The sequence below is a fragment of the Lynx canadensis genome, chromosome D2, assembly GCF_007474595.2.
Source record: "Lynx canadensis isolate LIC74 chromosome D2, mLynCan4.pri.v2, whole genome shotgun sequence".
In the NCBI taxonomy this organism is placed as follows: Eukaryota; Metazoa; Chordata; class Mammalia; order Carnivora; family Felidae; genus Lynx; species Lynx canadensis.
The window spans coordinates 44,872,912-44,945,000 of NC_044313.2; the positions used below are offsets into that span (position 1 = coordinate 44,872,912).

Genomic DNA, 72,089 nt, shown 5'->3' on the forward strand with positions numbered 1-72,089 from the left:
AAAATGAAACCAAGAAATCGGAAAATCCAAAACCTGCTCACATTGTAATAGCTAGTGAAAGATCAGCCTTATGTATATAAATGCATGCTTGCAATGGGTTCTTCTTTTTAACGTTTATTTTTGAGAGCAAGAGAGACGGAGCATGAGTGGGGGAGGGGCAGAGAGGGGGAGACACAGAATCCAAAGCAGGCTCCAGGCTGAGCTGTCAGCACAGATGCTTAACCTGACCAAGCCACATGGGAGACCCTGATGGGTTCTTTTAATTTTCAATTTTTATTTATTTATGTATGTATGTATGTATTTATTTATTTTTGAGAGAACAAGCCAGTAGGGGAGGGACACAGGGGGAGAGGGAGAATCCCAAGCAGATTGTGCACCATCAGAGCCTGACACAAGGCCTTGATCTCCTGAACTATGAGAACCATGAGATCTAACCAAAATCAAGAGTTAGAGGCTTAGCTGACTGAATCACTCAGGTGCCTCACTATTCTTGATGGAAGCACTACTCAGGGCCTTGCAATGTGCTCTGCAGCAAGAAAGCAAAGGACCCTGGTGAGGGCATCCCTATGGATTTTGTGAAACCTTTACTTAAATTCTTTTGTTTGGCATTCATCACTTCATATCTTTAGAAATGTTGCCAGGCTGCTGGGTACCAGAAAATCCTAGGACAATTAAGGAGTAACATGCTGTCTCAGAAGGCATAAAGGCTTTGGAATCAGGTCTGGGTTCAGTAGTTATATTTTTAGACCTGTGACCCTAGGTTAGTCTTGATTTTTTATTTTCTCCTTTTTAGTTTGAGGGCCTTTCAAAGGCAGCCTGGAATCTTTTTTTTTTTTTTTTGTAAATATAATTTATTGTCAAGTTGGCTTACGTACAACACCCAGTGCTCATCTCAAGTGCCCTCCTCACTGCCCATCACCCACTTTCCCCTCTCCCCCCCCCACCTCCCCCATCAACCCTCAGTTCTCTGTATTTGAGTCTCTTATGGTTTGCCTCCCTACCTCTCTGTTAACTATTTTTCCCTCTTTCCTTCCCCCATGGTCTTTTAAGTTTCTCAGGATCCACCTATGAGTGAAAACCTAGGATATCTGACTTATTTCACTTAGCATAATACCCTCCAGTTCCATCCACATTGCTGCAAATGGCATGACTTAATTCTTATTGCTAAGTAGTATTTCATTGCATATATAACACCTCTTTATCCATTTAGCCATTGATGGACCTTTAGGCTCTTTCCATAACTTGGCTATTGTTGAAAGTGCTGCTATATACATTGGGGTATGTGTGCCCCTATGCATCAGCACTCCTGTATCCCTTGGGTAAATTCCTAGTAGTGCTATTGCTGAGTCGTAGGGTAGTTCTATTTTTAATTTTTTGAGGAACTTCCACACTGTTTTCCAGAGTGGCTGTACCAGTTTGCATTCCCACCAACAGTGCAAGAGGGTTCCTGTTTCTCCACGTCATGGCCGGTGTTGATAGTTTCTGGAGTTGTTCATTTTAGTCACTCTGACTGGTGTGAGGTGGTATCTAAGTGTGGCTTTGATTTGTATCTCCCTGATGAGGGACGCTGAGCATCGTTTCGTGTGTCTGTTGGCCATCTGAATGTCTTCTTTGGAAAAGTGTCTATTCGTGTCATTTGCCCATTTCTTCACTGGATTTTTTTTTTTTTTCCGGGTGTGGATTTTGGTGAGTAGGTTAGTCTTTAAACGTCAGTTTGTTCAGCTATCAAATAGGGATAATTGCACCTGATTTGGGGATATTTTGGAAGACCTACATTTATCTCCTAAAACACTTATAAGTGGCTTAAGATCTAAGGTGTCACCATATTGTGTCACATAGACCAGAGGTCAGTGTGCACCTTGATCCTTTGTTGGGGACTCACTTTAGTCCCAGTAAGCATTTTATTTCCGCTGTCTGTTGATGTGTGACTAAACAGCCCAAAACTTAGTTCCTTAAAACACAGAATTCTATAACCTCGACAGGGCTCAGTAGGAGTAGCTCGTTGCTGTTCCAGGTGGTGGGGACAGGAGTCACTTGTGTGGCTGCGTGTACTTGGAGCTTGGCTGGAGCAGACACTGAATGGCTTTACTTGCATATCTGGCACCTCTTTTGCAAAGACTGGAATACCTGGTGGCTGGCTAGGTGCCTTTCTCTTTCCATGTGATCTCTCCAGCTAGGTAGACCACCTTACATGGTGGTGGAGAGCTCTAGGAGAGCAAAAGAAGCTACCAGGCTCCTTAGGGCCTAGGTCTGGAGCTGGTGTAGTGTTACATAGGCTATGTTCTTCTGCATCAGAGAAAGGCTCTGGTCTAAATTCAAGGGAAAAGGGACCTAGACTCCAAGTCTTGATGGGAGAAGGTAGAATTTGTGGTCCTCACTTCTATCCAAGTCAATCATGACATAAAATTACCTTTTCTCCAGCTCTGTCTTGACCAGCAGCAGTGAAATGTTGGCAAATCCTAAATTAGGAAGGTCTAATTGTTGCCATCTGCCAGAACAAACTGGTGCTATAAACAGGCCCAGAAATCTGGGGCTCCAGGAGTGAAGTAGGGGAGCAAATGATCTCTCCAGAACGTTTTCCCCCCCCAAAGTGTCACCTTTACAAAAATTAACGTAATCTATTAACATAATGGTTAAGGCTGTGGTGAAGTCAGGAAGCCATTTAAAGCAGCACCTTGAAATCACATACTGTAAAAGATCTCTTCTGTATTTTCTTCCCTATGAACATCGATGCTCTCCACCCTCCCCTCTCCCCGGGACTAACTTGATATTAATTAGAACCTATGCCTATCAGGATCAGAGCATCCTAGAAGCAGCCTATTCTAGATGTTGCTTGTTGGTGTGTGCATTGGCATGTGAAGGTGAATGTGTCTGGGACTATGTGTGGATGTGCACGTGGGTGTGAATATATGTGTATGCAAGTGTGTGTGGGAGTGGGGAGACTGCATGGTGGTTGGGAGCGAACTCCAAACTGGGCAAAGGAAGGGGACCACGTGGAATCTTGATTCAAAGTGATGTGATTAGGACCTGCCAGCCGCTTGGACTATTGCTGGGCTCCAAAGCCTGTGGCTCCTTCTGCTCCTCACTGGTGATGCCACATTCATCTTCTTAAGTGATTGAAATAAATGATGCAATCCCTGCCAGTCTGAGAGTCTGAGGCCAGACACTGAAGGTGCAGGGATCAGGATGCCAGGCAGCTGAGCAGAGGGCTCCATGAGGTAAGCCAGTCACCAGTTCCAGAACCCAGACTACTCCCCCTTCATCCTGGTGATGGGTGCCCCTGAAGGGACTGCAGTGCAGTGTGAATAGTCCCTTCTCTTCTGCTTTTGAAGGGTGGTCCCCGCCAGTCTGCACACACCCCTGTGGTGTTCACTTCAGGCTTACGTGCCTACCATATCCTCCCATGTTTTGTAAACCACTGAACTCTCATGGAGCTGGGAGGAGCAGAAGAGACCAGCATCTTTTACATACCAGTCTTTCTACTTTTAAAAACTTAAAACCTTCTGACAGCAGGATATGATTTTGTTTCTTCAGCCTGAGACAAATTTCCTTTTACTCATTTTCACTTTTAAACTGTATTTCTCTGTGGGTTTGTTTTAAGTTTGGAATGATTGATGGGTTTGCAGTGAAGGAAATAACTGGTAAAAAAAAAAAAAAAAAAAGACAGATGAATGGTGCCTTACCCCAATACGACTTGTTGGAAGGTTCCTAGAGCAGAGTGCCCCGAGCCTGATGCCAAGCAGCATTCAGGCCCCAGCAGCCCGGAGAAGACCATGTCCCTTCAGAGTTTCCATCACATTGGGCCTTGAGATGGACAGGTTTAGTAGCCTGAGTAAGATTTGTCTTGCAGAAAAGCCAGCATGAATAATTGAAGATACCTGCCTTGCTGACTGCCCAGTAGCACAGGAAGACTGGTCAGCTTTAGTATTGTATGGAATGACTCTTAGGCGATGGATGGTCCCTGGAGGCCCATACTGGCGGAAAATGCCATTCAACAATACTATGAAAAATATCTGCCAGTGGGCTAGCGAGTGGGACCATGTCTTATTCACGGTCTACTTTCCAAGACCTTTTGCAACTCCCATGTAAAACCTGGATTGTGATAGTTTTTGTATTTTCTCTCAAACCAAGAAGTTGGTGGTTTTAATAATATAAAAAACAAAGTTGCTTTTCAACTGGCCTTCCACAGATTGTAGCTTAGCTCCCTAGCTTTGAGCTAATCAGATACCCTAATTTTTCCAGAAAAGACTCAAGATCTGGGGAAGGGATGCATTTCACCCAGTGTCACCTGAGTAAAGAATTGCAAAGGTCTAGCAGTTAGGATCCAGTCGGGAGCCAGAAACCAAACCGTGATTTGAACATGGAAGCTTCATGTAAAGAGTCATTAACTATTTACTGGAACTTTACTGTGACTGGGGGATAGGAGAGAACTCTAAGGGCTCAGTACTCAAGAAGTAACTGGGAAGGGGGACCTTATGCCTGGAACTCAGACCATCTTAGAAGGGGGTATGGTGACAGATGGCAGACCAATTCACCAGGTTGCTGGTAGGGGCAGAGCTGGTCTATAGTTAGCTTTGGCACCGGGAAGCTGGCAGTCCTAGACCAGAAACTGCTTGTTGTGGGGCTGATGAAATTTCCCGGGAAGCTACCTGTGGAGGAGTGCTGCCCAATTCATCACCAGGAAACCTGTGTTTGGGTTGGGGCACCTGTGGAGCTCACTGGGGTTCTGTCTGCACAAGTGCCACTTCAGTTTGCTAGCAGGGAGCTTCATTTGTTGTCCTGCACACCAGCTCAGCACCACAGGAGCAAGAAGGCAACAAAACCTGCAGGAACCCAGAGCAGGGGCAGAACCAAAACAACAAAACCAGTCCTCTTGCTAGCGTCTCTCCAGCGCCCTTACTAACACAGGTTAATATTGTGCGGGTAGGCAAGGGAGAAATATTCTAGCATCCTAGGCTGGGTGATGAAGGGGGTTGGATTTAGAGCTCAGTGACAGTAAATGCTAGGCGGCACAGGGAACATTGGAACTTAATTCTTCTACCTTCTAGTGAGCTCATCCTTTTTCCATGTTATGTGGCATGCCCTTAATGATCATTTTCTCCTTAACTGTACACCGAGACCATAACTATGAATTTAGATATTGACAAAATATGATCTAGAACAAAGTATGATCTAGGACTTATTCTAAGTTTTCACACCTCCTCAGATCTGAATACTCAGGGCAATGATTAAAACTGAGCATGATTCACTTGGGGCCACTGCATCACCAGAGAAATACCAGAATTGAGATAAAAAATTTAACGCCTGGATTTTTTTTTTTAACCATCTCTAGGTTTTATTTATGATCATTAGCATATCTGGTAAAATTGTAATAAAACTTCTATTGTCAAACATCATTTGTGAACAACAGACCTATAAATCTCTTTGAAAGCCTCAAGTATATTTTTTTTTCTTTTTTTTTTAAATATATATATATGAAATTTATTGACACCTAGATTTTGAGCGTTTAATAATCTGGCTAGTGCAGGCAAGGAAATATGTTTCTAGAGCCTGGAGCCTGCTTCAGATTCTGGGTCTCCCTCTCTTTGCCCCTCCCCTGCTCACACTTTCTCTCAAACATTAAAAAAAATTTTTAAACTTAAAATGTAAGAATAAAGTATTAAAATACTTTGTTTAGAACTTGGAGGATTACATGGGAGGTTTTATGGGCCAGTCCAGGAGGGGTGCACTTCTCCCAATCTATTGTCTGGAGCTCAGTTGCTTGGTCACCAGGGAACTATGCCTCTGGGTGAAAAAACCTTTTGGTGGACAACTAGCCGGAGCCTGTCTGAGGAGATTTATGTAGGATTGAACCCACCCAGGGTGTCAGCAGAGGGCCCAGTGTGGTTGTGATCCATCAGTTTCTCTCCTTTCTTTGAACATCACGGTTAACTCCGAGCTGGGGAAATAAGCTGATTTGACTGGAGCAAACCTCAGGACTTTTAAAGAGAATGCTAGGACAGACTGGGTCCACTGAGGTAATGACACAAGGTATAGAGTGGCCCTTCCCATGGGGAGGGAGCCTGCATTATGGGAAACTGTGGTCAGGATCCTGTGTGCAGAGCCAATTCAGAGGAAGCAAAGCCAAGAGATTAGTCCTGGTGATATCATTTGAGATAAGGATCCAGAAGGCACCTTGTGTCGAGTTATGTGACCCAGTACATTCCCTTTTAACCTCATCTGGCTTAGGTTGAGTTCTCTGTTGCTTGTAAAAAATAATTCTCCATGTGGTGTGCTACTGTAATTGGGGTCTGTTAATGCAAGACCTAGTGAAGGTATCTCATGAACGTGGAAGTGAATTATAAAGATTTGCTTGGAGTGAAAGTAGAATCCAGCAAGGAACAACTCTAGCTGTCTGTTACTCTCAACCCTCTCCATGTTCTCATGGTCTCACACATTCTTCTGTTTCTACTGCACTGCTGATGTCTGTGTGAGTCAGAACTTTGACTTGTACCCAACAATTATATTGGGGTCCTTGTGTGTTACCTGTTTACGGGACTGGTCCATTTGATAGCTCTTGTCCTGGCATCCCTTCTGGCTTAGCCTTTGTCCTGCAGTTTTCATTTTTTTTAAACTTATTTAAATTTACATCCAAGTTAACATACTGCAACAATGCCCCTTACCCATTTAGTCCATTCCCCCCTCCCACAACCCCTCCAGTTATCCTCTGTTCTCCATATTTAAGAGTCTCTTATGTTTTGTCCCCCTCCTTGTCTTTATCTTTGCTTTTCTTCCCTTATGTTCATCTGTTGTGTATCTTAAAGTCCTCATATGACTGAAGTCACATATTTGTCCTTCTCTAACTTGGCTTAGCATAATACCCTCTAGTTCCATCCATGTAGTTGCAGATAGCAAGATTTCATTCTTTTTGATTGCTGAGTAATACTCCATTGTGTGTATATATACACCATATCTTCTTTATCTGTTCGTCCATTGGACATATGGGCTCTTCTGGAGTTCTCCTTTTTAATGGAATGTTGATAGAATTAAAGTAAGCCAGAGCAGGCTTGGTAGACCTTTACTTCGTGCTTTGAGCTTTTATTATGGTTTTGTCTAGGGGAATGTGAGATGCCAGTGCAGTGAATGTGGTATTGTTTTAACACATGGTTAAATCTGAAAGATGAGCATGATAATCTGTTTCTCTTCTCTGGACCCCTTTTAGATGCAATAGAGCTAATACCCCCCACTTCAAGGATAATACGTGGGGTGCTCACTGGTAAAGTATGCACTTCAGTGACTGTTGGAGCTAACCTGTTGGCCTGGTTGGCTGTGGGAGAACTATCCCAGTACTGCCTCTGCTGGCCGCTTGGTCTACCAGCTGTCTGTGCTGTGTCCTGAGCCTGAGATGCACAAAGTTGTCACGAATTCATTAAGAAACTTCTGAAATCTTGTGGGTGAAGTATGTGAATGGAATGCAGGGAACAGAGGCTGGGCAATCCTGGCATAATGCCCATCAGTGATGTTCTGAATGTTCTTACTGTGGTGGTTTTGTAATTTATAGTGTGGCGTTAATCTATAACTCGCTATTTTTTGTAACGCTTCTGTAATGGTCGGTAATTATAATTGTAAAACTATAATTGTAAAACTTAAAGCATCTTAACTTAAAAACTTCTGGTATGCTCTCACTATTGAAAGTATCAAAAAGTTCAGATGAAAAATGTGGCCATCCTTACTGTAAGTCCTTTTTACATCTGTTTGTTCCAGCTCTTTGCTAACTGCCTTGTTCGATTTTTCCTTCAGTTAAGATTTCTAAGACCATCTTATTAGCTCAACTGTGACCATGCCACGTCCTTTGTTATTGGTTAGCCAATGAATTTGCTGCTCTTGAACCAGTGTTTACACATGGTCCAATCAGCTGTGGTGGAATTGTTAGGTTTTCTGTCACATGACACCCCCACCTACTTGTTTACAGAGCTGGCAGTTTTCACTCAAAAGTGGACATGGGTGTGATAATTTGAATTTCTATGTAAAAGTACTTAAAAATAACTAAGTTCTCCATAGGGTGAGGAATTGCTATTTGAAAGCTAATGCACTGATTACTAACATAACTTAATAGAATTTAAGCCTTGAGGTCAGGAGTTGTTTAGCGGTTGTGTACCCAGAATATGTAAAGGTGCTGGATCTGCAGAATCGCTATTCCAAAAAGGTATATCAAGTAAATGAATAAACAGTAAATGGACTCCAGGTGTTGGACTCAAGAAAGTGTTATCTACTACTGAGGAGCTTAGAACAGTTTTTCATCCTGTGCTCGAATGAATGCGGGCTCAAGGGCTCAATGGAATATGGCAGGAGACTGAGAGACCTGATGGAACCAGGGTAGCTGTGATCCATACATAGCTTGTCTTCTGTCTTCAGTCCCAGAAATAGAACACAGCACAAGTCTGGTAAGAGTCCCTTATAACATAATAAGCCTAAATTCCCCTTCTGGAAAAAGAGACTTGTCATGATCTTGTCCATGCCTCTTGGTGCCCACCGTCCCCCACTCTTTGATTTGCCTGTAGGCTGACTACACCCAAACACTGAGCGTTTTCTCAGCCAGAATTTTCTATGCCGCTGTGTTCTTTCCTCTGCCTGGGGCACTTTTCTCACTTGGTGAGCTCGGATTTAGTCCTTGCCACTTGCCTCTTGTATGGGCTTCCCAGTGCTGCCTAATAAGTTAGTACAAACTTCCTAGCTTAAAAGAACACACCCTTATTCCACAGGTTTCATCAGACAGTAGGGCTGTCATGGCTTAGTGGAGTCCTCTGATCTGGATCTCCAAGGTTTTAATCAAAGTGTTGGCTGGGCTGCATTCCTTTCCAGAGCTCAGGGTTCTCCTCCAGACTCATGAGGTTGTTTGCACAACTCTGTTCTTTGTGGTTATAGCATGGAGGTTTTGGTCTTGCTGGCTGTCATCCAGGCCACGCTCATATCTGTGAGGCCCCTGCGGTTTCCTGCCATGTGGCTTCCTCACAACATGGCAGCTTACATCTTTAAGGCCAGCTGAAGATGCTCTCCCTCAAGGCTGCCAGGATGGAGTCTTGGGTAACAGAACACAATCACGGGGGTGGCTATCCTACAACCTTTACCAAGTTCGGTTGCATAGAAACAAGGCAGATTCTACACATAAAGGGTAGGGGTTACACTTGGGTGTGACTCATTGGGAGTTACTGTAGGGGATGTGTGGCTGTTAATGATTCATAATCTCCCACAAGCAAAATACACTCCTTTCATCCCAAAGTTTCTAAAAGCCTCCTTCCATTACATCTCCTTTCTGAATTGTTCCCTATTCCCCTTCAACAGAGTTGGATTTCCCTGCATCTGTGTTTCTGCCTTCTATCCATGTTGCTGTTACAAAAGAGCCTGCAAGGGCCTAGGTCTTCTTGAGTGATCCATGAGGCCAGTTGAGGTCTGTTGTCAATTCCTCTCTAAATACAGTCCTATACTGAGATATACTTGATGCCTCATAAAGGAGGGCTTTATGCAGAAAGGCTTATTACCCCCTAAACAGCAAGAAATTAATTTCTAATTCTTTAATGTCCTGGGTGCTTTCCAAATGTCTTACTCCTGGGAAGCTGTCCTGTTTTCCTGCTCTCCCTTCTCTGGCCTCCACCCCTGCCCTGCCAGCCCTTCTCTTGGTTACATGTATTCCAATCTCTTGACCCTCCTGTCTATATTTCTTAATCATTTTTCTTATGTTTGGTTTAGCCTTTTCCTCTTTTACAGTTGGCATCCCTACTTTTAACCCTGGCTCAACAAAATCCAAGATCCTTATCCACACCACTGTCCTTAGAAATCAGGGCTTATGAATAACTAAATTTTCCTATCATAATTGTACTCACGCTTACCTCACTGGCATTTAGTAATTCATTCATTGTTGGGTGAATTACTAAGCGTAAGGATAATTTCTCTGGGTAATTCAGGGCACTAAAATCTCTACTTTGGTTTTACTTGCGTTATCATAGCCTGAATGGACCAACTGCCATGACTGGGTGGTTTAGTTCTATATTGAATGCTTCAGTCTTTTCTGCTGCATCCTCATTTGGTAGTCCTCTGCTGTGGACCAGCCCTTTCCCTCCCAAAGCTCACACTGGTGGTTTTCAGCTTTGAGGGGTGCCTGATGAAGATCTTATTCATTAACGGCACTTCGGGCAGGGCATGTGAAAACACGGGGAGGGTCCCTGTGGTTGAAAATAATACTGTTCACTAATATCCCAGCTCTTTCTTTGGGCACATGGTAGGATGGTGTTCTTTGCCTCATTCCAAGTTAGGTGTGGCTGTGTGAAGAGGAGTGATGTGTGCTACTTCCTGCAGAAGCTTGAGCAGCCAGCCAGTGACCTACCACACTCTGTTCTTCCTGTTGTGGTGGTCATGCAGTGTATGTGGAGGGGAATTTTCTCTTAGCCAGGGTCCTGGAGTGACTAAAATAATCCTGGTGCCCTCTGCCCCTGACCTGCAGTAGATGTGCGATGTGAGCAAGAAATGTTTGTTGTGTTAACTCTAGAGTTTGGGGGTTAGGACTGCAGCTTACCCTGACTGAAAGTCACTGAAAATCAAGTTTGCCAGGGTAAATACATTTCTACTCCTCCTCAAAGTAATTTGCTACAATCCTGTTTTTAAATCTTAGGCATCTATAGAACATGTTGGATGGGGTACTTTGGCTGACCTGAGTGCCTCTGTTGACAAGAAATAGATGTGCTTTTGGCTTTTGGTGTGAGTGTGGGTGTTTGGTCTCTTTCCAGGATGCAGGGACTCTGAAAGAGCCAGTGGATCCTGGACATAGACGTTTGGAAAGAGAGCAGAGGAGAGTTACGAATGGTTTTCCTTAATGCCAAAATGATTGGTTTAATTCCTGTCTAGATCCAGTGTCCCTTCAGATACAGTCTCGACTCCCCTTTTCTCATTGCTCTTAACCCTTCCCTGTAAGTCACAAAAGTTGTGTTTGGAGGAACTTCATTAAATGATGTATTCTTTCCTGTAAAGAAAACCCACTTGTCAACATTTTTAGCATGCCTGTTTCTGTTTGAGCACTTGGTGGAAGTCTATGATCTTTGGTGTCCATTGAGGGTTCTATTTGAAGGAAAGCAGGGGCAATGCCAAAATTGATGGGATGATGGGGAGATATGTCCCTGAGGCCTCGTTGTTACTCCCTCACAGTATCCAAAGGGCCAGTGGAAGGATGGCAATTATTTTATTTGGTAATCCAATTGTTTGTCCTTGGAAAATGATAGGATGAAGAGTGGAAGTCACCAATAATACTTTTCCCACTGCTATTTATGACCCCTGCTGCTTTTTTTTTTTTTTTTTTTCTGTACTAAGGATTAAACCTTAGAGGAGGTTTGTAGAAGAGCGGGAAACTATACTAAAAACATTGGCAGACACCTGTAAGCAACTGTATATCTGTCCTCTTCAAAGGAATCTCCCCTGGAGACTGTATACTTAAATGTGATTGTTGTGTTGCCGACTTCTAGAGCTGCTTTTAAGTTTTTAAAAATATTCTTAAATTTTTTTAACTGGATGAATTATATGTAAGGTACCGTGCCAAGTAGGGTGCTAGATTTTGAGAAGTAATGATGAATAAGTTGGTCCAGGATTTTTAGCAGCTATGGGGGACCATAAACCAAGTGCTTTCACTATGGATTTAATAAACGTAGTAGATGTTCTATACAGGATGCTATGGAAAAGTAAGAGGAGGAACACCCAATCTAGACCAATGCCCCAGGGAATCTTTCCTTGAGTGTGTAAGTGGTTCTTCAAGTGAAGTTTGGGGAGAGCAGATAAGAGTTCTTGTGGAGGAGGAGATGTGTTAAAGATCTGGAGGTAAGTGGCAAAGTAAGATGTAGAGTAAACTTGCATCTTCATTTGGATGCTTAATGCATATATCTGGAATTTAGGGAGAATTGTGGAGATAGTCATACAATCATAGATCTTTAAAACCATGGATCTGGATAAGATAACATAGGGAATAAATGTAGATAAGAAGCTCAAAGATGGGGAACATTGTACGATTAAGAGGTCGGGGGTGCCTGAGTGGCTCAGTTGGTTAAGCATCAGACTTTAGCTTAGGTCATGATTACGTGGTTCGTGAGTTCAAGCCACCTGGCGGGCTCTGTGACAGCTGAGACCCTTTAGCCTGTTTCAGATTCTGTGTCTCCCTGTCTCTTTCTGCCCCTTCCCTGCTTGTTTGTTCATTCTCTCTTCCCCCACCCCCGCCCCTGCTCTCCCCCTCTTCCCCCTCCCCCCTCCCTTCTCTCTCTCTCTCTCTCTCTCTCTCAAAAATACTTACAAAAAAGTCATGGATATTGTTTACAGTAAGCTTGGTTTACTCTATTACTTGTACTGAAAACCATCCAAAATACTGGATAAAATAAGGTAACCCCCCTCAATTTTAAGAGCAAGACTAGAAAGATGGTCTAAATTTTGGGAGAATAAACTGAAGTTAGATACATGGGTTATTGGAATCTCCAAATCTGGAGGATTTGTGCTATCACATGCTTGGGCTTCAGTTAAATGGCCTAAAGAGCAAAGGGGACTGACATCCAGGACCTTCCTCAGGTGGGATGTCTTCGAGTCTTTACACATTAAGCAGAGGCTGCCATGGGTTAAATCTAAGGTGAAGTAGAACTAAATCCAAATGCCTCTCCGCCACCCAATAATAGGGGACTGTGGAGAAGCCTGCCTCTCTACTAAAGAACGTAGGAAATGAAAATAAAACCTATCATTCCTGAGCTGTGACTGCAGACTGGCCTTGGCATAGATGTGCCCCCTCCATAAATGTGTACCCTGGGTGTGCCAGGTCACCTCAAGCTGAGACACTGGCTGGAAGTGCTTCTATCCCCAAGATCCCTGGCAAAAGCAAACTAAGAGCATCTCTGGAGGAGAGCACATTCATCCCTGGTCTTAGACACTCTTTACAAAATTCTCAAAGGCAGTGTTCACAAGTAAGGTCACAAGGCAATGTAGCGAGAACCAGCCCCACACACACACACACACACACACACACACACACACACACACACACACGGAAATAGACCACACAAACTTCAGATAATAGAATTATCAGGGATAGATTGAGACCATTACACTTCCTGGTTTTAAAGAAATGACAACCTTAAATATTAAATCTATAAAAATGACAGATCAAAAAAAAAAAAACTACATAGAACTTCTAAAAGTGAGAAGTTCAGGAACACTAAAAACTCAATGGAGTTATTTGGCCAGATTAGACTCCTTGAACAACTAGAGAACTACCATATATATCAGAAATTCTTCAAAATGTAACCTAAAAAGGTGGGCAGGGAGAGGGTGGATGGAAAATGCAGATAAAAAGATCCCTGGAGGGATGGAGTTAAAGTTTAAAATTTCAAGAGCAGAGAAAATGGGGCAGAATCATTACTTGAAGTCATGACTGATAATTTTTTGGAGTGTATTGAACGTGCATGATACATGGAAAGTTCCGTAGTTCCTTCTGCCCCACCCCCATCCATTGGGAATACATTCGAAGACCCTCCCCCCCCCCCCCCCCCACAGGATGCCTGAAATAGTGGATAACACGGAGACCTTTATACATTATACTTTACATGCTGATGGCAAAGTTTATAATTTGGGCCCAGTAAGATTAATAGAACAATTAGAACAATATACCATAATTAGTCACGTGAATGTAGTGTCTCTCAAAATCCCTTATTGTGGTGTACTCATCACTAGAATGATGGGAGATGGTAAAATGCCTACGTGATGAGATGAAGTGTGAGGTGAAGGACCTTGGCATCATGATGTAGTGTTGGGCTACTCTTGGCCTTCTGACTGCATGTCAGGAGGAGGGTCCTCTGCTTCTGGGCCTTGGTTGATCTGGGTAACTAAAGCCACAGAGAACAAAACTGGATAAAAGGGACTACTATACACCTAAACACAACAGAGGGGAAAATGTAAAAACCAAATCTTAAATCTTAGAGGAAAAGAATCACAGGGTCTTCAAAGGAGTGGCTGATAAACTGGCAATGGACTTTTCAAGAGCAAGGATAAAAGTCAGAAGATGTGTTGAATGTGCTGAAAGAAAACAACTATAATATCTGACGGGCAAAAGCCCATTTCAAGAATGGCAATACAATAAGGCTGTTTTCAAGTACAAAAGAAGTGAGCTTTTTATCAGCAGGTATTACAAGATGTACTTCAAGTGCAAGGAAGGTGATCTCAGGACTGAGGAACAGGAGTGCATGCGAAGAAAGTAAAAAAAAAAAAAAAAAAAAGGTCAATGTAAATAAATCAGGTGTATGAAACAGTAATATAATGGTAAGATCTCTGTATTCTCAGGTTTTTATATTTGGGAACAATGTAAATGTTAAACTTTAGACTTCGATAATTGAGTGCATGTTATAACTTTTAGAATAATTTTATGGATAAAATGTTTGGGTCCCCACTCTGGGTGTTAGGGCTTCAACATTTCAATGTGATAGTGGTAGGAGGTGGGCCTTAGGGAAATCATTAGAGTTAGGGTGGGTCATGAGGGTAGAGCCTTTTAGATGGGCTCAGTAGCCTTTAAAAAGAAAAAGTGCTCTTTCTCCTTGCATGAACATGTACCCAGGAAAGGCCATGTGAAGACACCATGAGAAGCGGTCATCTGCAGCCCAAGGATAGCGCTTACACCAGACACCAACCCTGTTAACACCTTGATCTTGAATTTCCTGGTTTCCTGTGTTTCTAGAACACAAATTTCTATTAAGTCCCCTCATCTATGGTATCTTTTTTTTTTAAATGGCAACCTGACTAGACTAAGGCAGTCTCTCAAAAGGTACAAAGAAATAAAAATACTGTCCAAATGCGAGAAAAGTCAGAAAAGAAAGCAAACACAATATGCAAAATAGGATGGTAGATTTAAACTTGAGTGTTACATCAAATGTAGTGAATGTTGAAGTTAAATGCAAAGATCATCAGACTGGATCTTAAAGCTCTTAGAAACATCACATGCTATTAAATGGAGATCTATATATTTTTTAAAGTTTGTTTTAAAAGAATGAGGTAGGGAGGGACAGAAAGAGGAGGGGATAGGATCCGAAGTGGGCTCTGTGCTGACAGAGCCCAATGTGGGGCTCAAACTCCAGAACCCGGAGATCGTGACCTGAGCTGAAGTCAAATTGGCTGAACCACTCAGGTGCCCCTGGAAGGCCTCTATTTAAAATATAAGAATTCAGGGGCAGCTGGGTGGCCTACTCAAGCACCATGTTGGGCTCCATGCTGGGTGTAAAGCCAACCAAAAATCCCAAAAGGAAAAAAAAATATGCAGAGGCACCAAAAGGAAGTTAGTATAACTAAATCATCAAAAAATGGACTTCCATACTAAAGGTATTACTAGAAGTAATGAAAATCCGTTCAAAGTGATACAAGGTTTAGTTCATCAAGAGAACATGAAAATTTAAATTTGCTGTGGTTCTAAGTCTCAAAACTTATAAAGCGAAATTTGATCTGAGAATAGAAAACCTACAACCATAGTGGGAGATTTAAAGGTCTCTTAGGGAAGACTACTATAAGAGTTGGTGGTACCTCTGGGGGAGAGAAGCTTTCATTAGGAAGTAGTATGTAAAGGGCTTCTTGGAGTTACAGAATATTCTATGTCTTTGTCTAGGTAGTGATCACACAGTCCTAGACTTCACAATTTCTTGAACTGAACATCGGTATTACTTTTTTGCGGGTATATTACATGTTCCTATAAAAACAGTAAACAAATGAAAACAAAGATCAGCAACCCAGTTAAGAATTGAGAACCTATGACTGGTGTGGTAGGAGGAAAACCGAATGATGTCTTGGAAGGCAAGTCCAGAAAATACGTCAAAGATGAACAAATGTTACATGCTGTTAAGTACATTAACACAAAGACTGAATATCTATGTCTGGATTCAATTTTGTGGATGCTATTGGAGATGCAGACCTGAATTGCTTTGGCAAAACCTGATTGGAGTGGGTTGAAAAAAGACCAGAGAAAAATCTGAGGTAGTTACTGTACTCATTTGCCAGGACTGCCTAAATGTAGTACCCCAAACCTGGTGACTTGAACAATGGAAATGTATTGTCTCCTGGTTCTGAGGCCAGAAGTCTGGATCAAGGTGTTGGCAAGTTTCTCTTTTGAAGTCTGTGAGGGAGAATTTGTTTCTTGCCTCTCTCCTAGCTTCTGGTGGTGTGCTACCAATCCTTGACCTTCTTTGGCTTTTCTTGCATCAGCCCACTATCTCTGCCTTTATCTTTGCATTCATTCTCTCCACGTATGTGCTTCTGTGTCCAAATTTCTCCTTTTTAAAAAGGACACCAGTCATGTTGGATTAGGGGCCTGCCCTATGCCATCCAGTAGGACCTCCTCTTAACTACGTTTGCAAAGACCCTATTTGGAAATAAGGAACATTCTGAGGTAGGGTTAAGACTTCAATGTATGGTTTTTGGGAGTAATCACTCAATACATAATAAGTATAGGCAAGCCTTACGTGGAGCAAAGAGCTGGAGTTGTCTGGAATATGTAGAGTCAAAATCCACATGTATGTATATTTAAAGATGGGGTAATGAAGAGTGTGTTGGTATGCTGGTTTGAATGGCCCAGTCGAAAAGGGAAGAATTGGTGATTAAAGATAGAGGTGGGTAATTGCTTGAGAGCTGTTCTTTTGCAGGTAAGAGGGTTTATGGTCCGTGGCCTAAGCAGAAACATGGGTCTTGAGAGATGAAAGCACCATATCCATGGTAACTGCAGGGAAGGCAACCATGCTGGTAAACATGGTAGTGGCATGGTGTGGAAGCTCTTGTCTGTTTTTGTCAGGGAATGGAAGGAAGATCATCAGCTGTTAGGAGGGAGAGGAGGTGGTGGATGGTTGCTAAGGGAGGATAGGGTGTGAAATGGTCTTATAAAGTAATAAATGCAGTGAGCTTGCTGGGGCACCCTAGGGCTCATTTTAGATTAGTGGCTGTGAGTTTAAGGCGTGACTAATTCCTATAGTGTGTGCTTGTCTTTAGCCATGGTTAACTGTGTGGGTGCAGGGACAGAGTAGGCAGAGATTTGGACTGGAGATGGTTTTTGTCAGGTGAATATCACAGGGTGAGTGTGGCAAAGGAGTTGATAAAACTACCAAGTGAATGATTATACGATGGACCATTGAATCGAAGTTGGGTAAAAGAGGAAGTAAGGATATGGTGGTGTTAGGGACAGTCCCTGTGAGATGAGATCAGAGGATTGGTGGGGTTGAAGGATTCTGGAATTCTGAGGTCTTCTCCCCAGCCTGTTTCCACTTATCCAGCCTTATTTTCTACTGTTCTCTCCATCAGTCCCCTTCAGACACATCCATCTATTCAAGGTTCTTCAAACACCCCTGATGAACTCCAATCCTGGGTCCTGTGCATTTGCTGTTACCTCTGTGAAAGAGCCCTCTTACATAATCTGTATGGCTCAGTCTCCCATTCAGATCTTTGCCTTATCAGAAACTAAACACTGGATGTTTGGTTTAAGGTCTCCTATCAATCCCATGTGAGTTCTATGAATGTAGAGATTTTTCCTCGTTTTGTTCTGGGTGGGAAGCATCTTGAACAGTGCCTGGGACACAGTACTTATTAAGTAAGGGAATAAATTCAGGGAATGATGAACAGAGTAAGGCTTGAGAGTGAGCTTGGAGAGGAACAGTTGTAGGTGATGGATGACATTGTCCTAGGGTATGATGTTGAAGGTAGGTGGTTTAAAAAAAAAAACAAAAAACCAAAAAACCAAAGTCGCTGGAGAAGGGGGGGGGGGGCGAGGAAGTTGGATTACTCCAAGGAATCTCAAAATCACTAGAAATTACAGTTCAATGCTAGAGTGACAAAGAGATAAAATCCGGGAGTGACAGGTCTGTTAATTGCAACAGGAGGGAATGCTGTGTTGTCTCATGGGGTGGGTTTCAAGGCTGGAGTTCTTTTTCTGTGTGCGTGTGTCTGTGTGTGGCTGTCTTGAGCAAGCACACATGTGGAGGGGGGCAGAGAAAGAGAGGGGGAGAGAATCCCAAGCAGGCTCTGTACTCAAACTCATGAAACTTCGAGATCATGACCTGAGCTGGAACCAAGAGATGCTTAACCAGTTGAGCCACCCAGGCACTCCAAGACTGAAGTTCTTTAGGGAACGGAAGGGAAAATTGGTTGAGAATGTGTAAAGCAAAGAGGATGGGTTACCTCCTTGCTAGGCTCAGTGGTTGGGAAAATAATCTGCACTTGATAGGGTTGCAGAGAAATCCATGCTCTTGGGGGGAAAACCAACTTTGAGTGGAACAGGAGAATAAAGGGAACTTCGAAAAAAGATTGATATGGGGGTTTTACTGATGGTGCGTTGTAATATAGATCCTAGAGGAAAAGGTTTAGGAGTTGGGGTGAAACTAGGGATACAGAGCCTTGTGAAGAGAGTCTAGGTGATGAGGGGTCTGTTTGTGCCTTTTTGCAATAACAGATGGCAAAAGGGATCAGCCTTGTTGGAGTCAGGGCAGACTGGTGAGGCTTCAAGTTCTGAAAGGTGAGGGAAGCAAAGGGTGGGATCTTGTCAGGACAATGCACTGGGGTTTCCTTTTCCCTCTTGCCTGTAATGGTAGTGGGGAAGCTGGAGAGGAGTGGTCTCACTGGGGCATTCAGGACTTAGAATATCCTTTTGTATCTGTTTTCTAGGGCTACTGTAGTAAAATACTTCAGATGGGTGGTGTAAAAAAGAAAAATGTATTTTCTCACTGGTCTGTCAGCTAGAAGTCCAAGGTTCATCAGGGTTGGTTTCTTCTGAGACCCCTCTCCTTGTCTTGCAGATGGTTGTCTTCCCTTGGTCTGTGTCAGTGTCCTAATCTTGCCTCCTAAGGATGCCAGTCAGACAGGATTAGGGCCCACCCATGTGACTTCCTTCTATCCTGGTTACCTCATTAAAGGCCCTATCTCCAAATGTGGTCTCTCTCTGTGCTATTGGAGCTTAGGGCTTCAGAACCTAAGGGGGAACAAATTTAGGGGGAACGCTCTTCAGCCCCAAATACCTTTATATTCTAGAATAAAGACGCAGCATTCTAAAGGGAACTATTTTGAGGTTGTTACTGATCTTCATTACTGCACATGAAGAAATGGAGATCTGGAAATGTTTGGGGGCTTGGTCAAGGTGACCCTGCTAGAGCAGATTCTGGAACTCTCTAAAACAGGCCATTCTGTCCCACCTAGGCTTATACTAGTTGTTGAAATCTAGTGGAGTTAACCAAAAGAAAACGATCTGGGGGTGCCTGGGTGGTTCCGTTGAGTGTCTGACTTAGTTTTGGCTCCGGTCATGATCTCCTGTCACTGTTCATGAGTTTGAGCGCTGCATTGGGCTCTGCACTAACCGTGCAGAGCCTGCTTGGGATTCTTGCTCTCTGCCTGCCTCTCCCTGCCCCAACCCCATGTGTACACACGCTCTCAAAATAACAAAAGGATTTCGATTCTGAATAATTCCTATTGCCAAAAAAGATCTGGGGGGAAAAGTTCACTGAGGGAGGAGTTATGACTCCTAACATTCATGCTTCTTGATGTTAAAAAAAAAAAAAAAATCCACTTCTTGACATTAGTATTTTTACATACGGGGATATCTAGGTTGAGAGAAATCGAAGTTGGTGAATGTTACAGATAACCAATAGATCGGGCTTGTGGTTTAAAATCTGTACAGTGTCCAGTGGACCAGCCAACATTACACATACAGATAGTTTGCTCCAGAATGTCTGTGTTTGGATGTCAGGTAGCATATAGAGGCCCTGTGGGTATCAGGACTATTCAAGATGATGATTGGATAATTCCAAAATAGAATCTCTCAACAGACTTGGGAATAAATGCACAGCTTGCCAAGATGATGACCTTGAAGGAAATGGCAGTCATTTGTATCTTTTAACATTCTATCTGCTAAAAGAAAAACCTTTTTGTGGCTTCAGTTCACATACTTCTATTTATGTTACTGTAAGCAGATCACTGTTTTGAAAGGTCAGTCCTTTCAAAAGCCTTCCATTATCACTTAGCAATTAGTTCAGTGCTTTATATGTGCAAAATGTTATTTTAAAAAGGCTATTTGTTATGAAGTGTTTTCCGTTTTGTTTCCTCTGAAGAAATTCTCGGTCTATTTTATTAGACTCAGAAAACCCTTCTCCTTCTCTGCCCCCCCCCCCCCCCCCCATCATCCAATTCCAAGCTCTCCAAAGCTGGTAGGCATGGGAGAAGCTTATCATAGTGGTGAAGCACATAAGGGCAGATTTATTTGCTTTGAGTTTTAAAGACCTCCAACGGGGGAGAGGAAGTTGAATGTTTGTTATAGTCCTATCCCTAAACGTAGTTTCTGACTTCAGTGTTCTTGTCTCTACTGACTGTACTTTTACCTTTCAGTGCTCCTCCAGTGGAGCTCTTGGGCTCTTTATCTGTCTACCAAAGCAGAAGCCTGTTCCTAGGGGCTAAGCCCGAGCCGAGGCCTGTCCAGGAGATATCTGTATCTAGTCCCTACTAAGGGTGGTTCTCTCATTCCACTATGAACAGCTGTGTCAATGCAGCAGGTACCTTGGACAGCAAAAATACCACTTACCCTTAGCTCCACTGCGCTTGGGTCTGGGGAGCCCAGTCTTTGAGGCTGTGCATCACACTAAATAGAACTGGGCTTCATTGGTGATGCAGGGGGCTGCATAGCACAGCACAGGCACTGGGTAAAGTGGATGGCCATTCAAGTCTTCTCCCACGTTTCTAGCTCTCTAGCCCCATTGGAACATTTTATCTGTTGCCTTTTAAAACTCGGCGGTAAAGACCATGTACAATAGACTACATTCATTTAGGGTGTACATTTTTTTTTGACTGATGTATATACCCATGAAACTTTCACTACAATAAACAGAACATTTTCATTGCCCCCCCTCCCCTCCCCTATTCCTCTTTGTAGTAAATCACCTTCCCTCTACCTCTAGTCCCACATAACTACTGATCTGTTTGTCACTGTTCTGTATTAGGTGGCATCTTCTAGAAATGTATATAAATGGAATTCTCCAGCAGGTACCCTTTTTTGGCTGACCCTTTCCTCCCCTACTCAGAATGATCTTGAGATATAAGCCTACTATTTTGTTTTTTTGTTTATCCCTTTTACTTTCTGTTCCTTTTAGTTTTCCTTTCCTCCTGACTTTCGATTGTCTAATTTTTTTAGAATTTTGTCTGAATTTATCTACTGGCTCTTAAGCTCTCTGCATTTCTTAATGGCATTTCTAGGGATAAGACTAAAGCTCTGGGTTAGTCATCAATTAATTGCCTCTCAGTTCCAAATCCACCCCTCCCTCCCCGTTTTGACCTTGGAGCTAAAATCTGCATAGTCCTCTGCCATTGCCAGCTGGTGCAATGGCAAGCTTTGCCAATAGAGGGCACTAGAAGGCTGCAAGTGTATGGCCAATGAGAGGGTTTCTTCTCTTGGTTCTTGGGTTCTTTTTCCTCCTATGCCCTAACTGCCCACATGTTAGTATGTGGAAGGTCCAGGGCGTGCTCACTCTCCAGAGGTTCTGTCACCCAAAGGGACTTTTCCTGCTGACCAACTCAGGCCTACCAGCATCTCACCAGGTCATGTTCTGTGAGATCAACTCTAGCCTGCTGTGCCCTTGTGTGAGTTTCTGGGGGCACCCAGAAGGCTGTTTGTTCAAAGACCAGCTCTGTCTCAGATATGCTGGCAAAGTTCTTGGTCTCTGGAAGGCTGTCTGTACCTGTTGTGGCCACAACTTCTCTAGCGAGGTCTTCATCTTAGCCTTCAGAGGGAGCTAGGTCTCTTCCAAGTTCTTTGTTCCTGCCTTGTGTTTTCTCTCTCAGGTCTAGGGGTAGTAGCTGTGTTCTAGATTTGCTCTTGCTTAGAGTCCTCACCCCTTTAAGTAGATAATGTTTTCCTAATTTTTTTCTACTAAATTTGCTCCATTCACATAATGGGCATGGTTTTTGTCTCCTGACCGGATCCTGATTGATACAAAACCCATAGTTAACTGTAGTAAATGCTACAATATTCTAAGCTAATGTAGAAACTCTGCAACCGGGGGCATCTACTTAACATCTTTTGTACTACAATTGCCATATAATGTTTCTACTTAAAACATTGTCTTGTTGGGTTTAGAACCTATCTGTTCAAGAGAAATCCTGAGGAAAATAAGTTCTTTACACTTACCTAGATATTTACTATTGAGATTTTTTTTTTTTTAACATTTAGTCATTTTTGAGATTGAGAGGCAGAGCATGAGCAGGGGAGGGGCAGAGAGAGAGACAGAATCTGAAGCAGGCTCCAGGCTCTGAGCTGTCAGCACAGAGCCCGATGCAGGGCTTGAACTCAGACCATGAGATCATGACCTGAGCTGAAGTCGGACGTCCAACCGACTGAGCCACCCAGGTGCCCCCAGATATTTATTTTCACCCAAGTAACTGAATTTTCCCCGTATCCTTTCTCTTAAGCCTAAATAACTTCAGCATTTCTTATAGTGCAGGTGTCCTTGTTGGCCGATTATCTAACTCCAGTGTTACCTGTGCCTGTCTTCATGTTGCTTTCATTCTTGAGGGATATTTCTGTTGGATGTAGAACTCCAGGTTGACATGGTCTTCTGTCCTCTATGGATTTGGTGAGAAACTTGCAGTTATTCGAATCATGTACCTCTTTACATGTCATATGTTGGTTTTTACCAATGTTCTTATTTTTCAGTTTTTATTTTTAATCTTTGCTTTTTGGTAGTGTTCTTGTGATATGCCTAAATATAGTTATCTTTGTATTTATGCCATTTGGAGTTGGCTCAGCAAGCTTGAAAGTAAGTTTGCGTTCCAGTCCTCCCTCCATGTGGAGGTGGGACCAAAAAATGGCAGGAATGCTAGTTGGAAGTGATGTCATCCATTATTCTCTGCACGCCCCCCCCCCTTTCCTTCACTTTTTTTTTTCCCCTAGAAGTCTATTCTACTGTTTGAAACTTTCCCACAGATCACTAGGCTCTTTTCTCATTTTTTTTTCTTCTCAAATTTTGGGTTTTTCTTCTCTCCATCTCCCCTTTCTCCCCTTCATCATATTCGTTCTGATATTAACCCCATGCAGGGGATTTTTAATTTTCATTATTCTGCACTTTTAAGGTTCACTTTTTCCTTTTTTTTTTTTTTTTGGTCTTGTAACATTTTTTTCATTGTATTTTCCTTTATCTTTTTGAGTATAGTTATAAATAGCTGGACTTCACCCAAATGTCAGTTTACCCCTCCACCCTCACTGCCCTCTTTGAGGTGGAATGTTTGTAGCCTGCCCTGCCATTTGTGATTCAGGAGTCAGCCAGAGACTGGGGCAGAGTTTAAAAGCATTGGGTTCCCTTTCTTTGACTCTTTCTGGATGCCCCCTCCCCCCTTACTGCTGGCAGCCCTGGGCTCTTCTTCCCTCTAGACTGAGAGATGATGGGTTTCTCTCAGGAGTAACTCCATGCCATGTGACCACAGCCACAAAGATGGGGGACACCTGGTGCCAATTGCTTCTTCCAAGTTTCATCTCTCCTGCAAATTTTTCCAGCCTTTGTTCACTCCAGAGCAGATTTGGGTAGTGTTTTAGTATTGTGTCCAGGATTTATATTTCTGAGGAAAATAAAAAATTTCAAGGGGATTTGTGAGCCAGGAAATTACCTCAACTAACAAATAGGACTCTCTTACCCACTGTTTTTACTGTCCGGGTGGTGAGACTGGATCTCCTTTCAGACCCAGGTATATAAGAACTAGAGTTTTATAATGTAACCTTATTTATGTTTAGAGACCTCAAACCTTCTTGGACTTCACTTTCTTCCTGGCTTGTTTCCCAGTCCCAGGGTCCTATGACCTGGCACAGTCATTGGTCAAATGGGTCACTGTGCAGCGATCTTAGTGTACATATGTGGCTCCATCAGATCACTTTATTCCCTTCTAACTACACATACGAGGCTACTTCTGTTCCCAAATGCTTAGAAACAAGCCACTGTTGGCTTTCTAGGGTCATCCAGTTCTGTGGTGGCACTGTTGGATATGAGCTATGGGCCCTCCTTCTCCAGGGACCCCAGACCCCTTTCTTTCTCTAGTTTTCGTCAGAGCACAAAGGGAATCTTGGTCTAATCTAGGACAGATTCTTCCACTGAGTTACTTCAAGACTTTTTCCTATAATGTCTGAGAATTTTTCTCAGAATTCAGATTTTTGGAATATCAGAACCAGAAACACATAAAAAAATTTTTTTTTTTTCCTCACCCTGGCCATTGTTTTCCCTGAGGCTGTGAGCCCAGAGCTCACCACTGTATTGTATGAAGGGCAATGGGAAGGCCAGGGAAGGAGAAAACCTAGGAACAAATTCCACAGCTTGATAGATCGAAATAATACTCAGACAGGGAAAATGTCTTATTCATCTGATTCCTCAGCTTGTATTTCAATGCCTGGCATATGATTCCTCAATAAATGTTTATTAAGTCAATGAGCTAATTTGCCATGTAATATTGGGCAAGCCTCAATTTCTAACCTCCTGTTCTCTGAACTATAAAAAGAGGATAATGATACTGATGTCAGTGTTGTTGTAGGATTGAGATTATTCACTCTTTGTAAAGAGTTTTCTAATTGTACTTTCTCATCACTGTTATTATAAACGTTCACTGAGCTGAATAGTGCTTGGAATCTTTATCCCAACTCTGGGTGATTCCAGGCAGACCCAGTCAACTGGAAACACACTTTTATCTTTCTCCTAGAGAAGCTGTACAATTTCCATGTATTTTTTTCTGCTCCAATTATTTATCCTCCTGATGACAGTTTTTATGTCCGTTTGCGTGATGATTTCTAGATGAGAATCGATTTTGGATTAGATTCTACCCAGCATGGTGTAACTGGTACAGTCCTGAGAAAATGATAGTAGGATTGTATCTCTTCTTAAAGGTACACTTCGGCTATTTATGTTATTTTAGTTCGAAGTTAAACTGCGCTCTAATCACATGACATGTTAAGATGCACTTTCGATGTGCCTTTTAAGTATTCACACAAATGCTTTCCAGATCTCCTTATGAAGGAAAGATCGAATGATCTCTCTTGTTGAAACCTCAGTAAATGCAGCCAGTGTTTAATGAGAACTTCTAATTTTTGATGTCTGTGTACTCATGTAAAAAGGACCTCACCAGTTCCCAAAGAACAGCAGTAGGAAGGGCTGGCTGGCACTCAATGGCCTGGTGTTTTCCAAGGAGCTCCTAAAACATGGCAGGTTGCACATATGGTGGTTTTCAAAGTCTTAAGGATAGCTGGACCGGCAACATGGCAGATACCTGAACCCCAGACAAGTACTGGGGCTCAACTATGAGAGCAAGGCTAAGGTCAAGATTTGGGAGATGGAATGATATGCATATGAAATCTGTGTAAGGTCTCCAGAAAGGGAGACCCAGTATGAGGGCTACTAGTCAAGCTCTATGGTGACCACAATTAATACTACTGTAGTGTATATTTGGGAGTTAAGAGTAGATCTTGGATGGTAACTCTGAGGTCCTGAGGGAGTTAACCTTACTGTAGTTATTTTGCAATATGTGCATTTATCAAATCACCTTGTATACCTTAAAATTCTGTTACATGTGAATATCTCAAAGTGTGGAGGGGAAACAAGCCCCAGATCTCAAACATATCTCCATGTGGAGGTGGGGCAAAAGATTGGGAGGCTAGTAGGTGATGTCAGTGTTAAAGTCTCCCCTCCAACCTTACGGATCTGAATCCAGAGAACAAGGGTGTTGAGGACCAGGAAGTCCAGTCCCTGAAGGGACTGAGCTGCCGAGGCAGAAACCTTGTCTTTGGGTAAGAAGAGGTTTTTCAATGATTAGTTCAATAAATATTTACATATTTTTGCTTCCTGTATACAAGGCTCTGTTAAATGCTCAGATAAGAGAAAATTTACATTTAATTAGCCCCTTTCAAAGTATTTTTCCTTATGCTGTATCATGTACTATATGTTATATATGTACACATAATGTATACTATATGTGTACACATGTGTATCATATGTATGCGACACAGCATATACAGTATATGTGTGATACGACATCTGTTTCCTGTGGTACATCGATGTCCTGTATACACCCATACTTTTTTTAGGAGGGCTCTTCTGTATGTTGTAGTGTAGATTCTGGAGCCAGAGTGAGTTTAACAGAGTTGATCTTGGCACCACCGAATGTTTAGTAGCTGTATTTTCTTAGGGAGGTTAACCTCTCGGTGCTTTAGTCACTGTATCTGTACAAATACTTGTACCTATTCATAGGGTTCGTGTGAAGAAAGGTATCATTTCCTGGAGAGTTCTTGAAACAGTGCCTGGTATGTGCTCGGTAATTGCTGTTTGTTTGCTGTCATTTTGTGGGGCTGGGGAGTTGGAAGCCAGGTTCGTGCAGGGCCAATATGGGTGATTACGGGTCATCCTGAGCAGCAGTGAGTTCAGTCAGTGATGCAAGAAGCTGAGTAGATGAAGTGAGCAGGATTTCTGGCTACAGACTTTGGAAGGAGGCTCTGAGAGCCTGATAGAAAGGGAGTCAGAAGTCACAATCTGATAGAGATGTGCCTTTGGAAGCCTAGGCAGAAAGCCTGACCCCGGGGGGTGGGGGGTGGAGAGCATGGGTTCTGTTGTGGGTAGCAAGACCATGTCTGCACTGTGGAATTGAGCATGTGAAAACAGGCATCTGAGGTACTAAGGTTGGGGGTGGTGGTGCACAACATTATGGGCTGTGAGCCAGTAGAGGGGACCTCTTAAATTCTTCGTGCCTGTGGACAGGCGTGGCCCAGCCAAGATTTGCCTGTAAATTGGATTTGTGGTAATAACCATAACACCAGTAACAAGGCTACTGTTACTCACAGTTGCACTTACTGACTGCATACCATGGATCAGGAACTGTATTAAATCTTCCATTCACAAGAACCTTATGAGGGATACTTATTTTTCAAATGAGAGTACTAAGCACACAGGTATTAAATGTCTTGTAAAGACTGCAGATGAATAAGTGGAGGGGTCAGGTTTGAACCTAGGCAGTCAGACCCTTGCTCTTAACCAGTTAGCATACTGCCTCTTAAAACTTGGACAAAGCTGTCAGACATCCAGAGAGAAAGAGGTCAAATATAGTGGAGTTGTACCATCTGTGTATTTATATTGTAGGAATTCACCAACTTGAGCCTGGGAGAGAGAGGGAGGAGGAGAACTATGAATAGAGCAGGCAGTTCAGCCCATCACTCCTTTCAATGAACATGTGATCCAGACCCAGAATAAGAAATAAAAAATGGGAAATAGCTGTTCCTTCGGTAGGATTTTGTGTGTCGTGGGAGAAGGCTCTCACTGAATCATGATCCTAGCATTTAAATACAGTTTCTGTACAACATAGCCCTTACGTGCAAGCCATGTGTTTCACCTTCAAATTCAGTGGAAGACCTGCCTGTCTTTTCCAAAGCTGGAGGATAAGCTGTCCAGGTTACAATTACTGAGAAATGGCTGGTAGGTCTCCAATGTAGTGTTGCCTAGGGAATTAGAAAGAGTGATTTTCATTATAAATGATCTTTCCTTTGTGCTGACCAACTCCTTGGGTTCATGTTGCTGCCATTTTTCTTACCCCTGTGAGGGGAAGGAATGGGCTGTGCTGAAAGTTTATCAAACTCAAAATTATGAGCATACAGTGTGATCCAATGTGTTTTCTGTTTCTTGTGTATTTGAAAGTGGAGATGACTAGATTGTTGCCAGGTTAAGGTCTTGCAGTCCTTTGTTTAGATTGTACATTTCCTGCTTGCCTTTTGCTAAGCCTACCCCAATGCTTATTTAATCTCAATGTATTTTTGTGTAAGTGGGTTTTTCCTACACACAAAGGAAGTAGAAACTGGGAAATGAAAGCAGAAATGCCTGCAAAACTCTCCCAGCATTGTTCAGTGATTAGATAGGGAGGTACATGGAATTTCCATTTCAATCAGGTTTTCCATTAACCAAGATATTGCCTTGGTTCCCAGTTTAAGTTCTCAGAAACTGCATCAGGCCACTGTGTTATAGGTACCAGTAATGAAGTGGTCCCATGGCGGTAGAGAGGCTTCACTCAGTTTTCATGTGAATATCTTTGCAAAGGCCTGGTGAACTTAAAATAGCACCAGATAGTAACTTGGACTCTAGCTACTGTCTTCAAATTTTTGAGCCATTATATTTTTGTTGGGAATAGTGACATAACCCTGCCCATCATGTGAGGAAACAGCTTCCCTTAAAAAGAGAAACAAGCTTAAAGCACTGCAGTTTTTGCTGGGATTGCTTTGGGGCGAGATTCCAATAGGGTTCGCTGAACACGTGGTCTTGACTACCTCCCTTGGCACTAGACTTCCTTGAGAGTTTGTCTACTGCTATTGGGTAATCATTGCCTGGCTGTGTGGAATTGTGTGTGTTGGGGGTAGGAGAGCAGGGAAGTGGGCACGGACTTTAAAAACCTTCAGGAGTGGGGAATAAAATTGTATTCATTGGGTTCAATGGGGGAGAATCAGGGAAGTTCACAAAAACTATATATGAAATTCTAATAGGGAAGAGAATGGAACGAAATTTTTTTAGTTAAATTTTATTTAAATATTTTTTTAAAATTTGCATCTCAGATAGCATATAGTGCAACAATGATTTCAGGAGTAGATTCTTTAGTGCCCCTTACCCATGTAGCCCATCCCCCTCCCACAACCCCTCCAGTAACCCTCAGTGTGTTCTCCATATTTGAGTCTCTTCTGTCTTGTCCCCCTCCCTGTTTTTATATTTTTGTTTGCCTTCCCTTATATTCATCTGTTTTGTCTCAAAGTCCTCATATGAGTGAAGTCCTATAGTATTTGTCTTTCTCTAATTTCACTTAGCATAATACCCTCCAGTTACATCAACATGGTTGCAAAGGGCAAGATTTCATTTTGATTGCTGAGTAATACTCTACTGTGTGTGTGTGTGTATATACCGCATCTTCTTTATCCATTCATCCAAGGGACATTTGGGCTCTTTCCATGCTTTGGCTATTGTTGATAGTGCTGCTATAAACATGGGGGTGCATGTGTCCCTTTGACACAGCACACCTGTATCCCTTGGATAAATGCCTAGTAGTGCAATTGCTGGGTCGTAGGGTAGTTCTATTTTTAGTTTTTTGAGGAACCTCCATACTGTTTTCCAGAGTGGCTGCACCAGCTTGCATTCCCACCAGCAATGCAAAAGAGATCATCTTTCTCCACATCCTTGCCAAGATCTGTTGTTGTCTGAGTTGTTAATGTTAGCTGTTCTGACAGGTGTTAAGTGGTATCTCATTGTGGTTTTGATTTGTATTTCCCTGATGGGTGATGTTGAGCATTTTTTTCATGTGTCAGTTGGTCATCTGGATGTCTTTGGAGAAGTGTCTATTCATGTCTTTTGCTCATTTCTTCACTGGATTATTTGTTTGGGTGTTGAGTTTGATAAGTTCTTGATAAATTTTGGTTACTACCCCTTTATCTGATATGTCATTTGCAAATATCTTCGCCCATTCTGTCAGGTGCCTTTTAGTTTTGCTTACTGTTTCCTTTGCTGTGCAGAAGCTTTTTATTTTGATGAGGTCCCAGTAGTTCATAACTGCTCTTTGATCTTAGTCTGAGGTGCAGCCTGAGAGGTGGCCACAATGGATGGCGAGTGGGAAGAGGGGGCTAATACCTGCAGAGGCCACTGGGTGGCACCTTCCTCACGTCTGTTTAGAGGCTGAGGGGGCTATTCACTGAGTGCCTACTACTTACTCACTAGGGATAGTTAATATTTGCTGTCACCTCTTTTAGTCTTCACAGAAACCCTGTGAGTTTGCAAGTAAGGTTCAGAGGAGTTTCCAGCCAGTAGGTTGCTGAACAGGTCTTGTACTGATGTGTCTGACACCTGCCACGAGTTTTTCTACTGTCTTATTCTCTCTACAAAATGGATGTGAACATGTACTTTAAAGAATGTGTATTGCAGAAAACTTGCACTAAAATGTATGAAGATGATGATGCCACCTATTGTCCTATTATCCAGAATTAATACCCATTAATACAATTAATCTTGGTTATGTTTCAGGTTTTCTCTGGTAATGTGTTTAAAACAATTTCTTTCCCCACTTAATATTTAAACTTCTGTGTATCTTTTTAAAAAAAATTTTTTTTCAACGTTTATTTATTTTTGGGACAGAGAGAGACAGAGCATGAACGGGGGAGGGGCAGAGAGAGAGGGAGACACAGAATCGGAAACAGGCTCCAAGCCATCAGCCCAGAGCCTGACGCGGGGCTCGAACTCATGGACCGTGAGATTGTGACCTGGCTGAAGTCGGACGCTTAACCGACTGCGCCACCCAGGCGCCCCTAAACTTCTCTGTATCTTAAGACAGGGCAACTAGAACCATAAGTTTTAGTGTGATGGGGAACTATGGAACAAATAGGAAATCAAAATTGTGAATTGTTTGAACTTCTGAACCTGTGTATGTAACACGTCTGAATCCAGATCAAACAAAACTTCAGCTTGTTTGCTGTTTCATAAACTTATACTGGAGTACAAAGATGGTGTAATATTGCCTGAGCGAAGGTAAGAAAGCAACTGAAGTTCTGCCAGATCTGGTTGATAGCCCTTTTCCTTGAGAGAAGGGGCTCATAATTCCTTCAGAGAAGAAGTTGGGAGATTAGGTAGGACTGTATAGCAGCCGTGAGGATGTCCAAATCAAGTGACGCAGCGGTACAGTTTCTTGGATTCTTTAAGGAAATTAAGGAAACCACTCTACTAAAACAAACTACATGGGGGGAGATGTTCATTCTGCATTGTCTCTAATAGTGATTGACAACAACCTTTATGTCAGGTAGGAGATTGTTAGATAAAATAATGCAACTGTCCCCTGAATAGAATATTCAGGCTTTCTGATGGCGGAAGATAAGGTGTCAACAGAGTTAAGATTAACTGAACGCCAATAATCATGCTAACTTTGATTTGCTTAGTGCTTCCTGTGTGCTGTATACCTCTCCACAAAGTATTCGATCCTCTCCAAACCTGTGTATCAGATGTTAGCATTTTCCTTAAGTCCAGAAGGCTAAGTGATGTTCCTTGCCCAAGGTTTAAAAGCTGGGAAGTGGAAAAATGTTCGAGTTTTACAAGTAAGGTACAGGAAGGAACGCAGGGCAATGAGGGGTGGGGCAGGCTTCACGTGAAGGTGCAGCAGCATGGAGGGCCATCTGAGGAGGTTTTGGTTGGCTCTTCTGCTTTCTTCCTTTCACTCGTGCTCCCATTCCTACTTCCTCTACTTTGAATAAGAAAAGTGTTCAGAAATCTGGAGCCCTTGTGCTAGAAGGCATCTATGCTTAGTAACTCCAATTTCCTTAGGTAAGCTAATTTCTTGAGGTGTTGCCCTAGACGAGGGGATGGAAGTTGGATGTAGAAACCCAGTGAAAAATGAGACTTTGTGGAAAAGAATAACCATGTCACCTAAGATTTATCTCGTAGCTTGTCCCAGAGGCACCTCTCCTCCTGGGAAAAAAAAAAAAAATGCTCTGGGCAATAGTCATAAAATAAAGCTTTTTATCTCCCTGCTTCCAGTCTGCTTCTAGAGATACATAAACATTCACGAGAGTATCCACAGGGATTTGCACACACTGGCTCTGTGCAGTGGTGCCCTGGGGAAATAGAGATCCGAGGTTGCAATTCAGTTGTTTTTAAAGGAATATTCTCTCTAGTAGAGAGACAACATTGGTGAATCTGCTGTGTTTGCCTCTTTTCTGATTAAATCAAAATCTCAGAATAAATCAATCTGCCTTTTCCCCCCATTTAAGCCACCACTGATTCAACTTCGATCTTTTTACCGCTCACCTGGATGAACGCAGCCACCTCCTAATAGCTCTCCCTATTCTGGTCTTTCTTCCTCCCTGCGTTCACTTCTCCATGTTGTGCTGCCAAGGGGGAGCTTCCTAAAATGCAGATATGGTATTGACCATCCCTTGCTTAAATTCATCTAATGGTGCTCCATTTATTCAGTATAGAAATGCCCTTTCAACACATTAGAGAAACCTTCACGATCCCTGCCTACAGTTACAGTACTATTGCTGGTCCCTTCTTATGCTCCGGATAATCTAGCCACGCTTGCCGTCATTCCTGAACAAAGCAGGCTCTGTTGCAAGACCTTCGCAGATGGAGTTTGTTCAGTCTAGGACATACTTCTAGAATGACTCCTCTTCAATGTCATTCTGTCTGCGAAGCCTTGCACCATTATACCCTAGGTAACCCTGAACATTCTCAGGTGTCAGATAACAGAATCCACTGTAGGTAGCATATGCAGGAATGGATGAATTGAGGAAGTTACTAGTGCTTCCTGGGTTGTTGCAGGGGCTGGGAAAATAGGTTCTAGGCTCCTTTTCTAGGCATAGCTCCTAGGATGACCTCATGGTCTGGTTCTGGTTAAGTAGGTATGTCTGCCTCTCAAATCCAGATCTTGTGTAGATGTGTTTGGGGAGAACTGAAGCCACATAGCTACATGGTAGCAGCAATGGAGGCTCAGGGCATTTTCCTTCTTGATTCTACAATGAGAAGGCAGAATTACAAATGTGGATAACTTATAAAAATGTAAAAATAGAAGATAAGGGGTGGCACAAATGACCAAGTTCCATGAGGTCCGTTTTTTTTTTTTTTTAATTTCCTGTAATGTTTATTTTTGGGAGCAAGGGAGACTGTGAGCAGGGGAGGGGCAGAGGAAGAGGGAGACACAGAATCTGAAGCAGGCTCTGGGGTCTGAGCTGTTGGCACAGAGCCTGATGATGTGGGACTTGAACTCATGAACCGTGAGGTCATGACCTGAGTTGAAGTTGGACATTTGACTGAGCCACCCAGGCACCCCTACCATGGAGTCTTTTCTTCTTCAGAGAAAAGTTTGTTGATCTGATCCTCTAGAGCATAGGGATTTGCTGAAATGATCTGTACAAGTCGGGACTTAAGTAACCTTAAAAACTTACTTTTTTTTTTTTTTTTAATTTTGAGAGTGTGTGAACAGGGGAGGGGTGGAGAAGAGCAAATCCCAAGCAGGTGCATGCTGTGACAGCCTGGAGCTGTACTGGGGCTCGAATTCCTGGAACTATAAGATTATGACCTGAGCCAAAATCCAGTGTCTGAGGCTTACCCAACTGAGCCACTCAGGCACCCCTAAAAACAAGTCTTCTGATTGTAGTTCGTTTAGATATTTTTATTAGGAGCCATCTAAAAATGGGTGGAGCTATTTGAAAGTAGATTTCCAGAACTACAGTGTTCCTTTTGACTGAGTTGATGTATGCTACTGCCCACGTGCATTAGAAGTGGAGTTTATGGTGGTACCTGGGTGGCTCAGTTGGTTAAGCATCTGTCTTCGGCTCAGGTTACTTCCCAATTTATGAGTTCAAGCCCCTCATTAGGCTCTCTGTCAGTGCCAAGTCTGCTTTGGATCATCTGTCCCTGTGTCTCTGTCTGCCACTCCTCTGCTAGTGCTCTCTCTCCCTCTTCCCCTCCCTCCCTCCCTCCCTCTCCCTCCCCCCCTCCCCCCCTCCCCCCCCCTCTCTCTCTCTCTCAAAAAACTAAAATTTCTTAGTGTGTTAGTACATGTCTTAAAGCCTTGTTGGCTGTGAAGAGCAGATCACAGCATTAAAGTGGGTTTTGGTAATTTGGGCATTTAACACACACTGGTTATTCACAGGTGGTTCACAAAATTCAGATGCAAATATCTGAATAGCTATGTAATCATAAGCTACAAATTTAGGAGCTTAAGCTAATAGTCATTTAATTGTACATCTTGATTTTTGTGGTACAGGAATTTAGGCAGTGCTTTTAGAACATGTTCTTTTCCATGTGTTATCTACAGAAGTCACTGGTTCCAGTGACCATGGGTTGGTGGATTGGCTGGATACACATAGCTGGAAACTTGCTGGGGATTGATGGAAGGCTGGGCTTACCTAGAGCTGTGTCTACTTAGAGTACCTACACAGTTTATCCAGAATGATAGCCTCAGTAGTCCAGACTCCTTATATGGCTTCTTAAACCTTCCATAGACCACAGAGGGTGTTCAAGAGAAAACAGCAGCTACCAGTTTTTAAGACTTTTTTTATTGGGGCACCTGGGTGGTTCAGTCAGGTAAGCATCCGACTCTTGATTTTGGCTCAGGTTATGATCTCCCGGTTTGTGAGATCGAGCCCGCCATCAGGCTCTGTGCTGATAACATGGAGCCTGCTTGGGATTTTCTTTCTCCCTCTTTTTGCCCTTCCCCAACTTGTGCGTGCATGTGTGTGCATGCGCTCTCCCTCCCTCTCACTCTTTCTCTCAAAAAACACTTTAAAAAAATCTTAAATCTCTTTTACTGATGTATAATTGATAGGCAACATTAAGTTAGCTTCTGGAGTGCAACGTAATGGTTTGATAGTTGTATATATTGCAAAATGATCACCATAATAACTAGTTAATGTCTGCCAACATAGTTATTTTTTTATGATGAGCACTTGTAAGATTTACTTTTAGCAACTTTCAAGTGTAGACTATTAGTCTCCATGCTGTACACTACATTCCTGTGACTTAAGTATAACTGGAAGTTTGTACCTTTCAATTTCCTTCATCCATTTTTGTCTCCACTCTTTGCCTCTGGTATTCATCAATCTGTTCTCTGTATCTATGAGCTAGTTTTAAGATTCTATGTGTAAGTGAGATCATAAGGTATGTGTCTTTCTAATTTCGCTTAAGATAATGCCCTCAAGATTCATCAATGTTGTCTTAAAAGGTAAGCTTTTTTTTTTTAATGGTTGCATAATATTGCATTGTGTATACATCGTAATTTCTTCATCTGTTGGAGAGCTAGGTTGTTTCCGTGTTTTGGCTATTGTAAAGCTGCAACGAACGAAGGGGTGCAGACATCTCTGAGTTAGTGTCTTCATTTTCTCGATAGAGGTCTACAAGTGACATTGGACGATCATTGTGGTTCTATTCATCTTTGAAAATTCAACTGTAATTGTTACGGCAGTTTCACATATACAATATTAGTGATTCAACAATTCTATGCATTACTCAGTGTTCGTCATAAGTATATTCTTAATCCCCTTCACCAATTTCATCCACACCTCTACCAATCTCTCTGGCAACCACCAGTTGGTTCTCTGTATTTGAGTCTGTTTTTTTCTTTTTGTTTTTCTTTGTTTGCTTGTTTTAAGTTCTATGTATGAGTGAAATCCTAAGGTATTTGTCTTTCTCTGACTTAATCACTTACTATACCCTCTAGATTCTTCCATGTTGCAAATGGCAAGATTTCATTTTTTTATGGCTGAGTATTCCATGGTGTATATACACTGCATCTTTTTTATCCATTCATCTATTGACTAATTCATCTATTGATGGACACTTAAGTTGCTTCCATTCCTTGACTATTGTAAATAATGCTGCAGTAAACACAGAGGTCCTTTCAAATTAGTGTTTTCATATTCTTTGGGTAAATACCTGGTAGTACAATTATTTAGTGGTATGGTAATTCTGTTAACTTTTCAAGGAAACTCCATACTGTTTTCTACAGTGGATATACCAGTTTACATTCCCACTGACAGTGCACAAGGGTTCTTTGTACTCCACATCCTCACCAACACTTGTTGCTTGTGTTTTTGGTTTTGGTCATTTTGACAGGTGTGAAGTGAGTGATACCTCGTTGTGGTTTTGATTTGCATTTCCCTGATGAGTGGTGTTGAGCATGTTTTCATGGGCCTGTTGGCCATCTGTATACTTTCTTTGGAGAAATGTCTGCTCATGTTTTTTGTCCATTTATAAATTGGATTATTTTGGGTGTGTGTTCAGCTGTGTAAACATCTATATTTTAGATATTAGCTCCTTATCAGGTACATCATTTGCACATATCTCCCATTCAGGTTGTCTTTTTTTGTTGTTGATGTTTTCCTTTGTTCAGAAGTTTTTTATTTTTGGATACTCTCAGTAGTTCAATTTTGCTTTTGTTTATCTTGCCAAAGGAGGCCTATCTAGAAAAATGTTTCTGTGGCTGATATTAAAGAGATTGCTATACATGTTTTCTCCTAGGAATCTTCTGTTTTCAGGTGTCACGTTTAGGTCGTTAATCCATGTTGAGTTTATTTTTGTACGTGGTATAAGAAAGGGGTCTACTTCTATTCTTTTGCATGTAGCCGTCCAGTTTTTCCAGCATCGTTTGTTGAGACTTTTTCCCATTATATATATCCTTGCCACTTTTGTTTTAGGTGAATTGGCCACAATGTGGCATAACATGGGTTTATTTCTGGACTCTTCTATTGATCTACAGGTCTGTTTTTGTGCCGGTATCATACTGTTATGATTACTTACAGCTGTGTAGTATAGCTTGGAATCTGGGATTGTGATACCTCAGTTTTTCCAAGAGGGCTTTGCCTATTCAGGGTCTTCTGTGGTTCCAAACAAATTTTAAGATTATTCTAGTTCTGTGAAAAATGCTGTTGGTATTTTGATAGGGATTGCATTAAATCTTTGGGTAATATGGACATTTTAACAACATTGGTTCTCCCAATCGATGAGCATGGGATATCTTTCCACTTGTGCCATGTAGTGTTTTACAGTTTTCAGAGTACCTGTCTTTGACCTCTTTGATCAAGTTTATCCCTAGGTATTTTATTACGTTTGGTGCAATAGTACATGGATTAATTTCTCCTTCTAGTTAATCATTAAGTGTAGAAAAATGCAATGGATTTCTGTCTGATTTTTTTTTTTCCTATCCTATGACCTTATTGAACTCACTTATCAGTTCAAGTAGTCTTTTGGTGAAATTCTTAGGGTTTTCCATATATAGTATTCTGTCATCTACAAATAGTGGAAGTTCTTTATTACCACATTGGATGCCTTTTCTTATCTGATTGTTGTGGCTAGGACTTTCAGTATTACGTTGAATAAAAGTGGTGAGAGTGAACATCTTTGTCTTGTTCCTGACCTTCGTGGAAAAGTTCTCAGTTTTCCCCCATTGAGTATGTCAGCTGTGGGTTCTTCATATATGGCCTTTATTATATTGAGGTATGTTCCCTTTAAACCTACTTAGGTTGAGGTTTTTTATCGTGAATCGCTGTCCTACTTGGTCAAATGCTTTTCCTACACGTATTGAAATGATCATATGATTCTTCTGTTAATATATCATGTCGGTTTGTAAATATTGAACCACACTTGCATCTCTGAATAAGTCCTATTTGATTGTGGTGAATGACTTTTTTAAAATGTATTGTTGGATTTGGTCTGCTAATACTTTGAGGATTTTTATGTGTATGTTCATCAGATGTTTTCTTGTAGTTTTTTTCCATAGGGTCTTGACCAGGTTTTGGTATCAGGGTAATGCTGAACTCAGAACGCATATGGAATCTTTCCTTCCTCCTCTGTTTTTTCTGGGATGGCTTGAGAATAGGTACAGGCTCCTCTTTAAATGTCTAGTAGAATTCATATATGAAGATGTCTGGTCTTGGAATTGTTTGTTGGGAATTTGATTACTGATTCAATTTCATTGCTGGTAATTGGTCTGCTCAAATTTTTGTTTCCTGATTAAGTTTGGGAAAGTTAAGTTTCTGGGAATTTATCCATTTCTTCCAGGTTGTCTAATTTGTTGGCATGTAACTTTTCATAATGTTATCTAATAATTCTTTGTATTTATGTGGTCTTGGTTATTTCTTTCCCTCCTCCCCGCTTCTTCCAGTGCAAGGGAATGGGGGTGGAGGTGTAGAGAGAATCTGAAGCAGGCTCCATGTTCAGCATGGAAGGGGGATGGGGTTTGTTCCATTGACCCTGGGATCATGACCTGAGCTGATATCAAGAGCTGGATGCTCAACCAACTGAGCTACCCCTCTCCTCTTTGATTTGATTTTGAGCCTTCGGTGTGTTGTGTGGTGGTGGTGGTTGCGGGGGGTGGGGGGGGTGTTGGTGGAGGTTTTTTTTTTTTTTTTTTCCTCCCGGCTAAAGGTCTACCAAATTTGTTTTCTATAAAGAATCAGCTCCTGGTTTCATTGGTCTGTTTTATTGTTTTTAGTCTCTATTTCATTTTTGCTCTAATCTTTATCATTTCCTTCTTTCTACTGGCATTTTTTACCCCCTTAGCTCCTTTAGGTGTAAGGTTAGGTGGTTTGAGATTTTTCTTCCCTGTGGTAGGCTTGTATTAAAACTTCCCTCTTGGAACAGCTTTTGCTGCATCCCAAAGATCTTAGATAGTTTTCATTTTCATTGGTTTGTGTAACTTTTGATTTCCTCTTTAATTCCTTTGTTGACCCGTTTATCATTTAGTAGCATGTTATTTAACCTCCATGTATTTGTGTTCTCTACAGACTTGTTTTCTAGTTTCATAGCGTTGTAGTTGAAAAGATGTAGGATCTGCTTTTAGTCTCCTTGAATTTGTTGAGAATTGTTTTGTGGGCTAATAGGTGATCTGTTTTGGAGACTGCTTCATGTGTTCTTGAAAAGAATGTATATTCCACTGTTTTTGGATGGAATGTTCTGAATATATCTATTAGATTTATCTGGTCCAGTGTGTCATTCAAAGCCACTGTTACCTTGTTGATTTTCTGTTTGGATGATCTGCCCATCAATGTAAGTGGGGGTATTCAAGCCCCCTATTGTATTGATTACTTTTTTTTTTTTTTTAAGGATTAACTGTTTTTATGTATTTGGGTGCCTCAATGTTGGGTGCATAAATACTTATAATTGCTAATATATTGTTGGATTGTTCCCTTTAGGATTATAGCGTCCTTCTTTGTCATTTGTTAGTCTTTATTTTAGTCTGTTTTGTCTGATACAAGGATTGATACCCCAACTTTTTTTACTTCCATTCACATGATGAATGTTTTTCCACCCCTTCATTTTAATCTGCATGTGTCCTTAGGTCAGAAGTGTCTTGTAGGCAGCATGTAGATGGGTCTTATTTTTTTTTTTTTTTAATCCAGTCTTTTGGGGCATTGGGTGCATTTACATTATTTTTTATTTTTTCAAAATTTACATCCAAAATAGTTAGCATATAAGTGCAACAATGATTTCAGGAGTAGATTCCTTAATGCCCCTTACCCATTTAGCCCACACCCCCTCCAGTAACCCTCAGTTCTCCATATTTGAGTCTCTTATGCTTTGTCCCCCTCCCTGTTTTTATATTTTTGTTTCCCTTCCCTTCTGTTCATCGGTTTTGTCTCTTAAAGTCCTTATATGAGTGAAGTCATATGGTATTTGTCTTTCTCTGACTAATTTTACTTAGCATAATACTCCAGTTCCATCCACATAGTTGCAAATGGCAAGATTTCATTATTTTTGATTGCTGAGTAATATTCCATTGTGTATATATATACCACATCTTCTTTATCCATTCATCCATCAATGGACATTTGGGCTCTTTCCATACTTTGGCTATTATTGATAGTGCTGTTATAAACCTGTGGGTGCATGTGTCCCTTTGAAACAGCACACCTGTATCCTTTGGATAAATGCCTAGTAGTGCAATTTCTGGGTTGTAGGGTAGTTCTATTTTTAATTTGAGGAACAACCTCCATACTGTCTTCCAGAGTGCCTGCACCAGTTTGCATTCCCACCAGCAGTGCAAAAGAGATCCTTTCTCTGCATCCTCGCCAACATTTGTTGTTGCCTGAGTTGTTAATGTCAGCCATTCTGACAGGTGTGAGGTGGTATCTCCTTTTGGTTTTGATTTGTAGTTCCTGGGTGATGAGTGATGTTGAGCATTTTTTCATGTGTCGGTTGGCCATCTGGATGTCTTCTTTGGAGAAGACTATTCATGTATTTTGCCCATTTCTTCACTGGATTGTTTTTTGGATGTTGAGTTTGGTAGGTTCTCTATAGATTTTTGGATACAACCCCTTTTATCTGCTATGTCATTTGCAGATATTTTCTCCCATTCTGTTGGTTGCCTTTTAGTTTTGCTGATTGTTTCCTTCACTGTTCAGAAGGTTTTTATTTTGATGAGGTCCCAGTAGTTCATTTTTGCTTTTGTTTCCCTTGCCTCCAGAGACACGTTAAGAAGTTGCTGTGGCCAAGATCAAAAAGGTTTTTGCCTGCTTTCTCCTCAAGGATTTTGATGGCTTCCTGTCTTACATTGAGGTCTTTCATCCATTTTGAATTTATTTTTGTGTATGGTGTAAGAAAGTGGTCCAGGTTGATTCTTCTGCATGTCGCTGTCCAGTTTTCCCAGCCCCACTTGCTGAAGACACTGTCCTTATTCCATTGGATATTCTTTCCTGCTTTGTCAAAGATTAGTTGGCCATACATTTGTGGGTCCATTTCTGGGTTCTCTATTCTGTGCCATTGATCTGAGTGTCTGCTCTTGTGCCAGTACCATACTGTCTTGATTACAGCTTCGTAATACAGCTTGAAGTCTGGGATTGTGATGCCTCCTGCTTTGGTTTTCTTTTTCAAGATTGCTTTGGCTACTTGGGGTCTTTTCTGGTTTCATACACGTTTTAGGATTATTTGTTCTAGCTCTGTGAAGAATGTTGGTGTTATTTTGATAGGGATTGCATTGAATATGTAGATTGCTTTGGATAGTATTGACATCTTAACAATATTCTTCCTATCCAGGAGCATGGAATCTTTTTCCATTTTTTTTGTCATCTTCAATTTCTTTCATAAGCTTTCTATAGTTTTCAGTGTATAGATTTTTAACCTCTTTGGTTAGATTTATCCCTAGGTATTACGGTTTTTTGTGCAACCGTAAATGGAATGGATTTCTTTTTTTTTTTTTCTGTTGCTTCATTGTTGGTATATAGGAATACGACCCATTTCTGTGTATTGATTTAAATCCTGCCACTTTGCTGAATTCATGAATCCGTTCTAGCAGTTTTTTGGTGGAATCTTTAGGGTTTTCCATATAGAGTATCATCTGTGAAGAGTGAAAGTTTGACCTCCTCCTGGCCAATTTGGATGCCTTTTATTTCTTTGTGTTATCGGATTGCTGATGCTAAGACTTCCAGTACTAAGTTGAGTAACAGTGGTGAGAGTGGACATCCCTGTCTTGTTCCTGACCTTAGGGGGAAAGCTCTCAGTTTTTCCCCATTGAGGGATGATATTAGCCTTGGGTCATTGATAGTATGGCTTTTATGACCTCAGGATATAATCCTTCTATCCCTACTTTCTTGAGGGTTTTTAATCAAGAAAGGATGCGATGTTTTGTCAAATGCTTTCTCTGCATCTATTGAGAGGATCCTGTGGTTCTTGTCCTCTTATTGATGTGATGAATCACATTAATTGTTTTTGCAGATATTGAACCAGCCTTGCATCCCAGGTATAAATCCCACTTGGTTGTGGTGAATAATTTTTTTAATGTATTGTTGGAGCCAGTTGGCTAATATCTTGAGGATTTTTGCATCCATGTTCATCAGGGAAATTGATCTATAGTTCTCCTTTTCAGTGCCATTTCTGTCTGGTTTTGGAATCAAGGTAATGCTGGCTTCTTAGAGTTTGGAAGTTTTCCTCCCCTTTCTATTTTTTGGAACAACTTCAAGAGAACAAGTGTTAACTTTTCTTTAAATGTTTGGTAGAATTCCCCTGGAAAGCCATCTGGCTCTGGACTCTTGTTTTTTTGGGAGATTTTTGATTACTAATTTGATTTCCTTACTGGTTATGGATCTGTTCAAATTTTCTATTTCTTTCTGTTTCAGTTTTGGTAGTGTATATGTTTCTAGGAATTTGTCCATTTCTCCCACAGTGCCCATTTTATTGGCATAAAATTGCTCATAATTTTCTCATTTTTATTTCTGGTGTCTTGGTTGTGATCTCTCCTCTTCCATTCTTAATTTTATTTGGGTCCTTTCCTTTTCCTTTCTGATCAAACTGGCTAGGGGGTTATCAGTTTTAATTCTTTCAAAGAACCGGCTTCTGGTTTCATTGATCTGTTTTTTTTTTTTTTTTTTTTTTGGTTTTGATAGCATTAATTTCTGCTCTAATCTTATTTCCGGTCTTCTGCTGGTTTGGGGTTTTCTTTGCTGTTCTTTTTACAGCTCCTTAAGATGTAAGGTTAGGTTGTGTATCTGAGTTCTTCCTTCTTTAGGAAGGCCTGGATTGCTATATACTTTCCTCTTATGACTGCCTTTGCTGCGTCCCAGAGGTTTTGGGTTGTGGTGTTACCATTTTCATCGACTTCCATATACTTTTAAATTTCCTCTTTAACTGCTTGGTTAGCCCATTCATTCTTTAGTAGGATGGTCTTCAGTCTCCAAGTATTTACCTTTCCACATTTTTTCTTGTGGTTGATTTTGAGTTTCATAGCATTGTGGTCCGAAAATGTACACGGTATGATCTCAATCTTTTTGTACTTGCTGAGGGTTGATTTGTGTCCCAGTACGTGGTCTATTCTGGAGAACGTTCCATGTGCACTAGAGAAGAACGTATATTCTGCTTTGGGATGAAATGTTCCGAATATACTTGTTAAGTCCATCTGGTCCAGTGTGTCACTCAAAGCCATTGTTTCCTTGTTGACTTTTTTTTTTTTTGATTAGATGATCTGTCCATTGCTGTGAGCGGGGTGTTGAAGTCTCCTAGTATTATGGTATTACTATCAATGAGTTTTTTTTAATTTAACTTTATTTTTTATTTTTTAAAATTTACATCCAAATTAGTATCTAGTGAAGCAATGATTTTAGGAGTAGATTCCTTAATGCCTCTTACCCATTTAGCCCATCCCCCCTCCCACAACCCCTCCAGCAACTCTCAGTTCTCTTCTGTTTTGTCTCCCTCCCTGTTTCTATATTTGTTTCTCTTCCCTTATGTTCATCTGTTTTGTTTCTTAAAGTCCTCATGAGTGAAGTCATGATTTTTGTCTTTCTCTAATTTCAGTTAGCATAATACCCTCCAGTTCCATCCACATAGTTGCAAATGGAAAGATTTCATTCTTTTTGATTGCAGAGTAATACTCCATTGTGTATATATACCACGTTTTCTTTATGCATTCATCCATCGATGGACATTTGGGCTCTTTGCATACTTTGGCTGTTGTTGACTATCAATGAGTTTCTTTGTGACTTATATATTTGGGTGCTTCCACATTTGGTGCATAAATGTTTACAGTTGTTAGGTCTTCGTGGTGGATAGACCCCTTAGTTATGATATAATGCCCTTCTGAATCTCTTGATACAGTCTTTATTTTAAAGTCTAGATTGTCTGATGTGAGTATGGCTACTCTGGTTTTCTTTTCTTGACCATTATCATGACCGATGGTTCTCCATCCCCTTTCAATTTGAAGGCGTATTTAGGTCTAGAGTGGGTCTCTTGTAAACGGCATATAGATCTTGTTTTCTTATCCATTCTGTTACCCTATGTCTTTTGATTGGAGCACTGAGTCCGTTGATGTTTAGAGTGAGTACTGAAAGATACGAATTTATTGCCAGTATGTTGCTTGTAGGGTACATTTACATTCAAACTAGTTATTGATAAGTATGTACTTCTGTTTTGTTGCTTTTGTGGTGGTTTTGTAGTTTTTCTGTCCTTTCTTCCATTGTGATTTGATGGCTTTCTTTAGGGATATGCTTGGATTTTGTACTTCAGTTTGTTGTATATCACCAATTTCTGATTTGTGGTTACCATTAGGTTTATATATAACATCCTATGCATGTAACAGTCTATATTAAGTTGATGGTTAAGTATGAACCTGTTCTAAAAGCATTACATTTTTATCCTCTCCCCCACCCCCAGTCTCCAGCTTGTTTTATGTGTATAATGTCATATTGTTTTTTTGTGAATTCCTTGACTTAATTTTTAAAATTTTACTTATTTTGAGGGGAGAAGGGACAGAGAGCGAGGGGGAGAGAATCCCAAGCAGGCTCTACACTGTTAGTGCAGAGCCGAATGTGGGGCTTGAACTCCCAAACCATGAGATCTTGACCTGAGCCAATATCAAGAGTCAGATGCTTAACCAACTGAGCTACCCAGGCCCCCCTTGACTGATTTTTTTTTTTTTCCAATGTCTAGTTGATTTTAATACTCTCGTTCGTTAACTTCCATACTGTTTTTGTAAGTGCTTAATCTACTTTTTTTTTTGTTTTATCTGTGAAATCTTTTCCTTTCCAAATTTTCCTCTGATAATGACTTTTTCTTTCCACTCAAAGAATTCCCTTTGTTTCCTGTAAGGCTAGTTTAGTGGTGGTGTAGTGGCCTTGTGAAGAAGAGGTCCTATAGTGCCCTGTAATGCCATGTTCCCCTGTTCATCAGAATCAGGTGCTTCAGGGGTGTCTATGTGTTACATGCTCCCTACTATTGTAGTTGTGCTGCATTCGCTTTCAGTCCAGTCAGCTGCAATGGCCCACTTTGCCCATTGTGGGCAAGGTTTGGTCCCTGTGATGTTAAAGGGCCAGTATAAGGCTGCCTTGGCCTTGTAGTTGGGTCAGACCAGATGCCTGTCCTTGGCCTGGTTGCTGGAACCTTGGTCAAATGGAACTGTAGGGCATTCTCCCTGTGTTGCCCCTTGAGAGGCTTTTGTTGGTGCGTGGCACTGGCAGATCAGATGTCTGTCTCCAGCCTATGGCTGGGGCTGTGGTCACACTGGTGTGTGGTTACTTTCCTCTCTCTAGGGCAAGTGTCCCTTTGGAGTGGTGCTGGTCACTGTCAAGGCTGCTTGAAGGATGAGATGTGTCAGGCACTGCTTTGGAGGGATTCCTGCTTAGTGGGGCTGGTAGGATGGGGCAGGGAGTACTGTTAGCAAGCTATATTGAGTGTTAGCATTGATTCCACAGGTGTCTGGCTGTTTAGCCTGTGGGTACTGGGGAGAAAAATGCTGCCCAACAGCTCTTTTCTTCTTAGAGAAGTCTCTTAAAGATACTTGCTCCCCCAGCACATATTCTGAGATTAGTGAATAAACCTTTCATATCCAGTTGCTTTCAAACTGCTGTTTCTGTACTGTATCTCAGCAGGGTTATGCTGGCCCTTTAAGGGTGGGGAATCGGTTTTCTTTTACCCTCTGGCTTGCCCAGAGCCACGCCCACTGATCTTAAAATTTTCCTGTGTTAAGCCCTGCTGTTGAAAAACTTGTGAAGTTAAGATCCTCTGATTTTCATGTTATGGGGACTTGTTTTCCCCCTGCAGATCCTCCATGGCTGGGGTCTGTTCTTCTCTGTTCTCTGTGCTTGTGATATTCCTCATGGTTGTGGTCTTGTCAGGAGTTTGGTTCCTGACCAGGTCTCCGTCCCTTCTACCATTTTCCATGTGGCCTTCTCTCAACAATTTAACTGTAGAGAGTCTGTTCTGCTACTCAGTCTTAGGGTTTTCTGGGTTAGTTGTACTGATGGGACTGTTCTCTAGGTGTACCGTGGAAAGAGGCAAGCTTAGGGTTTTCATACTCCACTATCTTCCCAGACCAATCTATTTTTAAGTTTTTGAGAAAACTTCATACTGTTTTCCATAGTGCCTGTACTCCAACAGTGCATAAAGGTTTTCATCACATTCTTGCCAACACTTGTTTGTCTTTTTGATACTAGCCATTCTAACAGGTGAGGTGAACTCTTGTGGTTTTTATTTGCATTTCCCTGATAAGTGATGTTAGCATCTTTTTGTGTATCTATTGGCTATATGGATGTTGTCTTTGGAAAAATGTCCTGATCCTCTGTTTTTTTTTTTTTTTTTCCTCTATTCAATTGTAGGAGTTCTTTATATGTTTTGGATATTAACCCCTTATCAGGTACATACTTTGTAAATGCCTTCTCCAATTTAGTAAGGTGTCTTTTAGCTTTGTTGGTTTCCTGAAGCTACTGGCTTAGGGCCTGGAGTTACTTCTGTTTTGTTTCATTGACCAAAGTAGTCACAAGCTCATCTTGATTGAAGGGGGAATTAACCCCTTCCTCTCCTACTCAATAGGTGGAATGTTAAAGCCTTTGTGATTATTTCTAATTTGCCACAGAAATTGATTATAGAAAGTGCAAAATGTACCTAGGTATAACTATGGACAATGTGCTGTGGAAACCTAGAGAAGGTAGGTATCAACCCAGAGTAATAGTCAATTCCAGAAGGCGGTAAAGGGTTCTCAGACATTTAAGAAGCATTAAGTCATGGTGCTGTGAAAGAGTCTGCCAAGTTTGGAAAAAAAATAAGATAGTCAATATATTAGAGTGGAGGGGAGCATGAAAAAAGATGAGGGAGGTAATGATGATCATGGTATTGATAAATGATAGTATGGTAAGGGTGATAATATGAATAGAGTTTCCTATACATTGTGCATTTCTTATTTCTCAGACTTTCAACATTAATTCTATATGAAGGCAGTTGGACATTGTCAGGAAAGAGGGAGAACCAACTGAGATGTTTAAGGATGGAAGAAGATTCCAATTTGTTTTCAAAAACCAACTCTAGAAGCAGTGTGGAGGAGATGGAAGGAGATATTATGATTGGGAGACCAATTAAAAGACTACTAAGGAAGTTAGTCTGAAAAACTTGGTAGAGCAATGGCATATGACAGAGAAGGAGGGGTTGGATTCACAGAAGGAGGAGTTGGAATTAGTGGGATTTGGTGGCCAATTGGATATGAGGTATATATGGGAGAGAGGGGTTAAACATGAGTTTGAATGTTACAGTATAAACGATGCATAGTATATTTGGAGTCTGTTTGGTCATTACTTCTATTTCCTACAATTTTTGGCTTGCTCTTGGCATCTTGTGGCTCCTCATGGCTCTTCATCTACCTTGGGACTTACCTATTTTATTCTCTTTATGATCCCTTTTTAAATTTCCCATTATGAGCTGTTTGATTTCTCTAGTTTGCAACTCAAATTCCTGAGTACAAATCTGATTAGCTTAGCTTTTCTTGGTTTTGGCAATTTGGTTTGTACTAGGTCACCTCATTGATAATCGACTGGGTATTGGACTTAGAATTCATGGACTATGAATTTATTGGTTCAGGAGCCCAACTTCGTACAAAAGACCATGACTGAGGGTTGGGGGAGAGGGACTGTGGCTTTATATATAGATGCTGTGAGTAGGGCAGTTTCTTTTAGAAGGGCCAAGAATTTAGTTCTCCTTATTACATAGAAGTTCAGTTTGTCCATCCCCACCATATCCCATGTCCATCAGCTGTAGGACTTTGTTGACCTGGAAGGTACATTGGAAGGGGTAGGGAAGAGTAAGAATGAAGATAAAGGGAAGAATTCCACTAAAAATTTGGCCCCATGGTCCAGGGTAAGAGTGAAGTAAGGTGATGGTCAACAGAGAAAGGAGTGGCTGTGAGGAAAAGCCTGGAATAGTTCTTGTTTAGGGGGAGAAGGACTAAGCAAGAAGGATATGATCTCTGAATTTAGGAGTCCAAGGTAGCACAATTCTAGATGAAGAAAATCCAAGATGTGGCTATGGGAGGAGATCCCCAAAGTAGGAAGAAAATGAAATCTTACAGGATGGTCAGTTTTCAGTTGGGTTGAGTTGTCCATGTGGATGGTGTGTGTTGAGGAGATTGAAGCATCTATGTGGATGATGAAGTTATCCAGATGATAGCAGATTTGGGATCCGGGAGGATACAGGGAGCCAAACTAAGCTTTCTTCAGTGCAATGTTAGAACAACCAGGCTACAATAGCAAGGAGATGGATAATGGGCAGGTTTCATTGGAATGGGGGGCTGAGGGGAGGGCATTTTGATTGAATTAGAAGAGTCAGGATCTGAGAAGAGGCAAAGAAGTACAAAGAGAACAATAATTCTCTTCACCTACATCTATAATCCTGCAGCCCTGTAAACAAAGTGTAAAATATACCCTGAAATAAGGAGTAGGGCTGTCAGAAGAGCATCTTGCCCTTGAGGGATAGACTCTGGAGAAAGCAGTATTGGTTAGGAATAGCCGAGTAAAGACAGTTTAGGAACCTTTCAGGACCTAGAAGGACCGTGAAGGAATGGTTGGCTTAAAAAAAAAAAAAATCTAATGGGCTCTCCAGAAAGGATTAGGATCTGGGCAAGTGAGTGAGGGTCTAAGCTGCCAGGGGGATGAGGGTGGAGTGAGAGACTGGAAATAAATGACACGAGGTCCCGGATCTTTGTTGTCCATATTGTTCTAAAGGTGATGCATACAAGATAAAAGGGTGAGGAGGGCCTGGGAAGCCTGGGTGGCTCAGTCAGTTCAGTGTCTGACTCTTGATTTCGGCTCAGGTCATGGTCTCCATGGTTTGTGGGTTTGAGTTCCACGTTGGGTTCTGTGCTAATGGTGTGGAGCCTGCTTGGGATTCTCTCCCCATCCCTCTCTGCTCCTCCCCTTCACTCTCTCTCTCTCAAACATTAAAAAAAAAAAAAGGGCCTACTTTGTCACTTGGCCTCTGGGTTCCTCTCTGAGGAAGTAGGACCAATGGTGAAGATAGATGTGACAGCAGAGAAAAACAGAGGGTTGCTCTCTGGGAGCTTAGCACAGTTTCTAGGGAAAGTAAGGGCAGACCAGTCTTTCTCAGAATCAGATGGAAAAGTGAGTATAAATGAAGTTCTTCCCTTTTTTCTCAAAGTCCTCTCAACTTATCACGAGGGTGATGCTATGAAAAGGAAAACTTGGAAAACCCAAAACAATATATTTTTTTGAGAAGATAAATCCAACTTGTTTCCGTGTGCTTGGAGATAAATCACATTATTGTATTTTATCAGCAGATGGGTGGGCAGTTTAACAGCATAAAACTGGCAGCAAAATGGAAAGAGTTGCTAGTATCTATGAGGAATCCATTTTATGCAGGTTTCTGGACAGTGTAAATCAGGTCTGTGCAGTGAAACAAAGCAATTACGTAAATTGGGACAGCTTGATGGGGAGTGTTTGCAGAGTGTGAGAGGGAGGGATGGTGGTGGTGTAAGCATGGCAGGAGGATTTTTTCCCGTAGGGTAGACACTGCCCTGGATGTAAGTGCTGGTGTGCAGAGGGACACAAGGCCATGAGTGTCAACATGATGCCGCTTCTGAAGTGTCTGTTTATCATCACCTGGTGGTCAACATCGTAATCAAGAGTGCAGGCTCTGTGGCTGCACTGCCTGGTTCCCATCTAGTACCTACCACTTGCAACCCTGTCTTTTGTAAAAATAGGGCTGCTGACTTGGTTTACCTCGCATGGTTGTTATGTATGAACAGTACTTAGAGCAGTTTCTGACACATGGCATGCATCTAAGTTACTGTTGTGGTTATCTACATCTCGTGTGTTTTATATCCTGTATGATACAGATGTACAGGTACCCTTATACTAAGGTCTCACTCTGCTTCCTCTCATGGGACAGAATTAAGTCCTGGATTTGTCTGTCACCGAGTCACAGCCATGCAGACACCAACATACCAGTGGAGAGCATGCTGCATTCCTAAGTGGAGAACCTGGGTCATAAAAATAGCTCTGGGGTTGCCTGGATCTTCACTTTTCATCAAGAAATGAAGGCTTGATACTACTATAAGCAATATCACCGGTGATATTAAGTCCCAACTGGGAATCTTGTAACTGAATTACAGCTTTATCTCTGCCATAGCCGGGCTGGGTGTCCTTGGCCTAATTAGGAGTACAGTGGACAGAAAGAGTGTGGGCTGGTAAGAGACCCGTTGAGCTCCTGGCTGGGGTTAGGCAGCTTTCTTTGGTATTGCCACCATGTTCTATGCAGTTTCTGATGGTACCCTTCCAAAGATTTCTATAATTGTTTATGCTTTTGTAGTCCTCACTAGACCATTAGTTCCTCAAATACAAATAACATGTATTCTGTCCCAATTATCTCTGATTGTAGTATTTTTCAGATCCCATAGTATCTGGCTCATGGTTGGTAATTAATGTTCAATGGATGACTAGATACAAGAATAGGTGACATGTTGGAGTTGGACAGTTTCTTAGCTTTAGGACTTTGAGAAAATTTCTTATTCTTTCAGGGTCTTGACTTGCCCATGCCCATAAGTATATTTAACTGAAATGTCCCACTTCACCAGCTTAAGAGTACAAAATTGGTATGATGCATGATTATTCCCAGATTTCTGTCTCTTGATCCACATTTATATATTGAACTACCTATTCAAGCATTTCTGGTTAGATGTGCAATAGACAATGCAAGACTTATGTTCGAACGTGACCTCCTCATGGGTTCCATTTGCTAAACCTTCTCCCAGGCTTCCCTCTCACCCCCCCCTTCTCTCCCTCCCCCTCCCTCCCCCTCCCTCCCCCTCCCTCCCCTCCCTCCCTCCCCCTCCCTCCCCCTCCCTCCCCCTCCCTCCCCCTCCCTCCCCCTCCCTCCCCCTCCCTCCCCCTCCCTCCCCCTCCCTCCCCCTCCCTCCCAGAATGGCACCACCATCCACCTACTTGCTCAAAACAAGAATGTAGGGATCACTGTGGACTCTTCCATATTCCTCCCACCTGACATTCAGTCCATTGTCAACCTTTGTTTCTCAGTCGGATTCCTTCTAGCCATCTCTACTACCTCAACACTGTCCAAGCTCCCCATCATTTATGCACAGGCTGCTGTACTTGTCTCCTGGAGAATCTTGGTGCTGTAAATCTTTCACATCATCCCCATTTTGGTCTGGATCCCAACACCCCTAGCTCCTTCTGGGAAAATGATGGGTGGGTATGATGGAGTAATGACCTTATTCAGCTGAAAGAGGAGGGGAAACAAAAGGCAGCGTGTGTATGTGTGTTTGGGGAGCTCAGGGTTCTGGGAGACAAGGAAATTTAAGATGAGAAAGGCTCCATTACAGGGGGAATCTATAAGCAGAGGAGCAGGTGGTCCTTGGAAATAGGGCAACCACATGGGTAGGAGAAAGCAAGAGTCAGCAAGGAGAGCTTGGCCTGGGAGATGTCCATGTGCTTTGAATGGGCTGTGAAGGCTGCTCTGTCAGGACTACCCTGTTCATTCTTGAGCCTCCAGGCATTTCACTGAGCGATGAGTCATTAACATTTCCTGGATGTAGGCTCTACCATCCCACTCTTGATCGATGTCAAGGGCATGATAATAGGTTTGTAATAAAAACCCTGAATCTTGAAAGGGAATGGAGCCTAGGTCTAGACCTTCTCTCTCTCAGGATGCTCTGTGCTCTTGGGCATGTTTACCTTCTGTCTTGCCAGCCAACCCTGAATTTTGGATGTGGAGGTGGGGTAGACTTGTCAAACCTAAACTTTGTACTTTGAGCAATCCCTGCCTCTATCATGAGGATCTAACACAGGGCTGTCCAAGGACAGGCCTCTGGTGAATATCTAGAGAGGTTAAAGAGCATCATGCATCACTGGTATTTTAATACCCATCAGTGATCTGCTTTGAGGTCTTAAGCACGGAATTGTTTCTATGTGTGGTCCTATTGTGAGATGGTCCGTACCGAATTTCTGCAGCTTCACGTTGTGGTGTTGTACACATGGATTCCAAAAATCCTTCAAATTGAAGCTAATGTGTCAGTCCTGATCCTCTTACCCTGGAAGTAAAACACAAAAGTTAAATGGGATTCCCTGGCTGTAGACCTCAGCTTAATGTGGGTAAAACCCTGGCCAAACATGAACTTCCAGTTTTCAGAGTATATTTGAGAGCTGTGGTTTATTTTGTTCCCTGAGCTAAATTGGCATCTGTACAAACAAAAAATGTGAAACTGTAGCTGCAGGCTTAGGGGAACACTAGTAAGAAGGAGATTGTGTTTATAAAGCCACAGGGTTGAGCCGCCCTTCCCTTGTATGATCTTTCTCTCACTTCTATGTCTCCCTTGGCTGGAGTGATGAGGCCAGTGATATTTGCGAGCCATCTGTACAGAACCAGGGGGCCAGGAGAACATCCTCTCTCACCTTCCTTTCTTGGTAGTGTTACAAGTTCTAAATCACTCTACAAAATTTGTCTAGAGCCATAAGAAAGGAAATCATTCATCCTTTCTCCTTTGGGTGACCATTGTATCCAAACACTCTTCCCCTTGGCCTGCTGTCAGAACCTGGGAGCTAAAAGTGTAATACCATTTCAAATTCTGCTTTAGGAACTTGGACAGGCTGTACTGTTTAGGTGAAAAGCTTAAACACCTGAGAATAATCTTAGACATTAGGCAACTATAGTTACCAGAATTTTATGCTTTGAGTTCTGTGTCCAAGGACTATGGTTTTCTAGATTTTCTAGGAAATAGAATTGCTAGGATGCTTGAATATCAGAATTGGTAGTGACTTGGAGGTCATCTCCTCTGAGTTTGTAGGGAAAAAACCCCAATTGTAGAAAAATTTCTCCCTTTTGCAAACTGGTATCATTTGTCAGCTTTTATACTTGAAAACACAAAAATCTCCGTTAAGACCATTCTTGCTAGTTTGTTCTTCCTTTGCCAGAAAATCACAGTACCATGATAGATAACAACAGGTAGTGAGGGACTCTGCCTACTCTCCAGGATGCATAAAATGCCAGGGAAATGTGCTGGATCTATCACAGCTCCATTGTATTGTCTTTTTTATGCTCCTCAGTTTTTCTGCAGCTCTCAGCCTCAAAGGCCAATAGGGACTCCAGGAAATGAAGCTGAATCATGACCGTCCACTTACAGAGAAGGGAGAACACTTTGATATTCATGTGCTGTGGCCCTTCCTCCTGACAGAGCTTGCTGACAGCCATTCTCAGAAGGCCTCAGGATGTTTGGATGCTTCACACTTTTACTCTGTAAACAGGGAAGGGGTGTGAGCAAACTGCTTGCCGGGATCTGAATCCAGCCTCCTCTGTAGATCCTACACCCTGCTCTGTGACCTAATTACCCCTTCATTTCTGATGCAAGGCTCCTAGGAAGCAAAAGGAGATCAGCAGAAGGGAGCCTGTGGGACATAGAGAGTTGATCAGGCCCTCCACTCCTTCCTCTCCCTCCTGGCTCTTTGCTCTTTCAGTGGTACATTTGAAAAGACAGTGCAGTGAGAAAATGCCAGAGCCAGGCATCTTTAAAACATGCTTTTTGTGAATCATCACCATCTGTAGTCACAATGCAGGGGAGGACATCAGACAGAAGTCGCGGCTTGCTCTGAGAGACTGGTCCCAGGAGGAAAGAGGCTCTTGCGTGTGTTGGCAAGGGCGGACAAATGGCTGTTGAATTTGTTGAGATGTGAGGCTGATCCCAGCAGCTGTTCAGGCCCTCAGAGGGCTGTTCAGAATGTGCTAGAACCTCCAATCAAGCTGTTCTCCTACTGCTGCTGGCTTTTTATAACCTGCCTGCCTGCCTTATATTTGTATGGCATTTTAACAATTATGGAGACCTTTTATATGCATTACTACATTTCATGCTCTTGGAAACCCACGAGAAGTATGTATTATTGTTAACTGTTTTATAGGCCAAAAGGAGGAAGCCTCTGGATAAATGCCATGCCCAAGAGTAAGTGGCAGAAAGCCCCATTGCCTGTGATCTGGCCTTCTTGTCACACTCACAGCTTACTATTCTGTCACCTTTCTATTGCACAAAACAGTGGTTCTCAAGCATGCATCAGAACTGCCTGGAAGGCTTATTAAAGCCTGATTGCTGGTAGCTGTCTCCAGACTGAGATTTGGGATGGGCTTGAGGATTTGCGTTTCTAGCAAGTTCCCAGGTAATACGGATACTGGTCCAACGACTACACTTGGAGAACTGCTGGTATGCAGGAAGTCTCCTTTCCAGGGTGTAAAACCATTTAATGGCTCATTTTGAAGACTTATTTCCATGTTCACAAAGCAGTTTAGTGTCCGTGTGTGTTGGCTACGGGTGTGGAGGTATAGAAGTCAGAAAGCACCTGGAAAGCATCCACTGCTCACAGATGCCTTCTCTCTCACCTGCTTGCTCCTTGCTTAATAATTTCCAGAGTCGTCTTTTCTACTAGGAAGCCATCCTGATTGTCATACTTTGGGTTCACCCAGAGGTGGACTCTGAGGCACAATGATGGCTATATTTAGTTTGAGGAGTTCTAAAAATACTGATAGAGGGCAAGGTCTTTTCACTCCTGGAACAAAGCCCATTTCATTGTTAGCATATGTACATAAATTAATTTGTGAATAAATCTATAAAGGCATACATGCGTGCATATATATTTTCTTGTAGCCACTGAAAATAGCTTAAAAGCCTACACATTTACTTTGCAGCTTAGGAAAGGAAAGGAACACCTTCCAAATCCTGTAAAAAGAAAATGTATCCTCTTTCTTTAGGTGTGAGGATGTGGAGAGTGAGGGGAGTCCCGCTCAGGATGGTGAAATAAGATATATGGGCTGGAAGGGCAAGTCCAAGTCCTGACTGACTCCTTCACTCAGCACCAACTTTCTCCTCTGGGTGCTGAGTTCCTGGGCCTGTGATGTGTGCTGGGGAGGCAAAGATGAACACCAGTCCATATGACTATGGAGCTCACACACTGGTAAGGGAGGCAGATGAGGTGAGATGATAATTTTACACTAAAAATTTCTGTCCTTGGTCATTTCTTTTCTTCCATGGACCTCTCTCCCATATAAGCAACTTGACCAGTCTGTGCTTATCCACTTAAAGAAGTGATGTGATAATAGAAAAGAGGAGTTCTTTTTTGGCTTCTCGCTTGAGAAATTTCACTCTTCATGGGGAACAGAAAGGACTCCTCAAGAAAAAATACTGGAGAAGCCAAACCTCCTCCTCTTACCTCCTGCCCCTCCAACTCCTCCAGCTTTTAGAAAAGGAGCACTTTGGCTTAGAGGAGACTGAGTTGGAGAAGTAACACTGATGTTGCTGGATCCTACAGAGTGTTCCAGTAGATCTGGGAATCTTCTGGGACCCTGGAGAAGAAATGGCAGCACATCCATCAGGGGCTCTAGCAGCGGGATGATTTTATGTGTAAAATGAGAGGGAAGTCGTGGAAAGAGGCTCTGAGACTGGGTCAACTCTCATGGACCAAAAATGTAGGACCAGGCAGGGTGATGGACAGGTCAACCCCACATGTATAGATAATTTTGAGGACATGATATTCCACTCCTATGGCTGCTTGGGCACTATATAAGCCCCCTGGTAATTCTGCCATTTTGAGCTAAAGTGGAGTAGCATAGAGAAAGCTAGAGAGAGTTGGATTCACTTGACCTCAGTTTGTGGATTGAGATTCAAGCCTAGTATATAGGTAAGTTACACAATACAGCTTGAGGGCCCTACCCTGGTATAGCAGTAACCCGGAGGAAACAGTGATGAATCCTGAGATGATGTCACCTTTCTGGAGGGAGATATGGCATGAGGGTGGGGATTGATAAGTACAGATTTAGGGATACTTCGATTTAAAAAAAAAAAAAAAAACCTTGCCGAATGCAATTTAGCTAATTACAATGTTTTCCAGGACCATAATCCCATGTTTAGGGAGAAATTGCTATGCAGTAACATTCTCCTCTAGCAGTTCTGTGCATCTTTGAAGCCAAGATCTTCTCCTCCTCAAAAACTTAGCAGATCTAGCCCACATTAATCCTTCCCTTCCCATGGCTGTTTAGAAAGGTGGTCAATTCTACAGATTTTAATGCTTTAGATCACATACTGTGCGTCTTTGTTCTTAGGTTCATTTGAGTTATTCACATCTTTCTGGATTGATCGTAGCTCTGGAGGTTTCATTAAGTGGTTTTTCCCTTTGAAGTTGCTCTAATGCTTACTAAGAACTTACATGCGTTGAAGCTGCTCTAGGTGCTGTGCAGACATTTCTGTACCCTGTGCAGTGCAGTAGGTACCATATTCTCCCCATTTTACAGATGAACACACTCAGGGTGAGTGAAGAGGATGATGGAAGAAGGATCATAAGAGCTGGGACCATGAAAAATGGAGAAGATCAGTGTGGTTCTAAGCAGAACAGAAGCGATTTGCCTGTTTCCACTTAGCTAAGTTTCTTAATTTAAATATTACGTACATAAGGATTGGAAGTTAACCATCCTACCCTGAGGTTCTGGTACTATCTTTTCTATATGGCTTATCCTGAAGTTAATGATGGTTGGACCCTGTCATTATTAGTACAAGATCCCAGCAGATCATAAAACTGGCCAGAAGGTTCAGGTATACTCCATTATTCTTGCAGTGAATCTTTGCATGTTCCCAAGGGAGCTTGGAGGGGCATTCCCTCTTTGAGGACCTACTGGTCCATATTTCTGCCTCCATAGGCACGTGCTACCCATACAGGCCCTCCTCTGACCGATCTCTGTGCTGATGTGTTGAATCACCTTCTGTTCACCCCACTGGTGAATCATCTTGGGGTTACAGAGATGGCCAAACACAACACGTGGACACTGAACAGAGGGGATTGAGAGCTGTGTGTTCATCACCCATACTTAAGGTCTCAGGGTAGGAAGGCCCTGCACCACACAGGGCCAATAACTTGGGAGCAGAATGAACAGCCATGGGTTGTGGAAGGCAGGTTTGGTATCAAGACGATATGGTGGCCCCAGGTTCATGGTGAGAGGGGTGGCGGAGGCAGTGGTAGGATGGGTTGGTTGGTTTGAATAATTCCACGGGCTATAAGGGAAAGAAAACCTATAGGGACAAACAGGAACTTCACTTTTGACTGAAAGAGATCAAGACAGTTGTTTGACTAGGGAACCTTCTCCATGGGAGCAGAGAGGGGGAATTGTGGTTGGGCCATTGAGGGCCTGCCAGTTTTATTATATATCAAGGCAGTACTTAATGTTGAATCTTCTTGATGCCTAAACTACCTTCTGTGGGGGCACTCAGGTGAAGGCTGTCACCTTATCAGTCGATCTTTATCATATCAAACACTATCTTTGACCTCATGCCTGTCAGCTCTAGGATACGGATATTCTGAACACAGAATGTTGGCTCTTCAGATTCTGAAGATTGCCTGACCCTTACTTGAGAATAGTTTCTTAGTCTGTTTCAAACTGAATGGGATTAGTGCCACTTGGGAAGGGGAAATCTGAGGGACGTGTTTATTATTCAACCCTCAAACCTCCCCAGGATTCATACTGTAATCCTTAAACTAGACCACTAGGGAACTCCAGACCTTCTTTGATCAGATTACCCTGAGTAGTTGGGGCTCTTTCAGTTCTGTGGAGAAGGAATCTACAAGATTTACTTTCAACAAAAAAAGGGGGGGGAAGTGGGGGTTGTTGTTAAAAGTGCATAGATTGGTCTCAGGGAGGAAGGCAGCTGACCCTTTGGAATGAATGGAACCAGGAGCTGGCTACCCATAGCTTTTCCAGACCTCACCCATCTTCCTTTCTGAAGGTCACCCCCTTTCTCTTTATAGAGTCCATATAGGTCTCCTGGCCATGTGGTAGAAACCATGATTAACCCACAGAAGAGCACCTGAATTTTCATCTGTTTTCAGTAGATTGGGCAGACTGAAATCTCTTAATCCCAAATGGAAATGTCATGGAAAAAGTTTTATTTATTTGGGTCACTCATGGGCCAATTGGACAATCTAGAACCAAGGAATACTGGATCACCTTAGAGAAAATGAAGCCAGGATTCTCAGCTGTGTCTATGTGAATTGAGAGGGTGATGGACAGTTGTTATAGGAAGGGTTGGGTTGACACCTCCACTGCAGTGTTCTTCCTATAAAACTGCTTTTACAGAACCAAGCTTTATTGTCATGCCATTGGTGATCTTCAGTGCCCTATATTGTGTGGCTCTTCTTTATAGGGGTAAAATTTTTTTTTTTTAATTTTTTTTCAACGTTTTTTTTTTTTAATTTATTTTTGGGACAGAGAGAGACAGAGCATGAACAGGGGAGGGGCAGAGAGAGAGGGAGACACAGAATCGGAAACAGGCTCCAGGCTCTGAGCCATCAGCCCAGAGCCCGACGCGGGGCTCGAACTCCCGGACCGCGAGATCGTGACCTGGCTGAAGTCGGACGCTTTAACCGACTGTGCCACCCAGGCGCCCCATATAGGGGTAAAATTTCTATTGAGGATATCATTCATTGTGTTCCACAAGCCACAGAGTCAGATACACATGGGTTTGAATTTTGTCTTGGAAGTAGGTTGAATTAGGCAAGTTACTTACCCTGTATCAACTATGGCTTCTCATTAATGTAACCAAGATAATACACAGGATTGTTGTACGAATTAAATAACCTACTGTTTGCAAAGTACTTGCACTTAGGAGACACTCCATGATCAGTAACTATTAATAATTTAATACTAATCATTGTTTCATGGAGCACTCTCTGACCAACATTGACCAAGGCTGTTCAAATAAATTGGTACTTTCCTTTTAACTGGTGACAAGACTGCAAGATGATAGGTGGTATGACAGGCATGACCCTTGCCTCTGAAAAATGTAAAATGTGTAATTATGTTTTTATGCTAAGAAGGCTTGAGAGGTAGTAATCTTTAATTTTCCGTGTGTGTGTGTGTGTGTGTGTGTGTGTGTGTGTGTGTGTGTGTGGACATCCACTAACCCCCACCTAGCTTTCTTTGGTTAGAAGATCACATGATGACACTTCAGTCTGAGTTGAATGTGAACCTGTGGGCAAATTGAAGCTTGTCATTGCTGTCAAGTGCAACTGGGAGAGAAGAACCAGCTGGTGTTAGGGGTGTGCTTTTTGTTTCTCAGATGTGACTTAAGGAGGATATAGGGCAAGAAACCAGAAAAAATTACATTGGAATTTGAGATTCAACACAGTGTTGAAAGATATTTCCTCTATTCTTCTTGGTCTATTTCATAATTTACTAAGATACGGGTCCAAGCATCCAGTATTTTTCTTAACCATAAAGACTGTTCACTTGTTTTTTTGAGAGCAAGAGCATGCATGTGCATATGTGAGGAGGGGGAGAGGGGCAGAGGGAGAGGGAGAATGAGAATCCTAAAATCTATGCTCAGCACTGAGGCGACATGGGGCTCAATCTCCTGAACTGTGAGATCATGACCTGAGCTGAAATCAAGAGTGGGATGCTTAGCTGACTGAAACACCAGGCACCCCGAGACTGTTCACTTTTAAGAATATCCATGGAATAAATCCTTTCCCTTATTGTTTAAAATCCATCACATACAAGTCTTTAACCTGCTTGCTGCTAAGCCTTCCATTTTTACTTAGTGGTAGCTTTCCTTTACCAGAACTTTAGAAAGCAATTAGGAAAAATAGGAAACTTAAAAGTATTTGGCTATTGCCTTCTAACTTGAATGAAGTCTTTCTTTTAAGGTAAGCTATTTCAAATTCTCCTCTATTTGGCAATAGGCAGTCTAAATGAATACAATAATGAAATCAAAAGTTAGAAACGAGGGCGCCTGGGTGGCTCAGTCAGTTAAGTGTCTGAATTCAGCTCCGGTCATGATCGCACAGTTGGTGAGTTCAAGCCCTGCATCGGGCTCTGTGCTGACAGAGCCTGGAGCCTGCTTCAGATTCTGTGTTGCCCTCTCTTTCTACCCCTCCTCTGCTCATGCTCTGTCTCTCTCAAAAATAAACATGCTATTTTTTTTTTAGTGTGAGAGTCAACTGTGTGCATATGTACATGTATATAATCCCCAAATTACTACAACATTAAATTTAAAGCTGTAATCAAGCTTTACCAGTGCTCTTCACTTTGCAGTGAAACCCAATAAAGGGACAGGGCAATTACTCCTTTTAGGAATGTCCGTGCCACCTTGAGAAGCTAAAATGGAGGTGGGGAACATACTGCAGTAATGTGGCACTAAGCTTCAGAAGAAAGCCAACAGCCCTGTTGAGACTGAGTCCAACCAGAAGAAGGTGATCTAACATTTCTATCTTTCTCTGTCATTCCAGACTCCTGTCTTTGGTCCCTTTTGTTCTAACCATGCCAGACCCTTTGCTACTTGGGTGAGATGTCCACTTGGATGGAACTCTGGATGGGACATGCACTTTCATAGCTTCTTGTCCTTGCTCTTGTGCGATTTCGTTTCCTGAAATCCCTTTTCTCCCTCCCCCACCTGGGGGAAATCCTTAGTGCAGTGATACAGAGAACATCTCATTTTCTTAAAAGAAGAATGATCCCTCTTTCCTCAGCCCTGGTTTTTGTTGAGTAAGCATTTTTATTAGCAGCCTGGGGTGGGAGGGCATTCTCCAAGGGCTTTCTTGCATAACAAGATAGGACTCCCTGAAGTGTTTCCTCCGGAAGCTCTTTGCAAACCTTTGAACTCCCGGTTTTTGCTGAGTTGGACATGGAGGCTGAGGTTGGGAACTGGTGACTTCGGAAGCTGATGAGATTGGAGGGTATGTGGGGCAGTGGGGGTGAAATGGGGCATCTGGAAGCTGGGGAATCCCTTGATCAAGGGAAAAAAGCATTTCCTAGGGATTTAAAACTGGTCTTTACTGCATGATTTATCATTTTACTTATCTCTCTAGTAAATCTTTAGTAAAGATCAATTTTAGTCACTAATGTAGGTGGAGGTGGATCTGCTCCTGAGCCTGGGGCGAAGCCCTTCTAGGCTCAAGAGTGATAACTGAGGACTTCTGGTAACTGACTACCTCTGAATGACTTAAGGAGTCCAGGTCCATCTCCCAGTGCCACCTCCAGGAAGTGCCCCGTGACAGCCCTAGATAGATCTGATGTCCTTTTCTGAATGTTGAAAGTGTTTTATTCATCAGGCAGAACTCTAAATCTATGACCTGGGATTGTTGAGTCATGTGCCTGGCTTACTCACTGGACTGAATTACTTGAAGGCAGGGTGCTGGGCTTTCTCACTCTGGTATCCCCAGTATTGAGTAGTGCTTAGTAGGCCTAGAATTAGGTGTCCAGGAAGTGGTAGAAATGAGTTGCCATATCCAGTTCTATACCTGGTGTCTTCAGCTATGTTGGCTGCTGGTACTCATGTAATCCTAATGTATAGCATTAAAGGGAGCAGTTCTAAGCAGCTTTCAGGTTTTCCTGGCTGAGCCATCTAATGCAAGAATGCTATTGGCTAAGGCTTTTCATAGTTTGACATTTGCTTACGGGTTCATAAGAATGTTTACTTTTCTCTAGCAATTGGGAGGCTGCGTTTTTCTTGATTGCTGACCTTCTTACCCCATTGGGGAACTTGGCATCCAATTAGGCCTCAGGATGTGCAGACCAAGGAGTGGGGTTGTAACCAGGTCAGCCTTTCTTTCAAAATAGTTAAGAAAGGAACTCCTAAGTGAAGTAAGTATGAAGGCAGTTTCAGGAAAAAATAAGAATAAATTGAGAGAAACGAATCTTCAGTTATAATTAGAGGACAAAGAAGGTTGAAACTGGCTATTTGTTGAGTAGAATGGTATTTGCCACTTGATTGGCATATGGAAAGTTTAAGGCTGTGTGAGAGCAAATCGATCATGGAGTTAGCCTTTCTGGCATCCCCTTCAGTAAAATGCATATGGTGCTTCCTCTTCTAGTAAGTGTTGAATAGATGAAATTACCATGGGATGGTAGATGTGAGGTGTAGTGGTTAGAATCCTGGGCTGGAGCACGACAGAGAGATTGGCCATATAATCTCTGGATAAACAGTTGCTTTCAAGTCAAAAAGCAAAGTTCTTCTCAACTTTGATCATGTTAGACATTTGTGTCAGGTGGATACTTTATTAAAATTGTTCTGATGTCAAACTCTGTATCTGTTTTTCAGGTTTACAGCTTAATTCTTACTTTGTGTAAGTTACTTAGTCTTTGTGAGCCCATTTCCCTACCTGATACACTGAGCTAACATGTGTGCCCTGGGAAATCCTCATTAGATTTGATAGTGATGGTGGGATGGCCGGTGATTATGTCAGAATTGTTTGTACCCTGTTATCTTTGTCATCTTAGAGAGTCCTGGTGTAGACCAGGGTGGCAATGTGCCCTGCATAGGCTACATAAGCTAGGCTCCCTTGCAGCTTAGTGAGAGCACGTTAGTATTTCTGGCTGCAATGTGAGGTGCAGTTGGTGGGTAGAAAATTTAAGGTTCCTCAAGGGAGGGGCAGCCCAGTGGCCTCCCTTGCTTCCTCCCTGGTGCATGGCATTCAGAGATGATGGCAAGTGTGCCCACAGCCATCAAGACCCTAAAGTGATGTTGAGAATGGAAACCATGATCTGGGTGTGATAGAAAAACGGCCTGGGTTCCTGATCCATCCAGAGCTCTTCATCAGAACTTCAAGGTGAGACCATTGTGTGTCTAAGTCCTAGTTTTTACACTTTTGAGTTTTATCTGCAGTCAAGCCTAATTCCAATTGACAGTGATGGTGAAGATCATTCCTTGTCTTTTCAAACGACCTGCATTGATTTGGGGATTTCCCAAAGCTTGCACTCTTGGTCGGCTGATTTCTAGCTGGGCCAGTCAGCTGGAGCAAAGTCCTGAGGGAATGGGTCAGTGCTGGGATAGAGCAAAAACGTGGCTCCAAAAAGGGTAGTCCAGGAAAAAAATACCACCAACTCTGTATTTACCTGCTGTGGTACCTTGGGCAAGTCTGATGACAATCCTAATGTGTCAGGCTTTTACCTAATTCCTGCTGCGTCTCTTAAGTGAGATAATTATTATTGTAATATGGCTTAGAGTAATTATCCAAATGTTTCTTTGCACTCATTTACTGAAATAGGCATAGAGAGGACCTGTCCCTTGGCCATCGAAAAGGAGGTAGAAATGTTTTTTCTTACCTAGGTTTGCATGGTTTGACAAGGAAGAGGCTCGTAGTTTCTTTACTGGTTTGTTTACCCGCTTCACACTTTGATCTCTGTACTCCAGTTTGTGGTGACTGACAGGCCTGGGCTTGCCAGGCTCTGGGGGAGGTGGGAAGAGAGAGGGTGGACACCACACTTCAGCCTTCATTCCAGGGCACCCTGGCATGTCTTGGCCCATAGCAGAGCTGATGGCGGCTCTTTTCCCTTGGGATGTTATGCTAAACACAATTACATGCTGCATTTGACAACAGAGCTGGTAATTTATGTGCTGCTGGAATGGAGAAGGAGGAGGGTAATCGAGATGAATATCAATGCATTCTGAAAAGATACAACATTTTCTTACCCCTGTCAGGAATCAGGAATTGTTATGGAAGGGAGAATTTTCATTGGTTATTTGGTAGATTGACTTAAAACCAAATTACCTTTAGAGTAATTGCAGGGGAGATGCAGTATCCCTCCCAAGGATGGTTCGGTTTGGTGTTGGGATGGTGGTGGTGGTGGGGAGAAGGGGGGCAGAAGTCAGTATCGGATTCAGCTTGCAAATGTTTGATTAAATCATGGACTTAATACCAAAGAGATCTTGAACATGACACTTCTCTGAATCTTGGTTTTGTCCTCTGTAAGTGAAAGATAAGAGCATTATCTCATTGGGTTGTCCTGAAGGATAAAAGAGATAAATTATATAGAACCTACCTGGGATAGTTGCTGGCCTTGGAACACAGTCAGGTGGTCAGAAATTTGTTCCATTCTTGTAATCAAAGGACCATACTTCATTCCTACAAACATTTGTGAAAATGTCTCTTTGCAAAGTCCTAACAGGGACAGAGGAGCATCCTTTAATTATATGAAAAAGAAAGGTTGCTTCCCTATTTAGTATCACCATAAACAAACTTGGTTTTGAGGAACAGGTGTTAAGTGTGGATGTGTGTAAATTCAAGTGTATTTTGTTTTTCATGAACAATAAAGAATGCTGCTTCCATATTATCCCTTTTTAAAAAGACTTTATTTTTAATCTCTATACCCAATGTGGGGCTTGAACTCCTAACTCCAAGATCAAGAGTCAAATGCTCCACTGACTGAGCCTGCCAGGTGCCCCTATTTATCCCTTTAAATGCAGCCTCTTTCCCTTCCTTAGAGTGATAATCTGAGATCCAGGCCATTTCCCCATAATTCCAGAGCTGGGTCTACTCTCCCCATGTCACGTTCAGAGTAACCTACAAAATGCTCCAGATGGATCCAAGACTCCAAGACTTTGCTCTTCAACTAGAAGAGTGAAGTGTGTTTTGTTTTCTTTTTAATTTAAGAAGGAAGAAATGAGATCATGAGGCTTCAGGCAGAGCTTGCCCTGTTTGGATCCCATGAATGACCTGTGGGTGGCACATAAACACCTGCCCAGAAAAAACTTCGTCCCTTAAGAGAAAGGCCTCTAGAATAGATAGCTTATCTTACTCTCAGTGCTTTCCTCACCAGCCTCTCAGAGCCCTTAGCAGCTTTGTGCTGTTGGATGTGAGTTTCCACTTGGTCCTCTTTTATGTCTTTAGTTTCTTGTGGCTCTCTGGCTGATGCCTCCCTGCAGCTTGAGGTCTAGGAATGTTTGATTCTGCCCCTGTGAATGATCCCACAGCTGTCCTCCAAACCCCCAGGAGAGGTGAGGAATTTGGGTAGATTGAGCTCCACCAAAGACCCAGAATATCCTTATTCTACCCACTGATTGATGATCTTCTCTAACTCCCTGGCTCTCTAAAAAACCTATAGGAGGCAGAGGGTGACAAGCAGCAGTAATTGGCTCATTTTCTGTTATGAGAAAGTAGCCACTTAGCATGTGTACCTTTTAGTGTGGAGAAAGTCAATGTGCATTTGTTGCCTTTCATGGCTGCTTTGCCAGAGTTAGCACATAGCAGGTGCTTAGTCTCTGTGGCAACAAGTAGAATTGAAAATCTCTGCTCAAGTCCAGTGGCTCCAATATGCTTTGTCATTGGAACTGGAGCCTCCCCAAACTTCTCCATGGCTTCTGGGCTAAAACCATGGTGCTTGGATTCAGTGGCATTGTTGGCTGCCCAGAATCACTGAAGCTGGTTCTGGCTCATCTAGTGTAGCACTTACACTCCTGTCACTGTTGGTTATGTTCCCTATGGCCCCTGAAGTCACAGAGTTACCTGTCCTACCCCTTTGAATGCACTGGAAGTCCTCTTGCAAACCCATCCAGAAAATTCTTCACAGTTTCGCTTGATGGCTATTTTTTGACCAAGGCCCTACTTTTCACCTCTCCTTCGTGGAACTGCTCCTGTCCTTTCTCTAGCTTCAGGCTCATGTGATTGTTTTTTGAAATGCCCCGTTGGGCTTTCCCGACACGGTAAGAGAAGCTAAGAAGCTTTGTGGTATGAGTTTTCCATACCTTCTCTACCCCTCCCATTATCCTCCCTTTGTAGAACATCTAATTTGTTTTCTTGGAGTTGGTGTTGAGGGCTGGATGAGTAGGTCTATCCCAAATGTAGTAAAATCTTTAGAAAGTTCCAGGAGTTTTCTAAAGAGACGTTATATAATAGCAATGTGTCTTTTATGCTTATGTTGTCTTTATTCCAGTCAGTTGTGATCTAATCAACTGACTCAATCATCAGTTGGATGACAAAAATTTATTGAGCTTCTGATGTGAGCTCAGCCATGTATTAAGTGCCCAAGGAACACAGGACAAGGAAAAGATATAGCTCCTGTTTGTAGGCAATTACAATCCAGTTGAGTAAAGGATGAATAACCATGTTCCTACAGAAATTCCTATGAGGCAGTTGTTCATTGATTGCTCTGTGTGTGTGTGTGTGTGTGTGTGTGTGTTAGTGGTACAGGAACACCTGCTGTGGAGAGGTATTATGACCTAAAGGCAGCCTGAGATTGGGGACTGGAGGAACCAGGTTTACATCTCAGTCCCCTTTCTTATTGGTTAGGGCTTTTTGAATTTCGAGTCACAAGCAGAAAACATTTGAGGACTTTTTGTGCACATTGCCAAACTGCAAAGTGCTGTGGGATTGAGGGAGAAAGGCGAGGTGTGACGCCCACCCTTGAGCTGCAGTCTCAACAGAAGCAATGAGACAAAACAGCAGATGACAACATCCTCCTTATGTGTTGGCCCCAGAATGGATGAAGGGGGAGTCTATGATTGCGAACATATGCCCCACCAGATTGATAGAGGGAAGAGATTTATGGTTCTTTAGTGTGCAATTTGAATTAAAGGCTATCCCATTTATGGAGCTCCTACTGTATTTCAGGAAGCAAGCAAGTGATGACTGCATGTGAACACCCACTCCACATTAGCTCTTTCTCTTTAATATGTTTCTTTTTCTTTTTTTGCCACGTTAGCTTCTTAAAATCTGTCATCTGGATAATCTCCATGATCCACTGCAATTTTGCTCTTTTTTTCACATCGAGGAGGAAATTGAGGTTGAAAAAAGGAAAGTAAATGGCTCAGGGTCAAACACTTTAAGGTTGGTGAAGCTCAGAATCCAGCTTTGTGTGTCTCTGTCCATCTTGTCCTTGTATGGGTTAGGCAATGAAGACCTGGTTAGGTAATTTAAGATGATCCTGCACTGAGCTGGGATCCAAACCTGCATCTGTCTGATTCTAAAGCCTGAGGCTGTTCCTGTCTATAAGCTTGCGGAGTTAGTAGAATCTTGCATTTCCTGAAAGAAATCATTGCTGTGTGTAAAAACCAAACCAAACAAAAAACCCAGCAGAGTGCACTTTACACTGAGGGGATCTCCTACTATACAAAAGAGGCCTTAAAATAATTGAGTGCTTCTAACATGTGCATGTGGGTCACCAGGGGATCCTGTAAGTCTGCGGTGGGACCTGAGCTTCTGCCTTCCTGACAAGCTTCAGGGGATGCTATGCTATTGGTCCATGAGCTACACTTTGAGTAGCAAGAGTCTAAACCAGATTTCTCAATCTGGACAGTAGTGATACTTTGGCAAGAAAATTAAATTCTCATTGTGGGGGGCTGTCTTGAGTATTGTAGGATGTTCAGCATCCTGGCCTCTTCCCACTAGAGACCAGTAGCACCACCCCCAGGCTGATAACAGAAATACCTCCTGAGGATGCCAAATGCCACCCAGGGGGCAAAATCGGTCCCAGGGTAAGTACTGTGGGTCTAAACCAGTGATTCCCAAACTTGTCTGCACATTGGAATTGGCTGAAGAGCTTCAAAATTCATGGTGCCTATGTCCCACTCAGCAGGTTGTGGTTTACTTGACCTGGAATGTGGCCCAGGCTTTGAAATGTTTAAATGCTACCCCAGGTGATTCTGATGTACAGTCTCTAGTCTAAACTCAAACCCTGGTCCAATCAGCTTCTTTTCTTTAAGCTTTCAAAGAAGCCTTCAGGCCCAATGCTTCCAGCTGCCCATGGCTGACCAGATACCTTGTTTTGGGAAGGGAAGGGCGGTTTCCAGTCTATATTCATCACATGGAGAGGCAAGCTCTGGGTTGGCTTGAATTCTCCAGTAAGAAAGGAATTATGCAGGGCTGGAATATATTTAGCCCCATCCATCATGCTGTCTGGGCTGCTGTGTATACAGAAATAGTACAGGCTTACCTTGGAGTTCTTGCAAGGTTTGGTTCCAGACTACTGCAATAAAGTGAATATTGCACTAAAGCATGTCAAATAATTTTTCTGGGTTTCCCAGGTCACATAAAAAATCATGGTTATACTGTGGTCTATTAGGTGTGTAATAGGTTTTTTTTTTAATTTTTTTTTTTTTTTTTTTTTTTTTTTTTTTAGATATAGCACTATTGCTAAAAACCTACTATCCATTATCTGAGCTTTTGGCAAGTTATCTTTTTACTGGTGGAGGGTCTTGTCTTCATGGTAGTGGCTGCTGACTGATCAGGGTGGTTGCTGAAGGTTGGGCAGCTGTGACAATTTTTTTAACATTTATTTTTTGGGAGACCAAGTACAAGCAGGATAGGGGCAGAGAGGGAGACAGAATCTGAAGCAGGCTCCAGGCTCTGAGCTGTCAGCACAGACCCTGATGCAGTGCTCAAACTCACAAACCATGGATCTTGACCTGAGCTGAAGTTGGCTGCTTAACTAAGCCAACTAGGCACACCAGTGACAATTTCTTAAAATAAGATGACAATGAAGTTTGTCCCATCCATTGACTCTTCATTGCACAATTTCTCTGTAGCTTGTGATGCTATTTGATAGGGTCTTACCCACAGTGGAACTTTGAAAATTGGAGTTCGTCCTCTCAAACCCTGCTGTCCTCTTGATCAGCTAGGTTTATGGAACATTCTAAACCCTTTGTTGTCATTTTTACAGTCTTGACAGCATCTTCACCAGGAGTAGATTCACTCTTAAGAAACCACTTTCGACAGATGAAACATAATAGTCAAGTTAATGGTAGAAAAGCCATTGTAGTTATGTACAGGAGCCCCACGAAGATAGGAGACTCCAAAAAGACAGCCAAGCAATTGAGCCTTATATACCATCCTGAGCTAAGGAAAGGGAGAGGGGGTCTGGGCGCTTCAAAGATAAGAAGCCAGATCATAGGAAGATGAGACAAGGAAATATTTGGTAAAGAAAACTTGCCCTGCCACACGGGGTTACTCCAAGGAGCAAATCCAAGCATGCCTGGTGGAGGGTCCAAAATAGCACTATGAGTAGGGTAATAAAATAACCAAAGTCACAACAACAGAGAGCAAGTAACAGTCTCCAGAAAAACACCTCCTGAAGGGCCAGGCCCTGGACAGTGTATGACTCTCCTTTAATATAGCAGTGCTTGCAGGTGCAGAGCACACAACAAGCTTTTAAAATGCATAAGGGACAGAAAATGAGCCAAAATGTTGAAACAGAAGAATTCTCAAAAGAAGTTCCAGGAAGTAGCAACAGCTAACGAATTGATCAAAAAATGATTTAAGCAGGGGCGCCTGGGTGGCGCAGTCGGTTAAGCGTCCGACTTCAGCCAGGTCACGATCTCGCGGTCCGGGAGTTCGAGCCCCGCGTCAGGCTCTGGGCTGATGGCTCAGAGCCTGGAGCCTGTTTCCGATTCTGTGTCTCCCTCTCTCTCTGCCCCTCCCCCGTTCATGCTCTGTCTCTCTCTGTCCCAAAAATAAATAAACGTTGAAAAAAAAAATTTAAAAAATGATTTAAGCAATATAACTGAAAAAGAATTTAGAATAATAAAATTAATCGCTGGGCTTGAAAAAAGCCTAGAGGGTAGCAGAGAATCTATTGCTACAGCAATCAAGGGACTAAAAAAGAGTCATGAAGAATTAAAAAATGCTATAAATGAGGTGCAAAATAAAATGGAGGTGGCCACAGCACGGATTGGAGAGGTGGAGGGGAGAATAGGTGAATTAGAAGATAAAATTATGGAAAAAGGAAGCTGAGAAAAAAAAAAAATCCAAGAGTATGAGGGGAGAATTAGAGAACTAAGTGATGTAATCAAACAGAACAATATCCGTATAATAGGATTTGAGAAAAAGAGAAAGGGGCTGAAGGTGTACTTAAACAAATCATAGCTGAGAATTTCCCTGATCTGGGGAAGGAAACAGGCATTGAAATCTAAGTGGCACAGAAAGCTCCCTTCAGGTGTAACTTGGATCCATCTTCCGCAGGACATATGGTGAAATTAGCAAAATCCAAGGGTAAAGAGAATTCTGAAAGCAGCTAGGGATAAACGAGCCCTAACATACAAAGGTAGACACATAAGGGTAGTAGCTAGACCTATCTACTGAAACCTGGCAGGCCAGAAAGGAACGGCAGGAAATCTTCAATGTGATCAACAGAAAAAAATATGCAGTTGAGAATCCTTTATCTAGCAAGTCTGTCATTCAGAATAGGAGAAAGGTTTTCCCAAACAAAAACTGAAGGAATTCATCACCACTAAACCAGCCCTACAAGAGATCCTAAGGGGGATCCACTTTCTTTGCTCATCTATGAAAAGCAACTCCTTACCCATTCAGGTTTTGCTGTGAGACTGAGATGGCAGCCATTCAGTCTTCAGGCTCCATATTTTAACATTTTTTTATTAGTTTTTTTTTGTTTTTTCTCTTTTTTAGAGAGCAGAGGAGGAGCAGAGAGTTAGGGAGAGAGTGAATCCTAAGTAGTCTCTGCGATCACTGCACAGAGTCCAATGCGGGGCTCAAACTCACCAACCATGAGATCATGACCTGAAGCTGAAATCAAGAGTCAGACACTTAACCCACTGAGCCACCCAGGAGCCCCTTCAGGCTCTACTTCTAGTTCTCTTGCTTTCCACCATGCCTGTATGTACTTCTTCCTCCGAAGTCTTGACTCCCTCAAACTCCTCCTTGAGGATTAGAACCAACTTTTTTCAGACTCCTGTGTTAATATTGATATTTTGACCTTTCTGTGAATCACGAATGTTCTTAGTGGCATCTAGAATAGTGAATCCTTTCCAGAAGGTTTTCAGTTTACTTTGTCTAAATCCATTGGAGGAATTCCACTCCTATGTGGAATTTAAGAACCAAAACAAGCAAAGGAAAAAAGACAAACCAAGAAACAGACTCTTAACTGTGAAGAATGAACAGGTGGTTACCAGAGGGGAGATGGGTGGGGTGATGGGTGAAATAGGTGATGGGGATTAAGAGTACACTTATCATGATGAGCACTGAGTAATGTATAAAATTGTTGAATCACTATATTGTGTATTTGAAACTGATGTTAACTATAGGTTAACTACACTGGAGTTTAAAAACTTAGTGATTCCTATAATGGGTTTAAAAATTTTTTTGATGTTTATTAATTTTTGAGAGAGAGCTTGAGTGGGGGAGGGACAGAGAGAGGAACACAGAATTCGAAGCAGGCTCCAGGCTCTGAGCCTGATGACTGGGGCTTGAACTCACAGACTGTGAGATCATGACCTGAGCTGAAGTCAGATGCTCAACCGACTGAGCTATCCAGGCACCCCTGACGGATGTTTTTTTTTTTTATTGTCTATGGCAGCTACAGCCTTAAAAATTAAGATTTGAAAGTAAAAATTACTCCTTAATCCATGAGCTGCAGAATGGATGTTCTGCAAGCATGAAGAAATGGAAGTTTCAAGCAAGCATAAAAACCTTCATTTTGTTGTCCATCTCTAGCAGAGCTCTTGGATGACCAGGTGCATGCCAATGAGCAGTAATATTTTGAAAGCAATATTTTTATTTTTCCTGATCAGTAGGTCTCAACAGTAGACTTAAAATACTCAGTAAAGCCTGTTGTAAACAAATGTACTGTTACCCAGGCTTTGTTCTTCCATTTATGGAGTTGGGGAGAGTGAGTAGATTTAGCATAATTCTTAAGAGTCCTAGGCTTTTCAGAATGGCAAGGGAGCATTGGCCTCAACTTCAAGTCTCTAGCTACATTGGTACTTACCAAAAGCATCAGCCTGTCCTTTGAAGCCAGGCATGGACTTCTCATTAGCTCTGAAGGTCCTAGATGGCATCTTCCAATAGAAGGCTATTTACTCTGTATTGAAAATCTGTTGAGTGTGGCCATCTTTATTAATGATCTGTGCTAGATCCTCTGGAGAACTTGCTGCAGCTCCCACATCAGCTCTTGATCCTTCACCATGTGCTTTTATGTTCTGGAGATGGCCTCTTTCCTTAAACCTCACAAACCAACCTCTGCTAGCCTCCAACTTCCCTTATGCAGCTTCTGCACCTCCCTCAGCCCTCCTAGGACTGAAGAGAGTTGGCGTCATCTTCTGGATTAGGCTTTAGCTTAGCGGAATGTGGCTTGTTTGATCTTCAGTCCAGACCAGTAAAACTTCCTCCATATCAGCAATAAGGCTGTTGAGGTTTCTCATCATTTCCATGTTCACTGGGGTAGCACTTCTAATTTCTTTCAGTCTATCTCTGCTTTCAGCAAATCTTGCCTTTTGATACTTTCCTCACCAAGCTTAATTAGGTCTTGTTTTTCCCCTTTAGAGTGAGAGATGTGTGATTCCTTCATTTGGACACTTAGAGGCCATTGTGGGGCTGTTAATTGGCCTAATTTCAATATTGTGTCTCAGGGAATAAGACTCGAGGACAGGGAGAGAGATGGGGGAAGAGCTGTTTGGTAGAGCAATCAGAACATAAGGTTTATCACTTAAGTTCATGGTCTAACATGGGCATGGTTCATGGTGCCCCCAAACAATTAACAATAGTAACCTTGCTGATCATAGTAACCTTGCTGATCATAGATCACCACAACAAATATAATGGAAAAGTTTGGAATATTGTGGAATTCTCAAAATATAACACTGAGACATGAAATGGGCAAATGTTATAGGAGAAATAGTGCTGGCCTGACGGGGTAGTCACAAACCTTCAATCTGTTAACACAATATTTGCAAAGTGCAATACAGTGAACTGGGTCTTGTGCCTGTATCTATTTTTATCTCCAAGAATTCTATTTTGAGCTGGTGATCTCCCCTAGGTGCTGTAAAGGCCTCTGCCATTGCTTGGCTCCTTTACCACCCCAAACGTTTGATGGAGTCCTCCTCTATTAACCTTGAACCCAGAGGCTAGGATGATAGTCTAATATTTATCTGAAGTTTGGACTGAGGAGGTCCTCGGAGGTAGAGAATCTTTGCTAGGTAAGATCTCACCCAGTGGGCCATGGAAGGGATACCTATTGTTTGCATCTCAGCTGATTGTGTATGTGTGTTGTGGACCTCCTCATTCTAAGGTTACTCCTATCTAAAGCCGGGGATATTTTGCTGTCTGA

The 72,089-nt window shown here is 42.2% G+C and overlaps 1 long non-coding RNA gene across 1 annotated transcript; it reads left to right on the forward strand.

Moving 5' to 3' along the window:
* The first annotated feature begins 12,089 nt into the window (after positions 1-12,089).
* Positions 12,090-33,479, forward strand: LOC115527735. Its single transcript, XR_003973003.1, has 3 exons — positions 12,090-12,200; positions 26,442-26,444; positions 33,465-33,479. It is a non-coding gene; the product is annotated as an uncharacterized LOC115527735 (long non-coding RNA).
* The last annotated feature ends 38,610 nt before the right edge of the window (positions 33,480-72,089 follow it).